Source organism: Pleurodeles waltl, chromosome 1_2, assembly GCF_031143425.1.
Source record: "Pleurodeles waltl isolate 20211129_DDA chromosome 1_2, aPleWal1.hap1.20221129, whole genome shotgun sequence".
In the NCBI taxonomy this organism is placed as follows: Eukaryota; Metazoa; Chordata; class Amphibia; order Caudata; family Salamandridae; genus Pleurodeles; species Pleurodeles waltl.
Window position 1 is genome coordinate 104156676 of NC_090437.1, and position 72089 is coordinate 104228764.

Sequence of the window (72089 nt, forward strand, 5' to 3'; positions counted from 1 at the left end):
AAGAGAGTGTAGCCACCCTCAAGGACAGTAGCCATTGGCTACTGCCCTCCCAGACCTAAACACACCCCTAAATTCAGTATTTAGGGGCCCCTAGAACCTAGGAAACTAGATTCCTGCAACCTTAACCAGAAGAAGGACTGCTGACCTGAAACCCTGCAGTAAAGATGGAGACGACAACTGCTTTGGCCCCAGCCCTACCGGCCTGTCTCCCATCTTCGAAGAAAACTGCAACAGTGACGCTTCCAACAGGGACCAGCGACCTCTAAAGCCTCAGAGGACTGCCCTGCAAACAAGGACCAAGAAACTCCTGTGATGGCCGCCATAGTCCCTATTTCCACTCCCGTGATCAGTGGCCCTATTCAACAATCTGCAACTTTCTTGCAACAAAGAAGCTACTTTAAAGACTTCAAGTTTCCCGCCAGAAGCATGAGACGTTCCACTCTGCACCCAACGCCCCCGGCTCAACCTGTGGAAAACCAACACTACAGAGTGGACTCTCCGGTGACTGCGAGCCCGTGAGAAGCCAGAGACGACCCCCCTGAGCCCCCACAGCGGTGCCTGCAGAGGAAATCCAAAGGCTCCCCCTGACCGCGACTGCCTGTAACAAGGGACCCGATGCCTGGAACCAACAATGCACCCGCAGCCCCCAGGACCGGAAGGAACCGAACTCCAGTGCAGGAGCGACCCCCAGGCGACCCTCTGCCTAGCCCAGGCGGTGGCTACCCTGAGGAGCCCCCCCTGTGCCTTCCTGCATTGTTGAAGAGACCCCGGGTCTCCCCATTACTTCCTATCTGAAACCCGACACCTGTTTGCACTCTGCACCCGACCTCCCTTGTGCCGCTGAGGGTGTACTTTCTGTGCCTGCTTGTGTGTCCCCCGGTGCCCTACAAAACCCCCCTGGTATGCCCCCGAGGATGCGGGTACTTACCTGCTGGCAGACTAGAACCAGGGCACCCCTGTTCTCCATTGAAGCCTATGTGTTTTGGGCACCTCTTTGACCTCTGCACCTGACCGGCCCTGAGCTACTGGTGTGGTAATTTTGCTGTTGCCTTGAACCTCCAACGGTGGGCTACCTTGGACCCAACTTTGAGACTTGTAAGTGTTTTACTTACCTGCAAAACTAATCTTTACTTACCTCCCCCAGGATCTGTTGATTTTTGCAGTGTCCACTTTTAAAATAGCTTATTGCCATTTTTACAAAGACTGTACATGATATTGTGATTATTTAAAGTTCCTAGAGTACCTAAGTGAAGTACCTTTCATTTGAAGTATTACTTGTAAATCTTGAACCTGTGGTTCTTAAAATAAACTAAGAAAATATATTTTTCTATATAAAAACCTATTGGCCTGGAGTAAGTCTTTGAGTGTGTGTTCCTCGTTTATTGCCTGTGTGTGTACAACAAATGCTTAACACTACCCTCTGATAAGCCCACTGCTCGACCACACTACCACAAAATAGAGCATTAGAATGATCTCTTTTTGCCACTATCTTACCTTCTAAGGGAAACACTTGGACTCTGTGCACACTATTTCTTACTTTGAAATAGTGCATACAGAGCCAACTTCCTACATTGGTGGATCAGCGGTGGGGTACAAGACTTTGCATTTGCTGGACTACTCAGCCAATACCTGATCACACGACTAAATTCCAAAAATTGTCATTAGAAACTGATTTTTGTAATTTGAGCTATTTTTCTAAATTTTTAAAAGTCCTGCTAGGGCGTTGTGTTAGTCCCTGTTAGCATTTATTTTAGAGTTTAAATGTTTTTTCAAAGTTTGGACAAGTTCTAGAGATAGTTTTAGATTCTTAAAAAGTATCCCAACTTTTAGAGAAATAATGTCTAATACAGAAGAGATGGTGGTGGAGCTCAACTCCACCCCTTACCAGCATCTTCGGATGTCAGAGTTAAGGACTCTCTGAATACAGAGCCAACTTCCTACTGTGCCTGTCACAAGTGCTTCAAGGAAGGGCAAGGAGCCAGCCCCAGCTGGAGGAAGGAAGGGCAAGTAGCCGGCTCCAGCTGCAGGAAGGAAGGGCAAGGAGCCACTCCCAGCTGCAGGAAGGAAGGGCAAGGAGCCACCCCAGCTGCAGCAAGGAAGGGCAAGGAGCCAACCCCAGCTGCAGCAAGGAAGGGCAAGGAGCCACCCCCAGCTGCTGCCAAAAGGAGCAAGGAGCCATCCCCAGCTACTGGCAGGAAGGGCAAGGGGTCTGCACCAGCAGCCAGTAAGGACAAGGGGCCTGGTGCTAGGGCACCAACAGCAGCAGCAGCACCAGTGGGCAGCTGTCCGCAGCTGCAGGAGATGGGCTGGGGCCTCCCCCCACAACTAGCACCAGCAGCACCAATGGGCAGCCGTCTGAGGCTGCAGGGGATGGGCTGGAGCCTCCCCCCACAGCTAGCACCAACAGAAGCAGCCCCAGTGGGCAGCCCTCCGAGGCTGCAGGGGATGGGATGGAGCCTCCCCCCACCACTACTAGCAGCAGCACCACCACTGCCACCACTGAACTGCCGTCACCGCCGGTGGACATTCTGTAAACCTGCCTCCATGGGCTGTTGTGCAGACTGCCCCTTGCAAATTCCTCGGGTATGACACACTGCTGAGAGACTGGGACTTTGCACTCCCCAAGATCTGCACCACAGGGCACGATGCCCCCTCCAGAACCAGTGGAGATGCCATCCACTCACCCCATCATCCCCAGGATGAAGCTCACTGGGCACGATGCCCCCTCCAGAGCCAGTGGAGATGCCATCCACTCACCCCATCCTTCCCAGGATGAAGCTCACTGGGCACGATGCTGTAGAAAAGTACCATCTTTTTTGGCATGTTAGCCCCAATTTAACATGTATGTCAGTATGTTTTTGCCTGTCTCACTGTGATCCTGCTAGCCAGGACCCCAGTGCTCATAGTTTGTGGCCTGAATGTGCATACCTGTGTAGTGCCTAACTGTGTCACTGAGGCTCTGCTAATCAGAACCTCAGTGCTCATGCTCTCTCTGCCTTTAAATTTGTCACTATAGGCTAGTGACTGCATTTACCAATTCTGATTGGCATACTGGACCCCCCTTATAAGTCCCTAGTATATGGTACCTAGGTACCCAGGGCATTGGGGTTCCAGGAGATCCATATGGACTGCAGCATTTGTTTTGCCACCTATAGGGAGCTCAGACAAACCCTTACACAGGACTGCCATTGCAGCCTGAGTGAAATAACGCACACGTTATTTCACAGCCATTTTCACTGCACTTAAGTAACTTATAACTCACCTATATGTCTAACCTTCACTTGCTGAAGGTTAGGTGCAAACTTACTAAGTGTGAGGGCACCCTTGCACTAGCAAAGGTGCCCCCACATAGTTCAGGGCCATTGCTCCGGACTTTGTGAGTGTGCGGAGACACCATTACATGCGTGCACTACACATAGATTAATACCTATGTGTAGCTTCACAATGGTAACTCCGAATATGGCCATGTAACATGTCTAAGATCATGGAATTGTCCCCCCATTCCAAATCTGGTATTTGGGGAGTCAATTCCATGCATCCTGAGGGCTCCACTATGGACCCCCAGTACTGCCAAAACAGCTCTCTGGGGTTTTCTCTGCAGCTACAGTTGCTGCCACCCCACAGACAGGGTTCTGCCCTCCTGGGGTCTGGGCAGCCCAGTCCCAGGAAGGCAGAACAAAGCATTTCCTCTGATAGCCGGGTGTTACACCCCCTCTCTTTGGAAATAGGTATTAAAGGCTGGGGTGGGGTAGCCTCTCCCAGCCTCTGGAAATGCTTTGAAGGGCACAGATGGTGCCCTCCTTGCATAAGCCAGTCTATACCGGTTTGGGGAACCCCAGTCCCTGCTCTGGCGTGAAACTGGACAAAGAAAAGGGGAGTGACCACTCCCCTGTCCATCACCACCCCAGGGGTGGTGCCCAGAGCTCCTCCAGTGTGTCTCAGACCTCTGCCTTCTTGTTTTCAGAGGTGTGGGGGCACTCTGGAGGCCTCTGGGTGGCCAGTGCCAGTAGGTGACATCAGAGACCCCTCCTGATAGGTGCATACCTGACTAGATAGCCAATCCTCCTATGAGAGCTATTTAGAGTCTCTCCTGCGGGCTTCTCTTCAGATTATGACTTGCAAGAATTCATCAGGGTTCCTCTGCACTTCTCTCTTTGACTTCTGCCAAGGATCGACCGCTGACTGCTCCAGGACGCCTGCAAAACTGCAACAAAGTAGCCAGAAGACTATCAGCGACATTATAGGCCCTAATCCTGTCGGCTTTCTCGACTGTTTCCTGGTGGTGCATGTTCTGGGGCTGCTTGCCTTCACCCTGCACTGGAAGCCACGAAGAAATCTCCCATGGTTCGACAGAATCTTCCCCCTGCTTCAGCAGGCACCAAACTTCAGCTTCACCAGTACTCTAGGTCCCCTCTCATCCTGACGAGCTTGGCCCTTGGAACACAGGTGGTGGAGCCAAGTGACCCAGACTGTCCAGTGGTCCAACTGTCTAAATTTGGAGGAAGTAAGTCATTGCCTCCCCTCCCCAGACAGTAATCCTATGCACCGTGTGATCTGCAGCTACAAGGGTTTCTGTGCACATTTCCAAGAAATCCTGCAAACACAGCTGAGCCTAGGTCCCCAGCACTCCGTCTTGCTATGCTCAACTCCCTGAGTTGATCTCCGGTGTTGTGGGACCTCTCTTTGCAGTGTTGAGATGATCACCGTGTTCAGACTTCTTGAACCCATGTTCAAGGACTTCTGTGGGTGCCTCCTTCCTGCCCGAGGGCTCTCCACATTGCTGAGGGCCCCCTCTGTCTCCTCTCCCAAGTGGCGACATCCTGGTCCTTCCTCGGACCGGCCAACACCCTTTTTCTCCAACCGCGGCTCTTGCTGCTAGCAAGGCTTGCTTGTGGTATTTTGACAAGAAAACAACTCTGCATCCTCCAGCACGCCGTGGGACATCTTCTGCACAAAGAAGAACTTCCTACCTCCTTTCGTTGTTGTAAAACCTGCAGCTTCTTCCAACCGGAGGCAGCCATTTTGCACCTTCATCCGGGGCTTAGTGGCCTCCTGCCACCCCTGGACCCTTTAGCGACTCTTGGACTTGGTCCCCTTCCTTTACAGGTCTTCAGGTCCAGGAATCCATCTTCAGTGCTTTGGAGTCTGCTGTGGTCCTTGCAAAATCCTTTATCACAACTTTAGTGTGTTTATGGGGAAATAGTAGTACTTTACTCCTACTTCCAGGGTCTTGGGGTGGGTTCTCCTTTACACCCTTAGTGTTTTCTTACACTCCCAGTGATCCTCTACACACTACACTAGCCTAGGGGTCCGTTCGTGGTTCGCATTCCACTTTCTTAGTATATGGTTTGTGTTGCCCCTAGGCCTATTGCATCCTATTGTGTTTTACAGTGTTTGCATGACTTTCTGACTGTTATACTTACCTGATTTGGTTAGTTGTGTATATTTTGTGTATGTTAGTTACCTCCTAAGGGAGTATATCCTCTGAGATATTTTTGGCACAATGTCACAGAAATAAAGTACCTTTATTTTTAGTAACTATGAGTATTGTCTTTCTTATGATATAGTACCTATATAAGTAGTATTGCATGAGCTTTGCATGTCTCCTAGTTCAGCCATGGCTGCTCTGCTTTAGCTACCTCTATCAGCCTAAGCTGCTAGAAAACTACTACACTCTAGTAATAAGGGATAACTGGACCTAGCATAAGGTGTAAGTACAATTGGTACCCACTACAAGCCAGGCCAGCCTCCTACAGATGCCCCCTCCAAAACCAGTGGAGATGCCATCCACTCACCCTATCCTCCCCAGGATGAAGCTCACTGGGCACGATGCCCTCTCCAGAATCAGTGGAGAAGCCATCCACTTGAGAGACTGTGGACTTGCACTCCCCAGGACAGCGCACAGGGCATGTTGCCCCTCCAGAGCCAGTGGGCAAGTCACCCACTTGAGAGACTGTGGCCTTGCACTCCCAAGGACAAAGCACCGGGCATGTTGCCCCCTCCAGGACCAATGGTGTTGTACCATCTGCCAGCTGAGCTGCCCCCCCTTCCCTGTCCCCCTGAGGTGCCTGCCTATTTTCGACCTGATGCCCCTGCAGTGTTCTCTCCGTGTTGTTGCAGGAGTGAAGTGTGGCCTTGGACTTTGTAATGTGGCCGTCAGGCCCACGGACATTGAGGACTGGGCAGTGTCCCTTCATTTGTAAATATGTATATACTTTTTGATTTGGATGCACGTATTGCTACTATTTTATCTTATTACACTCACTTTTATCTATTGGAGTTGTCCTTGCATTATTCCTGAGGGGTGCGGGGTAAATATGTTATTTTACTGCATCTGCTTGTGTGTATGGTGTTGGGGGTGGGGGTGTTGTGTGTTTCGTGTGTGTGTGTCACTCTCTTTTTCCTCCCCCCTCCCCTGTGTGCTAGGCTGCTGTACTCACCGTGGTCGTCTTTGCCATCGTTGGTGTTCGAAGTGGAGCAGGACGTAAATCAACATTCGGAATATTTGCAGCTCGGGCTCCATGGCATCGTGGTTCTTCCCTGAGTCGCCACAGGTGAGTCCTTTGACATCTGAGATCTGTTTCTGCCAGGCTTTTGATGTTGTTGGTACCACCCCAGAAAAGGTAGTGATTTACTGTGTCTTAATACAGTGGGTGGAACATTGGCTTCCACCTTGCTGTAGGCGGTTACGGCCGTGATGCCGGTTGATTCCACCCTGGCGAACGGTGTGTTAAAGTGGCTGTCTGTCTGAGCTGTTTCCGCCAATGGTTATAATTTGGCGATATTTACCGCCAGCCTGTTGGCGCTATTACCGCCACTTTCTCATCAATCACCAGGGTTGTAATGAGGGCCTATGACTCCTAAGTTAAGCCTTGTTGCTCAATGCCAAGTTACCAAGGGTTGACCTGAGGTTAATTTATTGAGACCTAACTGGACCTAGTGGGGGTTAGTGGTCTATTGATAAGTGTAGGTACTTACCTGCCCTTACCAATAATCCACTTTCCATCACCTGCCCTACCTGTCAGAACCTTCAGAGATCAGCTGCAGAGTGCCAGAGGGCTCCTTCCTGAGCCCCATGCTCTTCAACATCTACATGGCCCAGCTCGCGTCCATCTTCAGAAGCCATGGACTGAACATCGTGTCCTATGCTGACGACACCCAGCTGATCATCTCACTGATCAAAAACCGTATAAATGCCAAGATGAAGTTCCACAACGGAATGGAAGCTGTAGCAGCCTGGATAAAGGAGAGCTGCATAAAGCTCAACTCAGACAAGATGGAGATCCTCATCCTGGGACCCTCCACATCTGCCTGGGATGACTACTGGTGGCCTGCGACACTCACCATGCCAACAAACCAACCACACAACCTCAGCTTCATCCTGGATTCACCTCTTGCCATGACCCGCTAAATCAACTCTGTCGCATCCTCCTGTTTCCAAACACTCCGACTTCCCCGGAAAATCTTCAAATGGATCCCAAACGACTGCTGCAAGACAGAAACCTACGCCCTGCTCACTAGCAGACTCGACAATGCCCTCTACGCCGGCACCACCTAGAAGAATGTGAAGAAGCTACAGCACATCCAGAACGCCTCTGCCATACTCATTCTGAGCATCCCTGCCGCGAACAGATGAAACACCTAAAAGACCTCCACTGGAGAAAAGGATCAACTTTGACATTTTTACATTTTGCTGCCTTTAGTGCCTATAGCCTGTCTCTGGTGCACATGACTGGGATTTTTGTTTTCCTCCTAGACATACACACAATTTAGAGAGCTTAGGTGTTACTGGGTGGGCCTTCACTGGCAGCATGGGAGGGAGGAGCTTGGCACAGCCCTACTTACACCTTACACTTGAATAGGCTGTGTCCTACCTCCAGACAAAGGGCTGCATACCCCCTGTAGCTAATCTGAAGCCAGGGCAGGGAAGGCAGGAAGCCTGTTGACTTCAAATGGAAACCTTTAGAAACTTCTCCCACTTCAAATGCTGAACTAGGTAAAAATATTGGACCTCAGACACCAACTTTTCAGTATACTTCTGGAGATGTTGATACTCCGACAGGAAGGACTGCTGTGCTTGTGAAAGGACTGCCACTCTGCTAGACTGCTGCCATACTGTGCTGATCTGTTGCCAGCTGTGTTCTTGCCTGAATGAGAAGTAGTGGACCTGCATCTGTTGAACCAAGGACCCCAAGGTGACTCCAATGGCTAGTTGACTGGCCTCCTTGCTACAGCCTCAGGGACAGAAGGCCCCAGAAATCTTGAACACAGCCCCTGAACTCTGCAATCTGTGAGTCCTACCTTGCCAAGTGGTGCCAGCCCAGTTCTGGAACCTTGGAAGTGGGCCTGAAGGTGCTCTGCCAGCCCATATGTGGGCCCAGCAGAATCGACGCATCTCCTCTGCTGTGCAGTATAATCCCGAGCAGAAACAACACATTGCCTTAGTTGCGAGGGTTCTGTCAGTGCATTGACCTTACAGCCCGCATGAGAACTGCCGCCTATCCAAAACTTTCTTGACGCAGGCCATGCATTGCAAATCTCTCAGCAATGGCAATCTTGACGATGACGTAGGTCCTGCATCGCAGCCCCACAGTTCCTCAGAAGTGACGCATCACCTCGACTGCGCAACGTATTCTCTATGCCAGACTTCACATCGCAAGCCTTTGTTGACTGGATACGCAATGATGACAGAGGACCTCACATCTCAGCTTCACAGCACTGCGTCGCCTCAGCTGCGTGACGCTTTCTCAGAGCAAGAGTTCACAATGCTCAAAAACCAGGATTTAAGGTTCTCTTGTTCAGCAGGCCCAACTGGGTTCCTGTAGCCGGCCCATGCTCTATTGCAGTCAGCCTGAACTTGTGACTTTCAGGTATGGTGGTTGACACTTTGCGCTTTTTAACACTATTTTTACTAAAATCTTTCAAATTCCATATCTCTGGTTCCACTGATTGGATTTTTGTCATTTTGATCTTGTTTTATTTACTAGAAATTATTCGATTTTTCTAATCTGGTGTGGGAACTTTTTGTGGTGTGTTATCACTTTGTTGCTGTTTGAAGTGTTGCAGGATTGCTCTGCACATTGCCTCTGAGTTAAGCCTATCTGCTCCATGCTAAGCTACATAAGGGTTGAGCACAAGTTAATGTAGGGTTTGCTTATGACTTCACCCTAACAAGGATTGTGGTTCCTGCATGACTATGGTTCTCCCTAAACCAGTAACCCAATTTATTACACATAGCAACTAGGGACTGTCCTCAGGACTCTTTTTCTGAGGCAGGTAAACATTTAGGCATTGACAAAAGCTGTGCTACAATATTTCTCAAGTACTGCTTTGGTCCCTGGCTTTGACATTTTCATTGACCACAAGGAGTGACATATGACTAATGATTGACCTCAGGAAGGATAAAGACTTGTGCACCACTCATGCAAGCTTTAAACATGTATCCTTCAATAAATGTTAACACCTAACCTCCCTGACCCAATTTTCAAAAACTGGAAAAGTTTTAGGAGCTGAAGCTAATCCTAAAGATTTATGACCTTGCTCTTGAAGCATTTTGCTCAACGAAGTTAAGCTTAGATTCACAAAAAGCTATTTGCATGGATACATTTCCAACTCTAATTTCCAAAGTCATATTTTTGGAATTTTATAATTTTAAGGTGGATTAGAGAAATAACATATTTTGCCAATATAATGAATATTTCTAGAAAGACAAGTTTCACTGGCAAAATTAGAATATTCCTGAACTTGTAGCTTTGTTAGTACTCACATACCATACCTCTTGTGGGCTCTCTCAACCTTTATTTAATTTACCATTCATGTTTAGTAAATCAAAAAGGATTCCTGGGCTGCCACAGTCCAACACAGCTTATTTACTTCATATACACACTACTGCATTTATCTAGTGTAAGCATGATTGTACCCTCTATGGATGGAGTGAAGGATCCATTTGTAGGTAATTGCAAGCCACATTTTTTACAAAACAGGAGAGACAAGTAGGAAACTCTCCTTTGCAAGCAACAAGTAAAAAAGTTCTATCCTTCCTCTATAATCTGTTGCTGCCACCAATGTCAGTTCTGAACATAGCATAAGGTGATGACAGTCATGTGTAGTAAAGGAGAGTGTACAGCTGTGCCTCTTCAGCACAGCGTCCATCTCTGGCGCTCACTCCAACGCACAGCACTTGTGTGTGCTGAGTCAAACATTAAAAAAACAGAAACGTACAATGGGAAGCATCTGGGGATTTGCATGCTCTTTTCCATCACAACAGTGTGTGAGTGAGTGTGTGAATGTGTGTGGGCCTGTGAATGCAAACACCAACATGCACTCTTGGGGAATGTTGAAAAGCCAAGGGGCTTAGCATTTGTTTCTCACAAAGCTAGGGGATGCAATTGCCGTGGAACTGAAGAGAGAGATGTTTCCTTTTAGTAGCAAATCAATTCCCTAGGATAGCTTTGTTAGTCAGTAGCAGGGAGTTAGCTCAGAGCGTAGTGACTTTTGCTGCCGTGCCATGGTGGGAATACAGGGAACCCATGAAGGGAGCCGATACATGAGGTACAAAGTGAAATTAAAATGATGGCAGTTAACTCACGTCAAAAAAAGCAAAAGAATGCAATAGGTTCATCATCTTTGGAGCTGTAAAGCGTGATGTGAGTTCGGAAACTTTCTATACTATTCACAAGCGACTTCAACAAATTGTATTTTTGATAATTCGTCAGTTTAGGATACTACTTATTTGAGCTTGCCAATGCACTTGATATCATATTTCACTTATTATCTCTTGATTGGTGATTTTATTTATGAAACAGTTTTTAATAATGTGCAACTGCCATTTGCATGCACTGGCCCTTTGATGATGGTGTGCTGCCATATAAAAGAATAGTGGAAACTAAAAAGTTGATAGCAAGAATGCCACCTTTTCGACATCAACAATGTGTATCTCGGGCCAGCTGTGTATATCCTGTGGTTACTTATTCTCGCATATAATCTATCGCCCATTTTTTCATCCGGAAAATGTACAGCGGCAGTCAAAGCAGCACTGCCCATATGTGTCATACTTGCACTGCCCCGTCTACTAGATTTTAAAAGGTACACAAAAGGTCTGAAAATGTGTCTGCATCTCACAGTGCCCGGTCTTAATCTTTGGAACCGCCACCTTTTCTGCCCATGTTGAATGTATTCAACCACATCCCTGTCTGCATCAATTCCACCCAGCATGCCTCGGTTTTCCTCTGGTTTAAATCCAATATAACCCACCCTGCCTCATCTGCACCACTGCATGCCTCTGTTGCAATCTAGCCTGATTCCACGTTCTAGCCTGATGCCTCTGCTGCAGTGTCTCCTACCTCAACTGCATTTAGAATGCAGCTCCTTCCATTTTCAGGTCTAACTATGCACAGCTCGCTTCACCACTCAAGTCCCTTTACTCTCTCTTTTTTCTTCTCATGACTCACCACTCATTACCTTCCACACCTGGTGTTCACAATTTTCTTTTTTGAGTTCCCTATCATGTGCGTTCCAGCCTTATCTTGCTTTGCCCTGGACGTAGTGCACCTCTTTTTAAATAGTGCAGAGGCCGTAGTAGGGGATAAACATAGTTGAGGAATGAAAGCACACTTCACTGCCCCACTTCCAAACAAAGGAACATATTTTAGGGCCTGATTACAAGTACGACCGCCTTACTCCGGTGGCAGTTCCACTGCTGCAACCTTGGCGGTCCGACCACCAGATTATGGTGCTGGCAGTTGGAATGCCACAAGACCTCCGCCACAGCCAGAATCGTGAATCTCGACGCGTTAGCGGTAGTAAAAGCTGTGTTCAAACACGGCAGTGCCAATGTTGGGACTGCCGTGCTGATCACAATTTGCCTTTCCACCATGAAAAGACCAGCAGAAAGGCAGAGACGGGGCCACAGTGGGCCCCTGCACCACCCTTTGCCGGTGTCTTGGGCAGTGCAGAGGCCCCATTGTCAGCACAGTCGGAATGCTCACTGTCTGCCATGGCAGATAGTGTACATTCTGACTGTGCTTGCACCACAGTCAGTTCTGCTGGCATTGGCCTCAGCTCTCTTTTAGAGCTGAAGCCAATGCCACCCCACTGAATGTCCCGCGAGCCCTGTGGAAACATAATAACACGGCGGCCTGGAGAATGCCAGCTTGGCGGCGGCCTCCAGACGGCCAAATTGGCAGTTCAACGTTCGGACCGCCAAACTCGTAATCAGGCCCTTAGTCTAATTAATACTGAAAGGTGTGTATTTTATGCTCTCTAAAATATTGCAGTGAGCCAGCTAGAGTCAAAATTCAAACAATGGTTGTTTTGACATTGAAGGCCATGCTTCAATGTCGTCAAGCAGTGTTTTGGGCAAATTGACATGCTGCAAGGTGGGTAAAAAAATATGATTTACTTTAATCTAATGTGGCAGTAGAATCAGAACATTTTATGTGCTGATTCTCTTTGCACTGTTTCATTTCCTTCAGTGACTATTCAAAGACCTAGATTTAATAAGCCTTTGCATTATCCTTGTGTCACGCAAGGCGACACATGGCATAACAAAGGCTTATTTGGAATTCATAAAGTTACACAAGGCCTGAGTTGCTTGGTCTTGTGTGGCTTTGTAAAGCAACGTAACACAGTGCAGTTGCTTGTGATGTGTTACTTTGCATTTCAACTTGGAAGATATTCCATAAGTGGAGTATGGGCGCTCCCATGCAATCACCCTTGGATTTTGGCTCATTCCAAGATGTGCTAAAGCCCGTAAACCTGGGAATGAGTCAAAATGCTTCGCCTTCTCCAGTGAGGCGTAACTAAGAGAACTATCTTTATTTGTCCTTGTTATTTCCCCTTTCCACGTGTGTTGCATTCTGCAGCACACAAAAAAGAGGAAAATGCATCTAAAGATTGTTTTTGTGCAGGACGTTGTCTCTTCCTGCACAAAACAACCCTGACTGAAACACAGGCACCCTTACAACAACGTACCATGGGAAACATGGGGTTTGCATGCTCTTTTTCATCCCAACTGTGTGTGAGTGAGTGCATGTGTATGTGTGTGAGTCTGTGCATGTAAGCACCTACAAACACCAGCGTGCACCACCATGCACTGTTGAGGGATGTTGAAAAGCCAAGTGGCTCAGCATTTAGTCCTCAAAAACCTAGGCGATACAGTTGCTGTGGGACTAAAGACTGAGGACACTGCTTACGTTGTGTTTCTTTACATTTGAACTTTGAAAGTATTCCATAAATTGAGTATGGGCAGTCTCGTGCATCCACCCATGTATTTTGGCACATTCTCAGATTTACTAAATCTATTAAACATGGAAATGCCTCAAAATTGTATGTCTTCCCTGTTAAGTGTAACACCACCATGGTGCAAGGGTGCTTGCATTTGCACTAGGCAACACACAGTGCACCAGCACAAGGGGAGAGCAGAAATACGCCATATCTTTGTAAATGGAGCATTTCTGCTTTCTCCCTTTCATGCAACTCAGTGCAGCAACTTTATTTGCTGCCCTGCGTTGCATGAAAGGTAGGTAAATATGCCTCAAAATATCAAAGAGTGCAGTGTATTTCAATAGCAAGTTCATAATTTATTGAAATCGGAGTATCAGAGGACTCTCTTTACAACATTAACAGGCAGGGAGCTCTCCTTGTTATGGCTCTCCTTTTCATGGAGTCCTTTGTGCCTCCATCTGGCAATATGTGGGACATTCCCATGAAGCAATAGGAAACATGCGCTAAATATGGTTCGGAGTAAGGTATACATGATAGAGGAAATTGAACTGTATACATTTCAGTTTGGGATTTCTGGTTACCTTTAACACGTTCCTGCTGCTTGTCGACAGCTCGAGGTCCATTTTGGAAGACCATGTGCCTTTGACGCCTGTAAGTTTGTGTGAGAATTACGAGCTCAATGGAATGAACAGCCAGGGGCTTAACAAAGGCTCCCGCAGCTCCCGACGTGCGGAAGAGTTTCAAGCTCCATGCCCCCCCTCACACCACAGTACCCTGGCCGAACAACTCCTGAGTGAGTGCGGAGGGGGACCCCTCAATGTGCGGTGCAGGGGGACCCTCCTCAAGTTTCGTTCTGCCACTGTCAGTGACACAGCCTGTCTCGCACTCCAATGGGACATTGGACCGGTGCTGCGAAGGTTATGGGGCCAGATAAATTAGCTTCACAAGGCCCCTGCAATTGTCTTATGCTGACAGTCATACCTTTATGAGTGAGAACATTTCCAGGCTCAACCTGCAGCTGTCTTCCAATTCCTGAAATGTAAGGAGGCTGTCCTGCTCATACCGATCTCCTAATTCAAATACTCCTGCATCTGTCAAGGGCTCTCATCATGTGGTAGTAAGATTACTTTATTTTGGTTAAAAAAACATAAAAGTACACATACATATGACAGATAAAAAACATTTAGCATATTATATACCTCTAATAAAACTAAACAGTTAAAATGTCATAGTAATCAATTGCAAAGTCTCTTATTACATTCGAGCTATAATTCAATATGACATTTTTATTTCTAAACATTCCTAATCAACACCAGTATTCCTCCATTAAAAAAACGAGGGTTTAGAGGTAATTCCTTCATGGCCCCTCAATGCTACTAACAGGATCAACAGTTAGACTAGTACTATGCTCTACTTATACAAATTCCTTTTGAGTGATTCGCCTATTTTCGGGACACGGAGGGGGAAATCGTTGCAGCAAAATTCTTATCAAATGCAAATATATTTAATAAACAGTTTATATATAAGTTCTATAACATTAATTTTAAAATTGGTACCGCCCTCCTTACTCCGTCAAACCCAACTGCAATTAAATATCTACTTAGGCTGTATACTATGGCCCATATTTATACTGTTTGACACAAAACTGCGCAAATGCATTTTTGCGTCAAAACGTTTAGCGCTGCCTTGCGCCATATTTGAGTGCCACCTGGGCATCATATTTATACTATGATGCACGATGGCGCAAAAAATGGTTAGAGTAAAAAATGTTGACGTTAACCCTTGCGCCCTGTCGTTAGGCAAAATGACGTTAACGCTGCAAAATTGCCTCTGCGTAAATATATCGCAAACGGATATGCACCATTTTAAGCCAGCGTTAGTGTCAACTTTAGAGGCTAATGCAGAAAACATTGCAAAGGAGAGGCAAAATGGAACCAGCAGGCCAGGAGAGACCCCAGGGTGACCCCATACAACCCAGAACTAGCCAGGAGGACACAGACAAGTCCCAGGGGAGGGAGAAGAAAAAGTGGACGTGTCGGTTTAGTGCAGAGGAGCATGAAATACTTGTGAGAGTGGTGACGGAGCACCAACATCAACTCTTTGTCACCTCCAAATTGCCAATTGGCAGGAGAGAGGCAATATGGCAGCATATAGTTGACAAGATTAACAGTGTGGCAGAGGTGAGTAAAACCGTAACAGACTGCAAGAAACGCTGGCAGGATTGTAAGTGTAGAATAAAGGAGAAAATGGCAAGGAAAAGGAAGGCAGCACTGCAAACTCGAGGTGGAAGTCCAGTAACACAAGAGGACCTAGATGAGATGAAGGAGATAGTTGCAGCAGTCATCCTAGAGGAACTGGTCACTGGAATTGCAGGACAGGACACCGCAGACTACCAAGAACCACCACAAATGCAGGGTAAGTTGCATGGGGGAAATTAATGCAAAATTGTCAAATGCAGGAAGGGGGAGGCACATAGGACAACCTAAATGCATGTGAAAGGAGCGCAGAGGGACACATTGCACATGAATCAAGTTGCACCATTCAAATGTAAGCAACACATGTACACACGCCTTGGTTGTGCCATGCACCACAACACATACATAACCGGGACATATGTTAATCACCAGGGCTACATACCAACATGTAGATATGCAGCACATAGGATGGAAAGCATGTCTAATTACTTTGCCTGTGGTTGTGTCATTACAACATCCCTTGCATATAGTCAAACAAACCCTACGAACACAATCAAGACATCAGAGACTAGGAAGTCAGTCAATACCATTCCTGGGGTTATGGCATGAAGGAGTCTCTTGCAAAAAAAGCTCGTAACTGCCTTGTCCCATTTCCAAAACACATACGTGCTGCATCTTACAGCACACATTAAAATGCAACCTTAGTCAACATTACTCAGATATGTGCTGAAAGTACCACCACCCCAAACATAAACGACACATCCTCATAAGGCACCCACTTCTCCATCATGCAGTAAGGGTGCCTCTTGGTGTGCAGAAAAAAGTAATCTGGGCAGCCACTGGGGGAACTGCAGGGTGGTCCTGTATCACAGGAAACATGGCATTACCTAATGTACCTAAACTGGTGTAGTGTGGAACCACACATATTGACGCTGATCAGAACTGTGCCACTAGAGAAAATATATATTACAGATTGCAATCTGTAGGTCACAACACACACAGGCTGAGCCCACAACTACTCTGACACAACTATGTGAGCCACATGGGAATGTGGAAATACCCACACAAACACAACATATGGTGTATGTCTGTGAACACCATGGTGTACAGTTTCACATTTACAGGTGGGGGATGGTGCATGGACAAGACTGGAGTTGGTAAGACTGCTAGTACAGTGTATCCTTTGTGGTTGGCAGTATGAGTTACACGCTGGGATTGTGGGTGGATATCTGGCTCCTCCTGTCAGCCCTGTGGGGCAGTTACCACTACAGTGTTGATGGATCAAATAGAGTCAGCACCAATCTTGGGGTGCATTGGGTGTACAGGACACGCTGCTCTTAGCACTGCATATCAGGCAGTGGAAAGCTTAAAGGGCCTGTGCATGGGGCCTCTTGCACTACCCATGCCCGGTGCATGGGCTTTGCAGGGGCACCCTGGGGCACACCACACCACATTCCCACCAACCTTTGCATGGGGAATTCACCGCCATGCAAAGGCTGGCGGAAAAGCGGGAACATACCTGGAGGTAAGTGCTGATCGTTATACTGGTCAGGTGTCAAAAGATAGGTGGCATTGCCAGTCTGTAAGCTGCTGGCAACCTGCAGGTGCCAGTCCATTGCCCCATGGGGCATTCCCCATGGACAACATGTGCTACTTCCACCTGTGCTGTTGGCTGTGGTCATATTGCCGATGGCAGTCTGGTGCTTGTTAGAAATCGGGTCTTTGGTTGGCAGTCAGGTTACCTCCTGTCCAAGCAAGGACCCTCATTCTAGTCAGAGTAAAGGAGAATCACACTCAGTTAACCCCTGCTCACCCCCTTGGTAGCTTGGCACGAGCAGGCAGGCTTAACTTCAGAAGCAATGTGTAAAGTATTTGTACCGACACACACAGTAACTCAGTGAAAACACTACAAAATGACACAACACAAGTTTAGAAAAATAGGTAATATTTATCTAAACAAAACAAGACCAAAACAACAAAAATCCAACATACACAAGTCAAGATATTAATTTTTAAATGAATAAGAGTCTTAGGCCCTCATTATGACCCTGGCAGATGGTGGAGAAGTGGCGGTAATACCGCCAACAGGCAGGTGGAAAAAAAATTGAATTATGACCATGGCGTTTACAGCCATGGTCATCCGCCACTTCTCCGTTCCGACCGCTGGGCTGGAGACTTTGGTCTCCAGCCCGGCGGCGGTCACAAGACCGCTGGCGGTATCACGACCCTGCTGACCGCCATGGATTTCATGGGGTTGGGAACCGCCATGAAATCCATGGCGGTAGGCACTATTAGTGCCAGGGAATTCCTTCCCTGGCACTGATTTCTTCCCTGGCACCCCCAAACCGAGTCCTCCCCCCACACCCGCCACCCTCCTGCCACCCCCCAAAGGTGGCAGGACCCCCCTCCCCACCCCTACCCCCAACATAAGAACACCACCCCACCCAACACACATACAGACACCACCAATCCACATACCCGCACATATAACAACATACATACCAACATACACACACACAGTCATACACGCACACATAGGGGGTCATTCTGACTTTGGCGGGCGGCGGAGGCTGCCCGCCAAAGTCCCGCCGTCAGAATACCGCTGCGCGGTCAAAAGACCGCCGCAGTAATTCTGAGTTTCCCGCTGGGCTGGCGGGCGACCGCCAGAAGGCCGCCCGCCAGCCCAGCGGGAAACCCCCTTCCATGAGGATGCCAGCTCCGAATGGAGCCGGCGGAGTGGAAGGGGTGCGACGGGTGCAGTTGCACCTGTCGCGATTTTCAGTGTCTGCTTGGCAGACACTAAAAATCTTGGTGGGGCCCTGTTAGGGGGCCCCACGAAACCCGTTACCGCCAGCGAGGTTCTGGCGGTCAAAACCGCCAGAGCCAGGCTGGCGGTAAGGGGGTCGGAATCCCCATGGCGGCGCTGCCTGCAGCGCCGCCATGGAGGATTCCCTAGGGCGGCGGGAAACCGGCAGGACACCGCAGGTTTCCCGTTTCTGACCGCGGCTGTACCGCTGCGGTCAGAATGCCCAAGGATGCACCGCCAGCCTGTTGGCGGTGCATCCGCGGTCCCCGGCCCATAGGTCGGAATGACCCCCATAGTCACAGACAGACACGCCCACATACTCACAGACATACAAACAGACAGACATGCACACATATTCAGGCACACAACACCCCCTGCATGCATACACGCACTCACACACCCCCTCTACATACTGACATGCACACCCCCATGCACGCACACAACACCCCCCCACCCCCTCCCCTAACGGACGATCAACTTACCTGGTCTGTTGATCCTCCGGGAGGGGACGGGATCCATGGGGGCTGCTCCGCCGACAGCACCCTGTCACCAGAACACCGCCACGCCGAATCACGGAACATGATTCGGTGGGCGGTGTTCTGATGACGGGCGGTGGAGGTGGAGCAACCTCCACTTCCCCGCCAACCGCCAGTATGGCTGCTGGTGGCTCTCCGTCAGAAAAAGGACTGCCAGCAGTCATAATTCGCCGAGCGGAAAATCGCCTGCACTGGCGGTCTTCAGCACGGCGGTTCCTCAGCGGTCTTTGAAAAAGACTGCCAAGGTCATAATTACCCCCTTAATCCTTAGAAAACAGTGAGAATGCTGTTAGCGCACAAGAGTACCTGGGTAGCATCAAAATAAAGCCCTACGGGGGAGTGTGTGTCGAAAAAGGCCAGCAATGCGTTGATATCTCACCCACAAGCAAGAACATGCGTCGTTCCTCCTTCGGTCGGGTCGGCATGAGTACTTTCTTCTCTCCCACAACAGAGTGATGCGTCGATCCGGACAAGCACCTCGGATCTAGGCAGGCTTTGCACTGATTTTCCGCGCCCAGCGATGTTGCATTGAAATCCGGTCACACGGTGTCAAGAAACCGTGCTGCATGGGGGCTTGCGTCGTTAACAGCAGCCGCTGCTGGTGTTACATGTCGTTTCTCCAGCCACGTCACGTCGATCTTCCAGCTGCGAGGCATGTGGAGTGTCGATTTTAGCCGCGAGGCCGATGACGCTTCGTTTCTCAGCCGGGAGGCAGGTGGTGCGTCAAACATTTCCACGCACAGCGGTATTTACATGGATTTTCAGTTGTTAGCTGCCAGGTTCACCTCTCAAGGGCCCAGGTACTGGATAGGGTACCAATTGGCAGGCCAGGAGTCTCAGCAGAGAGTCCAGGTGCTGGCAGGGTAAGTCTTTGATGGCCCTGAGACTTCAACAGCAGGTGGCAAGCTCAGTTCAAGCACTTGGAGATTCTTCTCAAGCAGGAACGCACAACAAAGTCTAGTCTTTGTCCACTCTCACAGGCAGAAGCAGCAACGGAGGATAGCCCAACAAAGCACAGTCGCAGGCAGGGGCAGCATTTCTCCTCAGCTCTTGTCCTTGGCAGAGATTCCTCTTGATTCCAGAAGTGATCTAATTTTGAGAAGTGTGGGTGCTCCTCTTATACCCCTTTCTGCCTTTGAAGCAGGCCTACTTCAAAGAGAAATCTCTGTTGTTTTCAAGATCCTGCCTTGCCCAGGCCAGGCCCCAGACACACCCCGGGGCTCCCAGCACAGATGACTCATCAGGATATGCAGACTACACCCCAGCTCCCTTTGTGTTACTGTCTAGAGAGAGGTGCAAATAGCCCAACTGTCAAACTGACCCAGACAAGGAATCCACAAACAAGCAGAGTCACAGAATGTTTTAAGCAAGAAAATGCCTACTTCTACAAGTGGCATTTTCAAACACACAATCTAAAAAACAACTTCACTAAAAGATGAATTTTTAAATTGTGAGTTCAGAGACCCTAAACTCCAAATATATATCTGCTCCGAAAGGGAATCTGCGTTTTAATAATATTTAAAGGCAGCCCCCATGTTAGCCTAAGAGAGAGATAGGCATTGCAACAGTAAAAAACAAATTTAGCAGTATTTCACTGTTAGGACACGTACAACACATCAGTACATGTCCCACCTTTAACATACACTGCATCCTGCCCATGGGGCTACCTAGGACCTATCTTAGGGGTGCCTTACATGTATAAAGAGGGAAGATTTAGACCTGGTGTAGGAAAGTACCATGTTGCCTGGCATGTTACCCCCATATTTCACTGTATATATGTTGTTTTAGTTGTATGTGTCACTGGGACCCTGCCAGCCAGGGCCCCAGTGCTCATAAGTGTGCCTGTATGTGTTACCTGTGTTATGACTAACTGTCTCACTGAGGCTCTGCTAATCAGAACCTCAGTGGTTATGCTCTCTTATTCCTTTCCAAATTGTCACTAACAGGCTAGTGACCAATTTTATCAATTTACATTGGCATACTGGAACACCCTTATAATTCCCTAGTATATGGTACTGAGGTACCCAGGGTATTGGGGTTCCAGGAGATCCCTATGGGCTGCAGCATTTCTTTTGCCACCCATAGGGAGCTCTGACAATTCTTACACAGGCCTGCCACTGCAGCCTGAGTGAAATAACGTCCACGTTATTTCACAGCCATTTTACACTGCACTTAAGTAACTTATAAGTCACCTATATGTCTAACCTATACCTGGTAAAGGTTGGGTGCTCAGTTACTTAGTGTGTGGGCACCCTGGCACTAGCCAAGGTGCCCCCACATTGTTTAGGGCCAATTCCCTGGACTTTGTGAGTGCGGGACACCATTACACGCGTGCACTATACATAGTTCACTACCTATGTATAGCTTCACAATGGTAACTCCGAATATGGCCATGTAACATGTCTAAGATCATGGAATTGCCCCACCAATTCCATCCTGGTATTGGGGAGACAATCCCATGATTCCCCGGGTCTCTAGCACAGACCCGGGTACTGCCAAACTGCCTTTCCCGGGGTTTCACTGCAGCTGCTGCTGCTGCCAACCCCTCAGACAAGTTTCTGCCCTCCTGGGGTCCAGCCAGGCTTGGCCCAGGAAGGCAGAACAAAGGACTTCCTCAGAGAGAGGGTGTTACACCCTCTCCCTTTGGACTAAGGTGTCAGGGCTGGGGAGGAGTAGCCTCCCCCAGCCTCTGGAAATGCCTTGATGGGCACAGATGGTGCCCATCTCTGCATAAGCCAGTCTACACCGGTTCAGGGATCCCACAGCCCTGCTCTGGCGCGAAACTGGACAAAGGAAAGGGGAGTGACCACTCCCCTGACCTGCACCTCCCCTGGGAGGTGCCCATAGCTCCTCCAGTGTGCTCCAGACCTCTGCCATCTTGGAAACAGAGGTGCTGCTGGCACACTGGACTGCTCTGAGTGGCCAGGGCCAGCAGGTGACGTCAGAGACTCCTTCTGATAAGCCCCTTCAGGTGTTGCTAGCCTATCCTCTCTCCTAGGTAGCCAAACCTCCTTTTCTGGCTATTTAGGGTCTCTGCTTTGGGGAATTCCTTAGATAACGAATGCAAGAGCTCATCAGAGTTCCTCTGCATCTCTCTCTTCACCTTCTGCCAAGGAATCGACTGCTGACCGCGCTGGAAGCCTTCAAAACTGCAACAAAGTAGCAAAGACGACTACTGCGACATTGTAACGCTGATCCTGCCGCCTTCTCAACTGTTTTCCTGGTGGTGCATGCTGTGGGGGTAGGCTGCCTCCTCTCTGCACTAGAAGCTCCGAAGAAATCTCCTGTGGGTCGACGGAATCTTCCCCCTGCAACTGCAGGCACCAAAGAACTGCATCACTGGTCCTCTGGGTCTCCTCTCAGCACAACGAGCGAGGTCCCTTGAACTCAGCAACTCTGTCCAAGTGACTCCCACAGTCCAGTGACTCTTCAGTCCAAGTTTGGTGGAGGTAAGTCCTTGCCTCCCCACGCTAGACTGCATTGCTGGGAACCGCGTGTTTTGCAGCTACTCTGGCTCCTGTGCACTCACCGAGGATTTCCTTCGTGCACAGCCAAGCCTGGGTCCCCGGCACTCTAACCTGCATTGCACGACCTCCTGAGTTATCCTCCGGCGGCGTGGGACTCTCTTGTGCAACTTCGGGTGAGCACCAATTGACTCCACATCGTAGTGCCTGTTCCGGCACTTCTGCGGATGCTGCTTGCTTCTGAGTGGGCTCTTTGTCTTGCTGGACGCCCCCTCTGTCCCCTCACGCAATTGGTGACATCCTGGTCCCTCCTGGGCCACAGCAGCATCCCAAAAACTCTAAACGCAACCCTTGCAGCTAGCAAGGCATGTTTGCGGTCTTTCTGCAGGAAAATACTTCTGCACAACTCTTCACGACGTGGGACATCCATCCTCCAAAGGGGAAGTTTCTAGCCCTTGTCGTTTGTGCAGAATCCTCAGCTTCTACCATCTGGTGACAGCTTCTTTGCACCCACAGCTGGCATTTCCTGGGCATCTGCCCACTCCCCACTTGATCGTGACTTTTGGACTTGGTCCCCTTGTTCCACAGGTACCCTCGTCTGGAAATCCATCGTTGTTGCATTGCTGGTGTTGGTCTTTCCTGCAGAATTCCCCTATCAAGATTTCTGTGCTCTTTGGGGAACTTAGGTGCACTTTGCACCCACTTTTCAGGGTCTTGGGGTGGGCTATTTTTCTAACCCTCACAGTTTTCTTACAGTCCCAGCGACCCTCTACAAGGTCACATAGGTTTGGGGTCCATTCGTGGTTCGCATTCCACTTCCAGAGTATATGGTTTGTGTTGCCCCTATCCCTATGTGCCCCCATTGCATTCTATTGTGACTATACATTGTTTGCACTTTTTTCTATTGCTATTACTGCATATTTTGGTATTGTGTACATATATCTTGTGTATATTTGCTATCCTCATACTGAGGGTACTCACTGAGATACTTTTGGCATATTGTCATAAAAATAAAGTACCTTTATTTCTAGTATATCTGTGTATTGTGTTTTCTTATGATATTGTGCATATGACACTAGTGGTACTGTAGGAGCTTCACTCGTCTCCTAGTTCAGCCAAAGCTGCTCTGCTAAGCTACCTTTTCTATCAGCCTAAGCTGCTAGACACCCCTCTACACTAATAAGGGATACCTGGGCCTGGTGCAAGGTGTAAGTACCCCTTGGTACTCACTACAAGCCAGTCCAGCCTCCTACATTGGTTGTGCAGCGGTGGGATAAGTACTTTGCAACTACTTACCACTTTTGTCATTGTACTTTTCATAAGAGAAAAATATACAAAACAAGTTCAGTGTATGTACACCTAACCAAAAAGTTTTGCTTTTCTTCTTTCACTTCTTTACTAAGTGCTGAAAAGTACCTCTAAACTTTCAAAAAGTTCTTAAAAAGTTTAAAAAGTTTTTTTTCTGTCCTTTAAAAAGTTCTAAAAAGTTTTTCTTTCTTTTTCTATCCCTTAAACACTTTCTAAAATGTCTGGCACAGGCCAAACTGTTGATCTGTCCAAGACTGCTTATGACCACCTTAGCTGGAAGGCAGCAAGGAGTCTCTGTGTAGAAAGAGGTTTAGGGGTAGGGAAAAATCCCTCTAGAGAACTATTAGTTAACATGCTAGTTGAACAAGACAAGACTTTTGTTGGCACTTCTGGTGAGGAATTAGCTGATGGTTCCCACTCTGATTCTGGGGCACCCCTAGCAAAAGATTTGGGAGGGAATCTTTCCAACCTGCCCCTTAGCAGGCCACCTAGCATAGCTGGTACTGATGTGAATTCACATCACATTAAGAGTGTTGCTTTACATCACAGTAATAGTGTTGTTTCTCATCACAGTAGAAGTGTCACTTCTGTAGGCCAGAATGTTAGTGTGCCATCTGTTAGGCCCAGGTCTCCCTCTGTTCATTCTCACCATTCTTCTGTCTCAAGACATGCCCAACCCACCCACCCTGATGACAGAGTGTTAGAAAGGGAGCTCAATAGATTGAGAGTGGAACAATCCAGGCTGAAGCTCACGAAGCAACAGCTGGAGTTAGATAGGCAGTCCTTAGAGACAGAAAGAGAAAGACAGAAATTGGGTTTTGAAACCCATGGTGGCAGCAGCAGTATTCCAAATAGTCATCCTGCAAAAGAGCATGATTCTAGGAATCTGCACAAGATAGTTCCCCCTTACAAGGAGGGGGATGACATTAACAAGTGGTTTGCTGCACTTGAGAGGGCCTGTGTTGTACAGGAGGTCCCTCAAAGGCAGTGGGCTGCTATCCTATGGCTATCTTTCAGTGGAAAGGGTAGGGATAGGCTCCTAACTGTTAAAGAAAGTGATGGCAATAATTTTACAGCTCTTAAGCATGCACTCCTAGATGGTTATGGCTTAACCACTGAACAGTACAGGATGAAGTTCAGAGAAACCAAAAAGGAGTCTTCACAAGACTGGGTAGACTTTGTTGACCATTCAGTGAAGGCCTTGGAGGGGTGGTTACATGGCAGTAAAGTTTCTGACTATGAAAGCCTGTATAACTTAATCCTGAGAGAGCATATTCTTAATAATTGTGTGTCTGATTTGTTACACCAGTACCTGGTAGACTCTGATCTGACCTCTCCCCAAGAAGTGAGAAAGAAGGCAGACAAATGGGTCAGAACAAGGGTGAACAGAAAAGTTCATACAGGGGGTGACAAAGATGGCAAGAAGAAGGATGGTAAGTCTTCTGACAAGGGTGGGGACAAATCTAAAAATGAGTCTTCATCAAGCCCACAAAAACACTCTGTTGGGGGTGGTGGGCCCAAATCCTCTTCAAATCAAAACAAAGAAAAGAAACCATGGTGCTATTTATGTAAAATAAAAGGCAACAGATCCCAGTTGTCCAAAGAAAAGCACCAAGCCTCCTACCACTACAACCCCTACTGCTACACCTAGTGCCCCTAGTAATAGCAGTGGTGGTGGGAGCAAACCTACTAATAGCCAATCCAAGGGAGTAGCTGGGCTCACTTTTGGTAATTTAGTTGGGGTTGGTCTTGTTAGGGAGACCACAGAGGCTGTGTTAGTCTCTGAGGGGGCTATTGATTTAGCCACCTTGGTTGCTTGTCCCCTTAACATGGATAAGTACAAGCAACTACCCCTAATAAATGGTGTTGAGGTTCAGGCCTACAGGGACACAGGTGCCAGTGTTACCATGGTAATAGAAGAAACTGGTACACCCTGAACAACACCTACTTGGTCACCAGTACCAAGTAACCGATGCTCATAACAACACACTTAGCCACCCCATGGCTGTTGTAAATCTCAACTAGGGGGGGGGGTTGCTGGTCCAATGAAAGTTGTTGTTGCCTCAGATTTACCTGTAGACTGTCTACTAGGAAATGATTTAGAGACATCAGCTTGGTCAGATGTGGAGTTGGAGGCTCATGCAGCAATGCTGGGCATTCCAGGGCATATTTTTGCTTTAACCAGGGCTCAGGCCAAAAAGCAAAAAGGACAGGGTGACTTGGATCCTGGAAGAATGGACCAAGTGCTCCCTAAAGCTAGGGTTAGTAAAGGTAAATCACTACCTACTATCCCTCCCTCTACAGTGGATTCAACTTCTGAGGAAGAAGAATTTCCACCCTGTGCAGAACCTACACCAGAGGAGCTGGAAGCAGACACTGCTGAGCTTTTGGGTGAAGGGGGGCCTGCCAGGGAGGAGCTGAGTGTGGCACAGCATACCTATCCCACACTAGAGGGTCTAAGGCAGCAAGCTGTCAAACAAGCAAATGGGGACGTCAGTGACTCCCACAGAGTTTACTGGGAGGACAACCTCTTGTACACTGAAGCAAGGGATCCAAAATCTGGAGCTGCCAGGAGATTGGTGACTCCTCAGGAGTACAGAAAGTTCCTCCTAACTCTTGCCCACGACATTCCCTTAGCTGGACATTTGGGGCAAATGAAAACTTGGGACAGGCTTGTCCCCTTGTTTCATTGGCCTAGAATGTCAGAGGACACAAAGGAATTTTGTAAGTCCTGTGAAACCTGTCAAGCCAGTGGCAAGACAGGTGGCACTCCAAAGGCACCCCTTATCCCACTGCCCGTGGTTGGGGTTCCCTTTGAAAGGGTAGGGGTTGACATAGTTGGCCCCCTTGACCCTCCTACTGCTTCAGGCAATAGGTTTATCTTGGTGGTAGTGGACCATGCCACCAGATATCCTGAAGCAATTCCTCTAAGGACCACTACAGCTCCTGCAGTGGCAAAGGCCCTCCTGGGAATCTTTTCCAGGGTGGGCTTCCCAAAAGAGGTGGTATCAGACAGGGGAAGCAATTTCATGTCTGCTTACTTAAAGGCCATGTGGAAGGAATGTGGTGTGACATGCAAGTTCACCACACCCTATCATCCACAAACAAATGGACTGGTAGAGAGATTTAACAAAACTCTCAAAGGTATGATAATGGGACTCCCTGAAAAACTCCACAGGAGATGGGATATCCTGTTACCTTGCCTCCTTTTTGCTTACAGGGAGGTACCCCAAAAAGGAGTGGGCTTCAGCCCCTTTGAACTCCTATTTGGACACCCTGTAAGAGGTCCTCTAACACTTGTTAAGGAGGGTTGGGAACAACCATTAAAAGCTCCAAAGCAAGACATAGTGGACTATGTACTTGGCCTAAGATCTAGGATGGCTGAGTACATGAAAAAGGCCAGTAAAAACCTTCAGGCCAGCCAAGAGCTCCAAAAGCAATGGCATGACCAGAAGGCTGTTTTGGTTCAGTACCAACCAGGGCAGAAAGTGTGGGTCTTGGAGCCTGTGGCCCCAAGAGCACTCCAAGACAAATGGAGTGGACCCCACATAACTGTTGAAAAGAAGGGAGAGGTCACCTACTTAGTTGACTTAGCCACTGCCAGGAGTCCCCTTAGGGTGCTCCATGTCAATCGCCTGAAACCCTACTATGACAGGGCTGAACTCACCCTGCTCATGGCAACAGATGAGGGACAGGAAGAAGAGAGTGACCCTCTCCCTGATCTCTTCTCTTCCACAGAACAAGATGCTCTAGTGGAAGGTGTAGTTTTGGCAGATTGTCTTACTGCTGAGCAGAAAGACCACTGCATAAATCTCCTGGGTCAGTTTTCTGAACTCTTCTCTACTGTGCCAGGCACCACTCCTTGGTGTGAGCACACTATAGATACTGGAGACAGCTTGCCTGTCAAAAGTAAGATCTATAGGCAGCCTGACCATGTCAGAGACTGCATAAAGCAAGAAGTGCAGAAAATGCTTGAACTGGGAGTGGTTGAGCACTCGGAAATTCCATGGGCCTCTCCTGTGGTACTTGTACCAAAACCTCATTCCAAGGATGGAAAGAAGGAAATGCGGTTTTGTGTAGACTATAGAGGTCTCAACTAGGTAACCAAAACTGATGCTCACCCTATACCCAGGGCAGATGAACTAATAGATACACTGGCATCTGCCAAGTATCTAAGCACCTTTGATTTGACTGCAGGGTATTGGCAGATCAAGTTATCAGAGGATGCAAAAGCAAAAACTGCATTTTCAACCATTGGAGGCCATTACCAATTCACAGTAATGCCTTTTGGATTGAAAAATGCACCTGCCACTTTTCAAAGGTTGGTGAGCACAGTCCTGCAAGGGCTGGAAGCTTTTAGTGCAGCATATCTAGACGATATAGCTGTCTTTAGCTCCAGCTGGGATGATCACCTGGTCCACCTATGGAAAGTTTTGGAGGCCCTGCAGAAGGCAGGCCTCACTATCAAGGCTTCAAAGTGCCAGATAGGGCAAGGGAAAGTGGTTTATCTGGGACACCTGGTAGGTGGAGAACAGATTGCACCACTTCAGGGGAAAATCCAAACTATTATAGATTGGGTTCCCCCTACAACTCAGACCCAGGTGAGAGCCTTCTTAGGCCTCACTGGGTATTACAGGAGGTTCATAAAGAACTATGGCTCCATTGCAGCCCCTCTTAATGACCTCACATCTAAGAAAATGCCTAAAAAGGTATTGTGGACAGCTAGCTGTCAGAAAGCTTTAGAGGAGCTGAAGCAGGCCATGTGCTCTGCACCTGTACTGAAAAGCCCCTGTTACTCCAAAAAATTAATTGTCCAAACTGATGCATCTGAATTAGGGGTAGGGGCAGTCTTATCACAACTTAATTCTGAGGGCCAGGATCAACCTGTTGCTTTTATCAGCAGGAGGTTGACCCCTAGAAAAAAGCGTTGGTCTGCCATAGAGAGGGAGGCCTTTGCTGTGGTCTGGGCACTGAAGAAGTTGAGGCCATACCTGTTTGACACTCACTTCATTGTTCAGACAGACCACAAACCTCTACTTTGGCTAAAACAAATGAAAGGTGAAAACCCTAAATTTTTGAGGTGGTCCATATCCCTACAGGGAATGGATTATACAGTGGAACATAGACCTGGGAGTACCCACTCCAATGCAGATGGACTCTCCAGATATTTCCACTTAGACAATGAAGACTCGTCAGGTCATGGCTAGTCTTATTGTCCTTCGTTTGGGGTGGGGTTGTGTAGGAAAGTACCATCTTGCCTGGCATGTTACCCCCATATTTCACTGTATATATGTTGTTTTAGTTGTATGTGTCACTGGGACCCTGCCAGCCAGGGCCCCAGTGCTCATAAGTGTGCCCTGTATGTGTTACCTGTGTTATGACTAACTGTCTCACTGAGGCTCTGCTAATCAGAACCTCAGTGGTTATGCTCTCTCATTTCTTTTCAAATTGTCACTAACAGGCTAGTGACCAATTTTACCAATTTACATTGGCATACTGGAACACCCTTATAATTCCCTAGTATATGGTACTGAGGTACCCAGGGTATTGGGGTTCCAGGAGATCCCTATGGGCTGCAGCATTTCTTTTGCCACCCATAGGGAGCTCTGACAATTCTTACACAGGCCTGCCACTGCAGCCTGAGTGAAATAACGTCCCAATTATTTTACGCCCATCTGCCCCCAAGGGGGGCAGCATCCACTTAGGTACCAGGGACAATTTTTAAGTTATTGGTGGTGGGGTGTTTGTCAACTGGCGAAGTATTTGTATTTGTGATTATTCCAATTTATTTCTTCTTTTTCTTCTAGTTCAATGCTTTTGCTTCCTTTGCTGTGGATCCTTGCGGTTTTGGCAGTAGTTGTCCTGCGGTTTGCATAGTTGCATGTTTTAGGTAAGTGAAAGCAATTGACTCCAAAGGAGTATTGTTGATATGCATGAATGACATGTTTGTAGGTGGTGTACTAAATGCAGTATTGTGTGTGGAATTGTCCTTAGATTTTAGCACAATTATATTTGTGTTGTCATATGTCTAATTTTCTTTTTTCTTTATTCTTTTTAGTGGGATATCATTGGTGATTGCTGTGCAGAGTAGTTGCTTGGTGAGTAGCTTTTTCAGGCAAGTGAGTGGTATAGTTTTTTAGTACAGAACTCTTTGTGATAAAGCTACACTTTGTTTATTACTTATTTTAGTGCTAGTTGTTGTTGGCAATCCATTTGTTGTTAGTGAGGATCATGGCTAGCCGCAGAGTGACCGCTCAGCAGGTTGTTGGCATGCTCTTTGAGTCGTCTTCAGACCATGATGACGAGACTGACTCTGCATCTGAGGCAGAGGAGGAAATGGGAGATTCTGCCAGTAAGTTTTCTGTCCAAGAGTATTCTTCTGATGAGGAAGCTACTCTCAGTGCAGATCAAGGGCCTGTTGTAGAGGAGGACGTTGATGTGCCAAGAGTGCAGCAGCCTGGGGCTGAAGGGTTTCCCATTAGAAGACCTGACACCTGGATAGCCCCAAACATGGAGCAGCCACAGTTACCTGCATTTACTGGTCTCCCAGGGTGTAGAGTCAATACGGAAAACTTTTTGCCTGTCCATTTCTTTCACTTGTTTATTGATGATGTATTTTTGGAAGAGATTGTGGAGCAGACTAATTTGTATGCAGAGCAATATTTGATGGACAACGCTGCCAGACTTAATCCTCAGTCTGGAGCTACTCAGTGGGTTCCCACATATCTGGAAGAGATGAAAAAGATTTTAGGTTTGACTTTTTTGATGGGGTTGATCAGGAAGCCGTCACTGGCTTCTTATTGGTCTACTAGTCCCTTTATGGCAACAGCTATATTTCCTGCAACTATGACACGTAATCGCTATTTGCTTCTTCTTCGTATGCTGCATTTTGTAGACAATGCTTTAGCCTTGCCACAAGATCACCCTGATTGTGACCGTCTTTTTAAGATTAGGCCTGTCCTTGATCATTTTGTAGATCGGTTTTCAGAGGTCTATGTTCCAGGCAAAGAGATAAGTGTGGAAGAGTCCTTGGTCCTTTTCAAGGGGCGTTTAGTTTTTAAGCAGTACATTCCTAGTAAGAGGGCACGGTATGGGATTAAATTGTATATGCTGTCAGAAAACAGTACAGGATATGTGTATAATTTACGGGTCTACACTGGTAGGGATTCCAGTATTGACCCTCCTGGTTGTCCGGCCACTTTTGGAGTTAGCGAAAATATTGTGTGGGAACTTGGTAGACGACTGTTTAACAAAGGTCACCATTTGTACGTAGATAATTTCTACACTGGAGTGCAGTTGTTCAAGGAGTTGTTTAGAGTGGACACTGTTGCTTGTGGCACAATACGTTCTAACCGGAAAGGCTATCCAAGGGAGCTAGTATGTAAAAAACTTGAGAGGGGACAGTGCAGTGCCTTGCGGAATAATGAGCTGCTAGCTCTGAAATTTTCAGACAGGAGGGATGTGTACATGCTGTCTACCATCCATGATGAGAGTACTTCCCCTGTGACTGTTTGGGGTCAGGTTGCGGAAGTGCGCAAACCTGCGTGCATTTTGGACTACAATAGGCACATGGGTGGTGTTGATAGAGTAGATCAGAGGTTGGAACCTTACACTGCTCTTCGTAAGTCTTACGTGTGGTATAAAAAGTTGGCCCTACATTTATTTCATTTGGCAACTTTTAATGCTTTTATTGTATTCAAGGATTGTTCACCTGAGTCAAGGATGACATTTGTTAAATTTCAGGAGTCAGTGATAGAAAGGCTTATTGTGGTGGAACAGGCAAGAGTTCCTAGAGTAGAAGTGGTGGAGGATGTGGCTAGATTGAAAGATCGGCACTTTCCAGATCACATTCCTCCCACTCCCAAAAAAGACTTGCCCACAAAGAAATGTAGAGTATGTGCCCAGAGATTAATCGGGAGGGAAAGCCGGATGTACTGCCCCGAATGCCCTTAAAAGCCTGGGCTGTGTGTGCGCAGCTGTTTTAGAAGTTACCACACAAGGAAAAACCTTTGGGAAATACCGTGAGCGTAAACTGTCTGTTTTATATTTTCATATGTTGAGTTTCACGGTTGGCATCACTGTCATGTATTTAGTTAGAGCTTTTGTGTTTGTAGTTTTGTACTTATCTTATAATTAGTTAGTGGTTTCTTTGTTGTTTATAAACAAAAAAAAAGTGATGGTGGTGTGCGTGGGGTGGCTCTTGGCTGGCGGTGTGCTTGGGGTGGCGCTTGGCTGGCGGTGTGCTTGGGGTGGCGCTTGGCTGGTGGTGTGGGTGGGGTGGCACTTGGCTGGCGGTGTGGGTGGGGTGGTGCTTGGCTGGCGGGGTAGGTGGGGTGGCGCTTGGCTGGCAGTGTGTGTGGGGTGGCACTTGGCTGGCGGTGTGCTTGGGGTGGCGCTTGGCTGGCGGTGTGCTTGGGGTGGCGCTTGGCTGGCGGTGTGGGTGGGGTGGCGCTTGGCTGGCAGTGTGGGTGGGGTGGCGCTTGGCTGGCGGTGTGCTTGGGGTGGCGCTTGGCTAGCGGTGCCAGCCAAACGCCAGTCCACACACTCATCAGCTGGTGTGATTGCTGTATCAGGCATGTGGGCGTATGAAAGTGATGGGCCCTTGACTGGCGCTGTCTGTCGATGCGAGTGTTGTAATGTGCTGGGCCCGTGGCTGGCGGCCTGAATGGTCTTGTGCATGTCATGTATGAAATGTGTGTGAATGGATTGTAAAGCGGTTGGTGCCTTGCCGTGGCTTTACAGCTCACGAGCTGTGAGTCATTGGTTCAGTTTTTTGGCCTTTCAGTTATTACCAGTGCATTTCACTTTTTTGAAATCTCTTCTTAATAAAATTTGATCTACTGAACCATCACTCACCCTCGTGCCAAATCCAGCCAGTATGTGTGGTACAAATGACAAAACCTGCTCTGCTGTAATCAGGTGTCGCAGCACACTTGAGACACGCTAGGTGTCTCAGGTGGGACCCCGATGATGAAGCATGCCACCAACTTGGTTGGTGGGTGAGGGGTCTTTTTCACATAACCTAAGTGCGTTTCTTTTCACAATTTTATTGTTTGGCACATCACAGACGTATGTGGACACATCAAAATTATATATTACAATACTACCTGTGTTTGGGGGGGAGGGGTCACCTATGTTTTTGGTCCTGGGTGCGGCCTTCATCTAGGGAAACCTACCAAACCTATACATTTTTTTAAACTAGACACCCCAAGGAGTGCAGGGAGATGTGGCTTGCGTGGATCCCCCAACATTTTCTTACCCAGAGGCCTCTGCAAACCTCAAAATTTGCTTAAAAAAGCATATTTTCCTGACTTTCGTTTGTACGATCACCGCTCCAGCACAAAATTCCTACTCCCCAGCGTTCCCCTCAGTCTCCAAAGTAAAATGACACCTCACTTGTGTGGGTCCCCAAAGCAGAGTCAGCCTAAAGATGTATAAAAGAAGAATATGTCCTTATCAACTCGCTGTGCTAGCCTCTCTATCTCTACAAGTTTTTGGCCTTATTCTATTGCAGGCACCTGCCCCACCCACACAAGTGAGGTATCATTTTTATCGGGAGACTTGGGGGAACACTTGGTGGAAGGAAATTTGTGGCTCCTCTCAGATTCCAGAACTTTCGGTCACCAAAATGTGAGGAAAACGTGTTTTTTTTGCCAAATTTTGAGGTTTGCAAAGGATTCTGGGTAACAGAACCTGGTCAGAACCCCTCAAGTCACCCCATCTTGGATTCCCCTAGGTCTCTAGTTTTAAAAAATGCACAGGTTTGGTAGGTTTCCCTAGGTGCCGGCTGAGTTAGAGGCCAAAATCTACAGGTAGGCACTTTGCAAAAAACACCTCTGTTTTCTTTAAAAAAATGTCATGTGTCCACATTGCATTTTGGGGCATTTCCTGTCGCGGGCGCTAGGCCTACCCACACAAGTGAGGTATCATTTGTATCGGGAGACTTGGGGGAACGCTGGGTGGAAGGAAATTTGTGGCTTCTCTCTGATTCCAGAACTTTCTGTCACCAAAATGTGAGGAAAATGTGTTTTTTTAGCCCAATTTTGAGGTTTGCAAAGGATTCTGGGTAACAGAACCTGGTCATAGCCCCACAAGTCACCCCATCTTGGATTCCCCTAGGTCTCTAGTTTTAAAAATTGCACAGGTTTGGTAAGTTTCCCTAGGTGCCGGCTGAGTTAGAGGCCAAAATCTACAGGTAGGCACTTTGCAAAAAACACCTCTGTTTTCTTTAAAAAAATGTCATGTGTCCACGTTGCGTTTTGGGGCATTTCCTGTCGCGGGCGCTAGGCCTACCCACACTAGTGAGGTATCATTTTTAGCGGGAGACTTGGGGGAATGCTGGGTGGAAGGAAATTTGTGGTTTCTCTCTGATTCCAGAACTTTCTGTCACCAAAATGTGAGGAAAATGTGTTTTTTTAGCCAAATATTGAGGTTTGCAAAGGATTCTGGGTAATAGAACCTGGTCAGAGCCCCACAAGTCACCCCATCTTGGATTCCCCTAGGTCTCTAGTTTTCAAAAATGCACAGGTTTGGTAAGTTTCCCTAGGTGCCGGCTGAGCTAGAGGCCAAAATCTACAGGTAGGCACTTTGCAAAAAACACCTCTGTTTTCTTTAAAAAAAATGTGCTGTGTCCACGTTGCGTTTTGGGGCATTTCCTGTCGCAGGCGCTAGGCCTACCCCCACAAGTGAGGTGTCATTTTTATCGGGAGACTTGGGGGAACGATGGGAGGAAATAAATTTGTGGCTCCTCTCAGATTGCAGAACTTTCTGTCACCAAAATGTGAGGAAAACGTGTATTTTTTGCCAAATTTTTAGGTTTGCAAAGGATTCTGGGTAACAGAACCTGGTCAGAGCCCCACAAGTCACCCCATCTTGGATTCCCCTACGTCTCTAGTTTAAAAAAATGCACAGGTTTGGTAGGTTTCCTTAGGTGCCGGCTGAGCTAGGGCCAAAATCTACAGGTAGGCACTTTGCAAAAAACACCTCTGTTTTCAGTCAAAAAATGGGATGTGTCCACGTTGTGTTTTGGGGCATTTCATGTCGCGGGCGCTAGGCCTACCCACACAAGTGAGGTATCATTTTTATCAGGAGACTTGTGGGAACATAGATTAGCAAAACAAGTGTTATTGCCCCTTGTCTTTCTCTACATTTTTTCCTTCCAAATATAAGAGAGTGTGTAAAAACGACGTCTATTTGAGAAATGCCCTGTAATTAACATGCTAGTATGGTCACCCTGGAATTCAGAGATATGCAAATAACCACTGCTCCTCAACACCTTATCTTGTGCCCATTTTGGAAATACAAAGGTTTTCTTGATAGCTATTTTTCACTCTTTATATTTCAGCAAATTAATTGATGTATGCCCGGTATAGAGTGAAAACGCACTGCAGGGTGCAGCTCATTTATTGGCTCTGGGTACCTAGGGCTCTTGATGAACCTACAAGCCCTATATATCCCCGCAACCAGAAGAGTCCAGCAGAGGTAACGGTATATAGCTTTCAAAAATCTGACATTGCAGGAAAAAGTTACAGAGTGAAACGTAGAGAAAAATTGCTGTATTCTTCACCTCAATTTCAATATTTTTCTTTTTCAGTTGTTATTTTCTGTAGGAAACCCTTGTAGGATCTACACAAATGACCCCTTGCTGAATTCAGAATTTTGTCTACTTTCCAGAAATGTATAAGTTTCTGGGATCCAGCATTGGTTTAATGCCCATTTCTGTCACTGACTGGAAGGAGGCTGAAAGCACAAAAAAATCGTAAACATGGGGTATGGCCCAGTAAAATGCCAAATTTGTGTTGAAAAATTGGGTTTTCTGATTAAAGTCTGCCTGTTCCTGAAAGCTGGGAAGCTGGTGATTTTAGCACCGCAAACCCTTTGTTGATGCCATTTTCAGGGAAAAAACCACAAGCCTTCTTCTGCAGCCACTTTTTCCCATTTGAAAAAAAAAAATGAAATTTTCACTGTATTTCGGCTAATTTCTTGGCCTCCTTCAGGGGAACCCACAATGTCAGGGTACTGCTAGAATCCCTAGGATGTTGGAAAAAAAGTACGTAAATTTGGCTTGGCTAGCTTATGTGGACAAAAAGTTATGAGGGCCTAAGCGCAAACTTCCCCAAATAGCCAAAAAAAGGCCTGGCACAGGAGGGGGAAAAGGCCTGGCAGCGAAGGGTTTAAAACTGCACACACAGACACTGCAGGCGCATGTCTGAGCTATGTTTACAGATGTCTGTGGCACAACCAGTGCTGCAGACCCACTAATAGCACTTGCTTTACAGATCCTAGGTGCCTCTAGTGCACTTTAATAGGGACTTACTAGTAAATCAAATATCCTAATCATGGATAAACCAATCAACAATACAATCTACACAGAGAGCATATGCACTTTAGCACTAGATAGCAGTGGTAAAGTGCCTAGAGTCCTACAGCCAAAAAAAACAGGTCAGAACAAATAGGAGGAAGGAGACAAAAAGATTGTGGATGTCCCTGCCAAAAGGGCCAAGTCCAACACAACTTCCCACCAAATTTAAAGCCAGGGGAGACCAATCAATACCTTGATGGGCTTCCCTGATTGGGGCAGTATAACAGGGACCCACGCCCAAAACAGCAGGGGAATGTTCCAGTTCTACACCTTCCTGACTCCCGTTGGATCCCTCTGTCCATACTCCCAGGGCCCACTAACCTAACCCATGGCGAACCCTTCTCCTTATCTGTAGATACCATCGGTGCAGCACCTAACCTTACTTTGCTCACAGATTATCCAGGGGTGCAGACAGTACCACTATGGCCAACACAGTGGTGTGGCCAACTCTACCCCCAGGTTGTAACTCCTTTTCCCCCCAGGGGCAACTCTGTCCTCCAGGACAGCAAGCCACAGTGGCCTGTGACAGCTGTTAGGGATGTGATCCAGGCCACAGGCCTTTCAAGGATCTCCAACCACTGGGACTGTGGAGTGGGGGGGCAGTGACATCAGGTGCCTGGCACCCTTTGACCACTCTCCCTTCCACCAGGAATGACAGCCTGACACTGGTCCTTCCCTCTGGGGTTCTGTACCCTCCCCTAGGGACAGCACCCTCAGAGTCCAGAATTGTCAGGCTGCTTGTGGAAGTAGTACTGCACAATTCTCCCACCAGTGCAGGGATGTTAACCTGCAACTTGTCTTCCAACCAGGGGTCTGTACCTGCCGGTTGGACCAGGGCCAGGGATGAGGCTTCCCCCCCTGCCCTTCCTTCTGGGGTCCTTCACCGCCCCCTCGGAGTGCCTCACAGAATATAACACAGGTGGGGCACTGTTAGCACTAGCCCCTACCTGCAGGTCAGTGGGGCCATGAACCAGGCCCTTCAACCCAGGGTCTGTACCCTTGGATGGAACTGGGCCCAGGGGTGAGTCTCTCTCTCCCCGCCCCTACTCCCAGTTTTCTGTACCCCCTCACCATGGAGAGTACCCCTAGAATTCACACTGAGGGGGTGATTGGGCCAACCGCCCCCATCAGATCAGAGTTTACCCTCTGCACCTGATCCTCCAGTCTAGGTTCTGTATCCTCAGACTGGACCATCGTCGGGCAATCCAGGACTTCCTGGGAAGCACACCTACCCCCATCAGGTCAGAGCTTACCCCCTGAACCTGACCATCCAACCTAGATTCACCACCCTCAGGCTGGACCACTGCATGGCAAGCCAGGACTTCCTGGGGAGCACACCTACCTCCACAAGGGAAAGACCTTCCCTAAGGGCCACATGAGAGTCTGCCTGGTTCTGGTCCCCTGACCTCTGCCCAACTGGCAGAGCCTGGTTCCTGCCAACCCAGAAATGGGTCCCGCAACCCCCTCTCAACACTCTTTCTGGACTTCTGCACCCCCTCACTAGGAGTGGTACTGCCAGACACCAGAACTGGTGAGTCGCTGGCTACAGCCACCCCCACGTTCTTCTGACACTATGGGGTCTCCCTCAGGAGATTGCTGGATAGTGCAGACTAGGCTCCCTTCCTGGTGTTCTCTCATGGGACCCTCCAGGACTTGGGACTACATCCCGGGCACCCTGGGACTCAGCCCACCCCCTCACTCAACCCACTACACTGGGACCTACCTGGGACACTGCAAACCTTTCCCACCTAACCTGGTTGGGAAATACCTTGACCACCCCCTCAGGAGCAACCCCAAATGCCTCTTCAGACTCTATGGTGCTCACCCAGAGGTCTGCTTCCAGTGCAAGTTCCCCGGGGTCAGAGAACTCACACTCCACCTGGTGTTGGCGTAGCTCTGAAAAACAAGGACTGGACATATGCTCTCCAGCAATTATATTACACAGCCTCTCACATGAATTAACCAAACTACCCTTCACCCAACCATCTAGTGACGCATTCTTGAAAAAGAACCCCTCATCACCCTCCTGTGACTGGTGAGACAGCACCTGACTGTCCCTGGCACTCAACCTACACTCTTCTGGGATGTCTCCTCATTCCATAACCAGGACCTCTACCTGGGGGGAAACCCTCTCCCTGTCACTCTCACCTAGAGCCAGTAGAGTGTCCCTCCCACCACAAGGAATATAACTCCCCCTGCCAGTTCCCCAATCCATCACAGGGAACCTGCGCACCACATGAGCTATCTCACCCCCCGAACCTCCTGGTGTATGTTAACCCCATTCTTCAAGTAGGGCACCACATCTCTGGTCATGTGCACTTCTTCATCAGCACTGAACAGAAGATTTTTGCTACCACCATTCAGGCTGGACTCAGCCCTCATGATTTCCAGCTTTTTCAGTCTTAGCTCATAAGCCAAGATCATCTTTTTCAACTCTAAGGCCATCCTCCTCTCTTCCATTGCCCTTTGCATTCTAAACTTTTCCAACTCCAAGCGGTGAGCCCTCTCTGCCTGTCTGTCCCATAACTCTTCAGGAGTTAGACCCTTGGATGACACACTGCCACCTGCCCTGGAGACTCTTTCCCTGGACATAACAGACCCACCAATTATACCATTCTGTATGGATTGCACCTTCTCACCTTCATACTCCTCCTCCTCCTCTGTGTGCCCCTTGGCTTCCTTGGCTGTCACTCAGGCCCTCAGTGCATTTTGAAGCTCCACCTTCCTAGTGGAGCCCTTAACCGACAGACAAGATTTCTGCAGAACTGCCTCAACTGAGTAACTGTATAGCTCTCCAGTTTCCCTAAGTCAAAATCAGCTCCAGCTGATGCGTTTCCAGAATGATACATGATGAAGAATCAACAAAATTGCAAAGTTTCAAGGCAGAAAAAGAGTTCCCAATGAAGCTAAAAAATCAATAAAAGATCAGCAAAAATATGGAAGTAGGAAAAAACAACTTAAAAGGGAAAAAGCAAAAACAAGCTCTATGTGGTGACGTAATGGTCTGTAAGGAAAACATTAGTGTACACAATCACTGTGGCCCTCATTACAATCCTGGTGGTAAATCCCGCTTTCCGCCATGCTGAAGACCGCCAACATACCGCTGCGGAGGTGGAATTCCGCTACAGGTATTATGACACGCTGCTTGGAATCCGCCAAAGGTCAGTGATAAACTGGCCATACCAAAATGCACACCGTCACGCCAACAAGAATACGCCCACACTATCACGACCCACGAATCAACGCGGCGGTCATTCAACCGCAGAAATCCATTGGCGGTACCCACCACTGTGCTCAAAATAAACACACATTTTCAAAACACAACCACATTGGACAATTCAAAATACACACACCTGATACACATACACACACCACACCCACACACCCAATCCAATATAAAGCACACACCCACATCACCCACAAACCCTTACAACCAAAAATTTGAAAGAAGGCCAGAGAGAGAGATTAGCGAACACAACACCAGCATCCACAGACACACAACACCATCACTTATACAACATCCACGCACCTCAAACAACACACACCAACACATCCCCTCCCACATCACAACAGATAGCACCTCACACATCACCCACACCACATCATGGCACCTCAAAGACACCCCAGGTCTTCAGAGGAGGAGCTCAGGGTCATGGTGGAGGAAATCATCCGGGTAGAGTCACAGGTATTCGGATCACAGGTGCAGCAGATATCCATTGCTAGGAAGATGGAGCTATGGCGGAGAATCGTAGACAGGGTCCACGCAGTGGGACAGCATCCAAGAACACGGGATGACATCAGAAAGAGGTGGAACGACCTACAGGGGAAGGTACGTTCCGTGGTACCCAGACACCAGATTGCTGTACAGAGGACTGGCAGTGGACCCCCACCTCCTCCCCCACAACTAACAACATGGGAGGAGCAAGTCTTGGAGATCATGCATCCTGAGGGCCTCGCAGGAGTAGCAGGAGGACTGGACTCTGGTAAGGTAAATCTTTACTACTATATCCCCCCCTACCTGCATGCCATCACATACTCCTACCCTCACCCTCACACCCATCACCCCAACACCCCACAGATACCTCACTACCACAACCCACACATCCCAAAGCCAAGCCCTGCATGTAACACCAATGCATGGACACCCATCACCAAAGCATGTCCAGTGAGAGACTCACTCATGCCCCAAAATCACCAATCACACAAGGGCCACGGCAATAATGCAAGCACAGGAGTAGAGGTTAACTCACCCATTGCACAAGATGGCACACACAGATACTAAGATTATGCATTCACACCCCAACAGGACCCATACCTTACGTCACCGGACAGAAGGTGCCAGACATATCCAGTCCCCCCACAGAAGAGGCCCACAGTGATGACAGCAGCTCTGCACGCCTGGATCAAGATGACCAGCCCGGCCCATCAGGGACCTCAGGACAGTCGGTTCCCCTGACACAGTCACAAACCACCACAGAGCCTCCCCCCTCAGGAAACACCACCACAACACCCACCCAGCGGGCCCATCCCTCTGTCCCCAGGACATGTCAATCAGCAGTGTGTCCACCACTACAGGGAACCCAGGCAAACCCACCAACCCAAGAAAATCAGGGACCTTGGGTCATTTGCAGTGGGCACACGGTTCAGGGGACAGAGGCACAGGATAACAGGGAAGCTGGGAGGACTGCTGTGCGACAGGGGGAGGACAGGCCCAGGGAACCAACACTACATGAGGCCCTCTCCAACATCATGGGAGCTTACCACCATTCCCAGGAGACCATGGGCCTGATACTGGCCAAGTTTCAGGAGACCCAGCGGCTGTAGGAGGAACACTACCTGGGGATCAGGGAGGACTTGAAGTCCATTAACACCACCCTGGTCACCATTGCAGGGGTGCCGGCAGATCTTGTCAACACCATGAGGGACACAGTGGCACACCAACAGGCCCCTGACACTAGCCTGGACGATGAACAGCCCTCCACCTCTGCCAGCGCTAGTGGACAGGAGGCACCGCCAGAGGAACACCAGACCCCCAGCACGCCACCCCCTGCAGGAGAACCAGCCCGCAAACAGTCCCTGAGATCCAGGAACAAGACAGAGAACATTGCCAAGACCCCGCCAGGAAATAAGACCCCCCTGAATGTCACCCTTCTGTCCCACTTTGTCACCCTGTCCACTTTAAACTGCCATTGCTCCACTTCCTATGCCCCATTGGACAATGCACCTGTGATACAAATAGACTGGACTCTGCCATGGACATTCCTCCACCATCACCCCAGCCCATGTCACAAGCCCCTCCACTTATTTGCACAGAAATAAACACCCTTGAATCACAAAACAATCTGGAGTCAGTCTGTGCTTTCACAAATGTGTAATTGCAAAACCTCTGGAATATAGCAATGTCAATGTACTTGTTCACATACCGATGTAACACAGCTGTAGGCCAGCAGTAAACAGAGCAGAGGGCACAAATTGGGACCCAGATCTGTGAAATGGAAAGGCAAAGTAACAAGTCAGGGTCCATACACAGAGTGAAAATGGCAGACTTATGCTAGCTCCAACAAGAGTATGAGATGTGGGAAGCAGTTCCATCTTCTTACCTGTGTCTCACTGGAAGTATTGCATGATGATGTTGTTTCGGTTGTCTATATCTTCTTCTTCTGCCTCCTCTTCTTCACTGTCCACAGGCTCCACAGCTGCCACAAGACCACCATCAGGCCCATCCTCCTGTAGAAAAGGCACCTGGCGTCACAAAGCCAGGTTGTGCAACATACAGCAGGCCACGATTATCTGGCACACCTTCTTCGGTGAGTAGTATAGGTAGCCACCTCTAAGATGGATGCACCGGAATCTGGCCTTCAGGAGGCCAAAGGTGCGTTCTATAATCCTCCTGGTTCGCCCATGTGCCTCATTGTAGCGTTCCTCTGCCCTTATCCTGGGATTCCTCACTGGGGTCAGTGGCCATGACAGGTTGGGGTAACCAGAGTCACCTGGGGGTCTACCATAGGCGGAGCACCCACTGCCGGAAAAGATGGGAGGACCTGCGCCACTGGAGCAAGAAGACGGTGGAGGCCCAGCTGGGGATGGCCTCCCAACGTGGAAGGGGTGCCCGTCGCACCATGACCCCCCTGAAGTACCGGATCCTGGCGGTGGCCTATCCGGGGTTGGATGGGCGCTTGAGGGCATCACAGCAGCCACAAGGGGGTGAGTACACTCTCATTCAGCTGACTCTGCGTGCTTTCTGAGGTGTCTGGCTGGGGGAAGTGGGCTGTGGGTTCCCCTAGGCCAGGGCGAACTTGGTAGGGTAGGTCCCTTGTTAGGCAGGCTCTGTGGTACCGCAACCCCACTACTGGTAATAGCCATCTACACCTAGACAGGCTCCTGTGGGTTCCAGGTTTGCAGCAATTGGGCTTAGGCATCGTCCCCCATGGGCATGGGAATTTCCTAAGAACTGTTAGTGCATGGCTTAGTGCATAGGGCTTCTCCCTGTGTGTTGTGTCTGCCAACGGTAGTGGCTTTGCATGCACTGAACATGTGTTTCTTCTGTCATCCCCCCCCTTTTTGTTTTGTCACTCTGTTCTTGCGTGCATTATCATCATTTGGCGGAGGAGCAGTGGCACCGGAGCAGGAGGGAGCTACATCCCACATGGCCCTGGAGGGCGCACTAACGGAGTCTGAAGGCACCAGTGGGACGGAGGGTGAGGGGAGCTCCACGACAGGGAAAGGAGCATACACCAGCGACAGCGACTCCTCCTCTGATGGGAGCTCCCTTGCCCACTGAATCAACAGGTACAGCCGCCACCCCCCCTACCAGTGCCGCCGTCCCAGCAGCCCCTCATCGTGTGTCCCGTGCCCGCTCACCCAGAAGGGTGGGCATCTCCTTCGCACCAGGCACCTCAGCCACTGCCCCAGTCAGCCCTCAGTGAGGAGGCTATTGACCTCCTGAGATCCCTCACTGTTGGGCAATCTACCATTTTGAATGTCATCCAGGGTGTTGAGAGGCATTTGCAACAAACAAATGCATACCTGGAGTGCATTCATTCTGGGCAGGCGGCCGAACAGAGAGTATTTTAGGCTCTTGCCTCAGCACTGATGGCAGCCATCGTCCCTGTGTCCAGCCTCCCCCTCCAACTTCCTCCACCCAGACCCAATCCCCTGTACCTCAGCCTATCCCAAGCACACCAATAGGCCAGCATGCACACTCATCAACACACAAGAGTGGACATGGCAAACATAAGCACCACACATCCCACAGGCACTCGCACAAGCACCATACCCATGCAGACACAGCAACATCCACTGCCTCCACTGTGTCCCCCTGCTCCACGTCCTCCTCCTCCCTCCCTGTCTCGTCTCCACTCACACCTGCATTCACTACATCCTCAGCCACTACCTCCATCACAAGCACGCCCATCACCACACACCGCTCACGTGCAATCACCACCCCTACTACCATTCACACATCCCCAGTGTCCTCTCCCAGTGTGTCTGTGAGCCCTCCTTCCAAAGTACACAAACACAGGCACACACCCACCCAACAGCCATCCACCTCACAACAGCCTCCGGCTCATGCACCTTCCCCCAAATTCAGCAAACGTACACCTCTTACAACCACTACCTCTTCCTCCACTCCCAAACCCCCTCCATCTTCCCGTCCCAGTGTGTCTAAAAAACTTTTCCTGGCTAACTTTCACCTCTTACCTTCACCTCTCCCCGCCCCGGCCTTCCCCTAGGGCCAGGCTTTCCAGGTCCCAGCCCAGCACCAAAGCCACCAAATCCCCAGGCACAGTGGTGCCAGCAACTGTGGTCTCATCGAGTGCACCACCCATCAGGGCTGCCAGTGTGCCACCTAGCGAGGCCAAGGACATTCCGCCACCTGCTAAGGTGAAGAAGATGCCCACATCCCGGAGGGAGAAGCCGAACCTACCAGCCACCAAGGGATCCTCCAAACTAAAAGGGGACAGTGGCAAGACACTTGCAGCAATATCAAAGGTGGGGAAGTGACACAAGCCAAAGAGCAGGTCAGGACAGGGCACGGTGGCTCCGACTGAGGGACTAGAGACACCCCTTCTGTCAACCACTACACCAACCTGTATGGTGGTGGACACCACCACCTGCACCGCCACCAGCACCGCCACCTGCACGTCTGCTGCCTCAGAAACAGTCCCCAGCATCATCCCCAGTGGGCAGCCGTCCGAGGCTGAAGGAGACTTCCTGCTGTGTCCCTCAACAGGTGCTGACACATGCACCACCGCCAGCACCTCCGCCACAGACACCGCCGCAAGTACCGCCACCAGCCCCGCGACGTGCTCTGACAGTGCCACCACAGCTGACATGGCTATCATCCCCAGTGGGCAGCCGTCCGAGGCTGGAGGAGACTTCCTGGACCCTGCCCAGCTTCCATGAGGCATGACTCTCATCACTGTTTGCACCTGCAGGTGGCAGGCAAAGCCGCAGCACAGTGGGGTATGTCTCTGCCTCCATGGCGTATCATGCTACCTGTTCCTAGGCAATCTTGTGGCACACACACCCATATGAGGTAATGGGACCAGCCACACTGCATGTGAAGCACTCTGGGCACAAAGCCCCCTCCAGAACCAGTGGAGATTCACATCCACTACCTCAGTCCTTGGTAGGATGAAGCACTCTGGGCACCAAGCCCCCTCCAGAACCAGTGGAGAATCACATCCACTACCTCAGTCCTTGGCAGGATGAAGCACTCCGGGCACAAAGCCCCCCCCCCAGTACCAGCGGAGACTGTTATCCACTTGAGAGACTGCGGCTTTGCACTCCCCAGGATAAAGCAGTGGGCAAACCACCCACTGGAAAGACTTGAGAGACTGTGGCTTTGCACTCCCCAGGATAAAGCAGTGGGCAAACCACCCACTGGAAAGACTTGAGAGACTGTGGGGGTTATTCTAACTTTGGAGGAGTTGTTAATCCGTCCCAAAAGTGACAGAAAAGTGACGGATTTACCACCAGCCGTATTACGAGTCCATTATATCCTATGGAACTCGTAATACGGCTGGTGGTATATCCGTCACTTTACCGTCACTTTTGGGACGGATTAACACTCCTCCAAAGTTAGAATAACCCCCCGTGGCTTTGCACTCCCCAGGATAAAGCAGTGGGCAAACCACCCACTGGAAAGTCTTGAGAGACTGTGGCTTTGCACTCCCCAGGATACAGCAGGAGCATGGAACCCCTTCATGCAGCAGTGGCGTTGTGCGTTCATCCGGCTAAGGTTACCCCCTCCCCCTCCGCCTGAGCTTCCTGTTTCATTTCGATCTGATGCCCCTTCAGTGTTCTCTCTGTTTCGAATCAGATATCTTGTGTGGGCTTCGCCCATGCATTTTGGGACTACTGGTACACGGACAATGATTGGAACACTATCCGGACTTGTGCAGTTGGTGTACATATTTGTATATAGTGATTTTTGAATTTCCACTATCTGATTTTTATTGATTACAATAATTTCCTTTTGTCCTTGCGTTCTTCCAGGGCGTGAGGGTGTGTGTATATATAATGTTGCTGCATGCTTTTGTGTGTATGGTGTTGTGGGTGAGGGTGGGGTATAGTGTGTTGTGTGTGTGTGTCACTTGTGTGTTGCGTGTGTGTATCACTCTCTTTTCCCTCCCACCCTCCCCTGTGTTGTAGGTGCAGTACTCACGGTGGTCATCAACGGCATCTGTCCTGCTCCTGATACAGAAGGAGGAAGAGCAGAATGGGCAGGACGTGTAGGTCGGGCTCCATGGCGTCCTGGTTCCTCGTTGGGTGTCGAGAGGTGAGTGGTTTCCCTTCTGTGTACTGTTTCTGCCGTGCTTTTGATAGCGTTGGTTCCGTCCCGGAAAAGGTGGCAGATAGGCGTGTTGTAATACAGTGGGCGGAACCTTGTGTTCCACCTGTCTGTTGGCGGTTACCGCCGGGGTGTTTGTTTCTACCGCCGTGGCGGTCGGAGTGTTAAAGTGGCTGTCTATGTTGGCGGTTTCCGCCATGGTCGTGATTCCATTTATTTCCCGCCGGCCTGTTGGCGGTATTACCGCTGCTTTAACATCGACCGCCAGGGTTGTAATGAGGGCCTGTATGTCAAGTACAAATACATAACCAATCCTCACCACTGGTCACCAATGTTAGAAATGGGGCCTTTGGTTGGCAGTCAGGTTACCCCCTGTCCAATTAAGGACCCTCACTCTAGTCAGTGTAATGAGTATCACACTCAGTTAACCCCTGCTCACCCCTTTGGTAGCTTGGCACTTCAGAAGCAATGTGTAAAGTATTTGTACCAATACACACATTAACTCACTGAAAACACTACAAAATGACACATCACAGGGTTAGAAAAATAGGTAATATTTATCTAAACAAAACAAGACCAAAACGACAAACATCCAACCTACACAATTCAAGATATGAACTTTTAAAAGAATAAAAGTCTTAATCCATAGAAAACAGTGAGAACGCTTCTAGTGCACAAAAGTACCTGGGTAACATCAAAATATAGCTGCATGTGTGAGTGTGCATCGAAAATGGCCAGCGATGCATCGATTTCTCACCCGCAAGCGAGAACGTGCGTCATTACTCCTTATGTCGGGTAGGCTTGTGTTGTTTCTTCTCTCCTGCAAGAGAGCGACGTGTCGATCCGGACAGGCACCTCGGGTCTGGGAAGGATTTGCGCTGATTTTCCACGTCCAGCGATGTTGCGGAGAAATCCGGTCACACGGTGTTAAGAAACCGCGCTGCGTGGGGGCTTGCATCGTTAACAGCAGCCGCTGAGGGTGTTGCACATTGTTTCTCCAGTTGCGTTGATCTTCCAGCTGCAATGCTGGTGGAGCGTTGATTTTAGCCTCAAGCCCTGTGGCGCATCATTTATCAGCTGCAAGGCGGGTGGTGCATTAAAAGTTTCCCTGCACGGCGGTCTTTGCTTGGATTTTCAGTTGTTAGCTGCCATCTTCACCTCTCAAGGGCCCAGGGACTGGATAGGGCACCACTTGGCAGGGCAGGAGTCTCAGCAGAGAGTCCAGGTGCTGGCAGGGGAAGTCTTTGATGGCCCGGAGACTTCAACAATAGGAGGCGAGCTCAGTTCAAGCCCTTGGAGATTCTTCTCAAGCAGGAATGCACAACAAAGTCCAGTCTTTGTCCCATTTCACAGTCAGAAGCAGCAACTGCAGGATAGCCCAACAAAGCACAGTCACAGGCAGGAGCAGCACTTCTCTTCAGCTCTTCAGGTCTTCTCCTCTGCAGAGGTTCCTCCTGTTTCCAGAAGTGATCTAATTTTCAGGGGTTTTGGGTGCTCTTCTTATACCCCTTTCTTCCTTTCAAATAGGCCTATTTCAAAGAGAAGTCTATGTTGTTTTAAGATCCTGCCTTGCCCAGGCCAGGCCCCAGACACACACCAAGGGGTTGGAGACTGCATTGTGTGAGGGCAGGCACAGCCCTTCCAGGTGTAAGTGACCACTCCTCACCTCCCTCCCAGAACAGATGGCTCATCTGGATATGCAGGCTACACCCCAGCTCCCTTTGTGTCACTGTCTAGAGAGAGGTGCCAACAGCCCAACTGTCAAACTGACCCACACAGGAAATCCATAAACAAGCAGCGTCACAGATTGGTTTAAGCAAGAAAATGCCTACTTTCTAAAAGTAGCATTTTCAAACACACAATCTAAAAAACAACTTCACTAAAAGATGTACTTTTAAATTATGAGCTCAAAGACCCTAAACTCCAAATTTATATCTGCTCACAAATGGAATCTGCACTTTAATAATATTTAAAGGAGCCCCCATGTTAACCTATGAGAGAGCTAGGCCTTGCAACAGTGCAAAACGAATTTGGTAGTATTTCACTGTTAGGACATGTAAAACACATCAGTACATGTCCCACCTTTAACATACACTGCACCCTGCCCATGGGGCTATCCAGGGCCTACCTTAGTGGTGCCTTACATGTATAAAAAGGGAATGTTTAGGCCTTGCAAGTAGGTACGCTTGCCAAGTCGAATTGGCAGGTTAAAACTGCCCATGCAAACACTGCAGTGGCAGGTCTGAGCCATTTTGTACAGGGCTACTTATGTGGGTGGCACAACCAGTGCTGCAGGCCCACTAGTAGCAGTTGATTTGCAGGCCCTAGGCACCTCTATTGCACTTTAATAGGGACTTACTAGTAAATCAAATATGCCAATCATGAATAAACCAATCAGCAATATAATTTATACAGAGAGCATATGCAATTTAGCACTGGTTAGCAGTGGTAAAGGCCCTAGAGTCCTAAAGCCAACAAAAACAGGTCAGAAAAAATAGGAGGAAGGAGACATAAAGATTGGGGATGTCCCTGCAAAAAGGGCCAAATCCAACAGTGCTCATAGGACAACCAGACTTGTAATGAGGGTCCATGTATGCAACAGTACAACTACCGGCAAAATCTCCATTAAATTAGCAAGAGGCCCAGATTTAAGTTCAACATTAGTAAACTGACTATGTCCATTATTTTGTGGCATCAGGCACTGTCATGTAGAGAATGATGTACACATCAACAAATGGTACCCATGCTGGCCATCCCTGGGTCCACCCCGGTGCCTGTGTTAGATTAGCTGCACTGCCAGAATGCTGTATCTCTTGCACCAAAGTGCAAGGATGGCTGCATTGAGGAGGAGATCATAGTTGTGTAGGAAAGAGCATCTTCCAGGACAACCCAAAACCGAAAAGGAAATCTGCTAGGTCCATGTGTGCTGTGCAATGTAGCACACATACACATACATCTACATGAGGAGCAATCAAATGAAACAAATATAGCACTTTGGTAATGCTATCCCTGGGGCGGTGGAAGGTTTCGGTACCACCCCGGTGTATGTAAAACATGTAGAACCGAGACAGGGGCATATTGCTATGTGTGTTGTTGTGGCTTGACCACTGCAACACCCATTGCAAGGCCTTACCATGCAAATGGATGCATAGGAAGGGTCCACAATAAGAAAATGGTGTCAAGCCACCAAAAGGAAATACATCACACCTAGTAAATATGACGCAGCCTGTTGCTCCACCTGAGCTTCCCTTTATGTGACAGACAGGTGGGGCAAAGGGATGATAAATTGCACCCATGATGTACAGGAACAGTGTTTGGGCTGGAAGCTGTCACTGACCCTCCATTAGCAAGTCAGTGACGTGACAGGTCAACTGCTGCAAATTAAAAAGATTGATATTACACCATCTCATTGCAGAGGATGATGGCTCTCCTGGTGATCTGCCTGTCCTGGAGTTCCCTGATGACCTGGATGACCAGCTGACAACCATCAGCCAAGAGACCCTCCAGGATGTCCTGATATGCCCTCAGACATAACCTCCAGTTGCAAGGAGGATAACCAATGTAGCAGCCATTCCAGATGACCCACCCAACCCCCAAATAGTACAACCTGCCAGCACCGGCACAGCTGAGGACTCCAAGGACCCAAGGACATGCTTCCAGAGGACAGTGGTAGGAGTCCAGTGGGAGCTGGGAAACCAGGTGCAGGTGTGGCTGGAGCCGTGGCAGGCAGCCTAGAGGGAATGCGCATGTGCCTTGTGACGGCAAATGAACACATAGCTGCCAAACGAGACACACACTCCCCACTGCATGGAGTCCAGCAGTGTCTGAAGGACATAGCTGCTGCCATGAGGGAAATGCCACAACAACTGCCCTCCCAAAATGGCAGCAGCATGATTGAGTACAAGCTGGACTCCATGCAACTTGAAGTGTCCTCCCTCAGGGCAGACATGGCTGCCTACCACCGGGATGTTGCTGCTATCCCAAAAAATCAGCAGCTCCTCCTTGCTGCAGTGATGCCATATGTTGTTCCACAAATGGCAGCTGCCGGGAATTGGGATTCCACATCTTCAACAACTGTAGTGTATGTGGCCCCCTCTATCTCACCCCACCACCACCAAAGGCACAGGAGACACCACACACATCGGAGGATGAAAATGTGGAACAGATCACCTCTGCGCCGAAGAGTTCCCGGTAGCACCAGTCTATGCCACATGGGCAGTGTCCTCCTTTGTTCTGTGCTTAATATCATGCCAGTGTTAGCACGGTTGGATATGTGCACTCTTCACCCACACACTGTTGACCTGTCTGCTATGGACTGTCAGTGTCACTCAGTTACTAATTGTCAATTATTGTTCCTCCGCACTTATTGACACTACTCTGAAGCATGTCCCATGATGTGTCTCTCAACCCTGGACTTGTGTTGTGTCCCAAATGTATGGATTTCACAAATGGGGTCACTGACCTGGATATTGTAAATATCTCACTACAACACTTCCACTTGTAAATAAACACCTTGTGCACAAACATCATCTCTATGTGTATTGTGATCCATCAGCTTAACTAAATGATTGTAATGTGTGAATCCATGTCAATTGTCACAGAATATCAGTACAAGAGGGCATGACTGTGGGGGCACAAAGCTACACACAAGGTCTCTAACATGACAAATGTGTATGCTGGGCTCCTCACCTACAAGCAATTCACTGAGCATGTCACAAATGAAGAACACATATATGCTTCCCTCACTATATACGGCAGGCATGGCTGTAAAGCATGCCTAGGGCAATTTTGTCAGCTAAAACTACCAGAAGAACTCATTGGTGTGATACAGATGTAGCTAACCTTATTAATGATGGCCACCGGTCAGTTTTGCAGGATAGAGTTCCAATTTAGGTTTTTGTCAGATGTGCCACAGTTCCCAACACTCCTACACAGGACCCCACACTGACAGCTAAAGTACCAAACCTATTAAAAAAAGAGAATGGAGCACACAAATAATAATGTCATTCTATGAATAGTGTTCAGGTAGTTATGACTCATTGAGTGTATGAGAGAAACATGGCGTAAATCCCCATGAAAGTGGTATCAATATAATAAGTATTCATTAAGAAGTTACAGAAGAAGATCATAGTTTAGTGATTATATAAATCATAAACATTGAGTTTAATATGTACATAGAAAATTATTATACAATGATTTGCAAAGAAGTAATAAACAATATAACTATAGTTCCATAACACAAAGCCTATTCATAAATGAAATGGATGCACTGACAAATATATGTGTTGCATCAACCAACGGGTGGTTCATCCCCTGAAAGAGAACATATATAGTCCCATAGATTGATAAAAGGGATGAAATTATCCACTCAGAAGATTGAGAAGCTTAAGGATATTATCTTCATCCAATTGGCAGAAGGATAGTTCAGTTCATCCAAGTTCAGCCGACACGTGTTTCGTCCTCTAAGGGACTTTATCAAGGCTGACAAAAACAAAATTCCAAATAGTTTGTTTTTACCCCTAGTATCATTGATGTCCAAGATGATACAAACATAAACATTGGAGGTGTCCCGCAATAAGTCGGCATAGTAGTGACGATGTGTATGTCATAAGAGTGTGAAAACCACCATAATACCACCGATAGATATTTCCGATTCCTAAGTATGGAACACAAACAGAAACCATGCTTCCAGAAAGTATTGCTTAGTATCAGAAAATGTGTTAAAGTCAAAAAGAAGTGATGAGAGGAAATGAAGAGGGTGAAAACCCCAAATTTAAAACGAGGAAAACATTGATAGGCAGAAAGAGCCAAGTGCATATTAGTTTCACTCTATTTTAAAGATCCAGAAATTTGTGATGATTACCCCAGCAGATTAGTGATTGTACATGATTATTAATTAGGTTCAAGACTGTGTACCCAAACATATGTGTTGAAGACTGAAAAGATACATTAGATTTTATACCTTACGGTTTCTATTAATTTCTCAATTACTTTATAGCCTTCATAGTTTGAGGTAGATAATGTGGGTCCAAAATGTGTCAAAGGTCACGGAAAGTCTGTAAGAGAGGCAATCATAACTGTCCCTTAATTCAAAAAATAAAAAGTCCTATGGGAATAAATTTATAAAAAGTGGTGGATCCGATCGTTGCACTGCCCTGTGATAGGAATCTCCTACATTAGAAGTCAATTGATATAAGTTCAATATGGTCCTGGCACCTTCTAAAACCCACAATAAAATGTCTAATAACATCATAAGGGAGGAGACTGAACTGGGAGGTGGCAAATCACGTTGCTGTCACAGTTTGGCCTTTTTTAGCTTCTTTTTGATGTATTTTAACATCTTCTTGTTGCCTGCAACTTCTTCCTCCAATCTGTCCAAACGTGTAAGAATGAGGGACACATCCCTCTGCAGATCCTGCGGCAACTGTGTTGCAATGGCAGCAGGTGGTGTGGGCTGTTGCGCTGCTGTGGTGACTGCTGCAGCCTATGTCTTTGGGGTGGTGCTAGTTGTGCCCCCCTGCAGCTGAGGAGCCTGAAGCTTGCTGAGCCTTTTTAGGCAATGTGGGGCCCCATGTGTGAATGCCAACATTCTCCTGCAGCCTTCTCTGCCTGGAAGCAGCAACCCATATATCTGTACCTAGACTCCACTGCCAAGATGTGGCGGTACTGTACTGCCCTCTTCTGGAACTCACGCCACTCCTGATTTGTCATGTTGGCAGCTGTAATATGAAGACAAGCAACCCTCAGGGTCATCATTGTGTGGAGTCTGTACAGATTCCTATCTTACACTGCTAAATCTCATTACACATGCACTTTTGTGTAAAACAATAATGCAAAGGCCTCGATAACCAGACTCATATTTCCTCCTCATCTGTGTCTATTTCCAACCATACATCACCAGTAACTTGGACATGGCACTGGGAGGAGGTGATGCTGCTGGAAACCAAAAAGGGTCAGAGCTGATAGGTACACATGCAAGCCTGATCAACATAACATAACTGTCACCTACACTGTGAACATCACATCTACCTACACATTTGGTATTCCTCTCCCCCTGAGCCTCGGGGGGTGGCCATGCTATCCATCATCTCAACAGTCCTGGTCATCCACCAAGGCCTGATCACTCATACATGGAGTCAAGGAGTGGACTATATGTTAGAAGGGCTGCCAACTAGGAAGCTGGTATCCATAGGTCAATCACATCTACATTCATGTGTCCAGGTGTAGACACCCATCAATACGGGATCTGCCATAACTATTCTTTTCACACACAATTCCATGCCAGCACACGTTGGGCCTTGACCTGCATGCAAGCCAATGACATTCCACAAAAATGAAACATACATGTAGTGCAAAAGACGGAGCTCCATGCTGGGGAACAATTGCCAGCCCAGTCCTCCACCTTCATGACAATATAGGGATGCACCAGTTTAGAATCAATATGGTGCACCCCTGTGTTGTCACCTATGACTGGGCACATATTGCTCACATACGTCAATCCAGGGGGCCTTGCCGCATGGTGCATAGTTGGCTGCGCTGAGGAGGAGTTTGATAATGTGCCGGAAGAGACAACTTCCAACACACTACAGTAACCGAGAAAGAGGATATACAATAGATGTGTGCCTCCTAATGCATCAGCCATTTAAAGATCACAATCGGAGGATACATAAGAGTATTCATCCTTATTGCACATTGCTAAGGCCCCTCCTTGGGGAGGGTGCTGAATTTGGCACAGACTCTGGTGTGAGCAAATCTCTTAATCTGGGACTGCGTCTAAATGTAATGGGTGTTGCTGTGGTTGTGCCACAGCAACACCCATTGCAGCTTATCACACTGCCCCAGATATTGAAGTCTACTTACACCTCAGTCAGAGCAAATTTGGCTAACTCCTTGCCAGAGATGGTGTTAGCAGAGTGCAATGAGGAGAAAAGTTGGCATATTACTTGTTTGTTGCTCTTTCTATGCGCGTTGCACTCTGCAACACGCAGAGTAAGAGCAAATCATATATGAAGATACTATTTTGTGCAGAGGGTGTCCCTCCTGCACAACAACTAACCCCCCTCTCAATGCAGCCATCCGTGCACCATGGCACAAGGGTGGCTGTGTTGGGGCTTGGCTGCAAATTTAGCAACAACACAGGGGACAACACAGGGGTGCACTGTATACAAATACATTCGGTGTATCCTTGTTTTGTGAAAATGACGGAGTGTCCCACTGCCAATTTTCTCAAGGCGTTGCACTCTGTCATTAGTAGTTACATATGGCCATACATGTGGCTTGTCACCACCTTGTATGCACGATGCTGGCCAATGCGCACCACTAGCCTCACAAGTCGTGACCCTCTGGTAGTGCTTCGGGCTCTTTAAAATGGGCCATGATATCACCATCCAGCCTACTATGCTTGGTGTCAATTCATAGTCACTGCGAGTGGACAACAAATTTGTGTGTGAATTAGTTAAGAGGAGTGAGCTAGTCATCCTAGTACAAATCAGTGCAACAGACACACCACTGCAATCACACAATTACACATACACTCAGGTGAGGTAGAGCCACACATCTGAACACTAGCAGTGGGCCATAGACTCCTGTGGTGCTACACCCTGCAACATTTATATGTGGCATTGTCATGCAGCTGTCTGTGGACATGACACCTCCATTGCTAAATGGGTCTGTTTGATAATATATTTTCCATCTGAGGGAGATGCTACGATTGTAGCAGTGGCAGGACCATGGTTACACCCAGGGTATTTCTGTCTGTAACAGATGTAGTAACCAAACAACTATGTCATCATCATAGCTCACAGACATGCTACTACCCTGGGATTGTGTGGGTATTGCAAGGTGTTGGGGATTTGCATTAAACACCCTGCAATGAACAGAATAAAATGTGTGTGCCATCACAAGGCAGACACACTTAAGGAATTGCTATGCTGTGGACTCATGTGCAGTTGGTTTACCTACCTGCAAATTGACTGCATTGTGTCATGTATGTATTGCAAATAGTGGGTGGCCTGCCATTGTTGCCATTGTACACTATTGTCAATCCAGTGTGGTAGAAGTACATGGGCATAGAAGTAGCACTCAACACAGGCACACTTGCTCTGTGGTCAGAGGATGCATCTGGTGTTGCAGGTTAGTGAGTGATGGAGCTGATGCAGTGCAGCCTCATACTACCAGTGAGGAGTTGTAAACCAGTGGAGCAGACTCTGCAGATGTGTGTGGTATGCGGGCAGTAGAGGCTGCCTGTGACAGAACATGAACTGGAACATGGAACTGCTAGTATTCTCTCCCTAATTCATGTTCAATCTCCCTTACATGGCCTTGCCTGATTACACAAAGGGGCCAATAGGACAACAGTGGTGCAGCACCTGGGACATGAGTAATGAAAAGTGGGTGCTGCCTTTGTGTCATTTTCCAACGCAGAAGCAAAGCTTAATTACAAAATATGTGTTTGATGTTAATTTTGTGCTGCTAATGCGTCACACAATGATGCAAGGGTGGTGTTAACCTCTTATGAATCCGGCCCCTAGTGCTGCCCCACATGAAGTGTGCCCTTTAGCACACCCCTGACAACACCATGTATGGGCCGTCTACACAAAACGGAGCAACATGGTGTAAAGGGGAGTTGTGTAGTAAATACATGACACTACCCTGGTGCTTTGCATGACTTACAACTCAAGTACTTAACCTAGTCCTGCAAGGCACCTAGAGGCACTTTGTAGCTGAAGTACATCTCTTTTGAATGTCTGCAATGATCATGCATTGATTATTTCATGACTGATGTGGCAAAGTTGTCTCATGGAATCAAATGCACCATGTTCATTGTCCCCTTACAGTGGGTAAAACCCCTTTGCAAACATAATGGCTGGGGCAGGGCTCATGTGCGTGAAATGTTGACAAAGTTGCGCAATGCAAGCACTGAGAAAAATGGTAGGGTAGTGGTGCTTTAGCGTTTCATACATGACACAATGCCGTTGCACAGGTGACGCTATGGGCTCTGAAATTTATGCCTTCGTGATGGTTGTGCAGGACTCATCGGACATCTGACCTGCATTGGTATCATTGTTGGACATGTGAACTCCAGGCCTGAACTGGCGCAGACACTCTTCATATTGGTTGCATACAACCTGTTCAGAAGCATTGCATGCAGCACTCCAACTTATCTGCTACTGTCATTCAAATGCAGTAAACACTCAATAGTATGCCAATGGGAGGCTTACCAACAGTTCCACCGATCTCGATCCCCAAATAATCTAGCAGATCCTGCTACCTGGCCACCAGATCTGCCAATCCCGGTCAGACACCTCACAGTACAATTACAAAACTGGACAAAAACTACACAAAACTACAACTTCTAGGACAAAATGCACACAAAGTTACACAGGACATGGCACAAGGGACACCACAAACTTGCAACCACACTCAACAATCGACCACCAGCTCCAATACACAACCACACACAGTCACAAAGGCACAGACTGTAAAGAGAAAGTGAAACTACAACCATTGTACCATGCTTGTAGACAGGATTTCCTATTAAATTACTTCCTGGGCGTGTGCCTGTTTTTATTTGATACATTAGGCATATGCGTAGTTTTATTAGACGCATAACGCACCTGCATCGTTTACATTGACGCATGACGGTTATGCGTCGATTTCACAGAAGGCTGCAATAAGAGGAGTGTGAATGTAGAATTCACGCTAAGGGCCCATGTGTCATTTTCTTAACGTTTGTGGATGTTTTTGACGCAGTTGTGTCATATTTTTTTGCCTCATTTATTGTTTGCATGATTTTTTTGCATTGTCCTTGAGTGAACCTCGATTCACCATACATATGACATGAGATCTGCTGCAATGTGGCAGATGGAGTGTGGCCACATGTGAAAGTCCATGAAGCAATGTGGTAAGGGTGTGATTGGTCAGTTCCACCAATAAGTGTGTTACGGAGTCAACAGCATGCAATCATTTGCACGTCATGCATATATATGCATGTGTACCAACAGTGTGTCCACATATGTTTGGCACATGTGTGCCCTATGTGTAGATATGTGTAGGTGTCTGACTGTGGGAGTGTACCACATAGTAAACTCTGTGACAATATTGTTTAGACATACCCATGACTGATGATATGAGATGGCCTGACTCTAACACATGCTCTGTCATCTGTCAGCCATTACAATTTGGACTCAGAGTATACAGTGTACTTGACCTGCTTTAAGATCACATTTCCACTGATGAGCTACGTGGCATTGTGTGTTGACTCTGTGGTTTGTAGTTGTATGTTCCGTCTTGTTGCTCAGGTACACGTGTGTCATGTGGTTACCCATGCATCTCAGTTGCTGGTGATGTCATGTACATCAGTGTTTGTGATATATGCAATATGCCCTGCATGTGTAGAAACTAGAATGAGTACATTTTGGTAACACATTATGAGATTGGTATCTGAAGAGATGGTCAAAGGTCACATTACAATCTTATAGCATGGGCAGATATTAGAATTTGACTATTGAATATGCAGTCACATCACTGGCACCTATTCAATATGTATGTGGATACACATGTGGAGATCATGTATGGATGTCACAGGTGTTTTGCTACCTATGCCATCATAGTACTGCTAGGTTGTTTACTGTCCTGAATCCTGACACATCACAATACCAGGACCATTTTGGTTGAAAGTGTGCAGTGATATGTTGTATATGTGTGTTAGCCTCCAAATGAACTATCAGATCTGTCTCGTTCATGTTTGTCATGGCTGTCACATACTCTGTTGCAGTGTGGCACAGTTTGCATCATCACTGTTTGGGTATATATGGCAACAGAAACACATGTTTGTTTGGTAGGCTGCAAGTCCCTGGTGCTCCACTTTGTTCTTGCCCCTGTGCAACTACAACAGGCACCTGACTATGTCATATGTTGATGTAGTTAGGACAGTGGTCTGTGGCTTAACAAAGCTGTGATCTCGTCCATTAATGATTGGAACTCAGCAGCCTATGCTGAGTCCCCAGTAGTTCTACACATGCACAAATGTGTTCATACAGACCAGGGTGAGCATGTGGCACTTGATGTCAGACCTTCCCCTCTCAGGTACAGTGCTCAGATGCTTGCACATGTAGGATATCTCACATTCATAGGACTCATCTTCTGTTTCCATTTGCAGCTTGTGTAGGGGTTGAATGAGTGTGGCTGTCTCAACAATCAACTAATGGCATGCTACAGATAGGGTGGTACATAAGATGATCATGTCATGGTGCCTGGTGTAGGCCAATTGTCATGTTATGGTAGCGCCAAAGATGTCTGGGTCATGTACGTACCTGGCAAGCCTCAATGTGCATATGTGATGGATAGACCTGCAATCGTTGATGTGTTGCACTGTTTGTTTTGGAGTATCTCTGTTCATTTCCCTGTTATTTTCTAGCATTATTGTGAAGTTATATATCATGTCCTCCATCAATCACAGATATTTGACAGCTAATGCTTTGCACGCATCTTCTACAACTACATTGTGTGGTGATGTGGGGACAGAATCCAACCTATGACTTGGGTGATATTGGGATCTTGCCTCCTCCTCCTACTGGCAACTTGTTAGTTCCCGTACCATTGTTGGTATTTGTGAGATGTTATGAGTGCCACGCACACATATCATGACTTATAGCACAGCACTTGTGTAGTCTCCAGGTGACTTGGTGTGTACTATTTGGAACTATCAGTGGGTATCTCTGAGCTGTCCATCCACACCCTCCATGGAACATGGTCATGCAATTCTTCCAGCATCCCACAACCTAGCTGACTCTAACCATGACTGTATGATGTAACGATTAGAATTAATCTCAGGTCTGTAGTCATCTCTCGGAACAACCTACCTACATGGCTAGGTGTACTCTGACTCAATGTGATGTTAGATATCTGATCCTATTGGACATTGTAACACATAGTAACGCACCCATTCCAGATTGTGCTTTTGGAGTCCATAACATGTATAGGACACATTTTAATATTAAGTACCATGCAATTGTGATTGTATATTGTGTTTTGGTATGTGATGTGTGATGTTGTCATACAGAGCATACTATTTAAAGCTGCATACACAGGTCAGTCATTGTTGACGATGGGCAAACTGTTGCTACCTAGGAAATACAATCACACATCTGTCTGCGTATTTAGGTTTAGATTTTCTGGAGACATGTGTGAAGACAGCATATTTGTCTGACATGTGTACATCTTTGGTACATAGTGTGTGTGGCACACTCTGCTTACATTCCACCCAGAATATGCTTTGATCACACATTTTTGATTTAACTCATTGCATTTACCAATTGTTGTTGTTTTTGTATTGTGGACCTGCAGCCTTAGCTGCATAAATTCTCATTCATACCAATGTGCATTCCACAAACGTGTCTGTCCAATGAGTGAGGTCATGTTTACCCTGTGTCAAGATTGTGTCTCATGGCAGTGGCAGGACAGTTTACCATGGATAGACTGTGCAGGCTCAACTTCTTCCATTGTTTACTATCCCTGGGCAAATCATGATTACCATAGTTACTGATGAAGTCTCCCCTCGTCACACATGTTCCATGCAGCAATTGCAACTATCACACCGAGTTGTGGCAGAGTTCAGTTCCAACATTACTTAAGTTAATTTTTTTGACATCCCCTACCTCAAGTGTGGGCCCCTTGCATACATCCTATTAGGACATAATGTAGTTGGGTGTGATGTGCTATTGATTAGCAAGTTGGCAATGTGAATGTACAAAATATGTAGTGGTCCTTGGATTGTGTCCTTCAGTTGTCACATACGAGTGATAAGGCTGTCAGTGATGTGTGTGATGGTGGCATTATGATCTAAAACATCACATATGATGTCGCTACAATACTTGTCAATTTAGTGTTTGTTACATGCTCCATGAGGCTAGAGTCACATTCCTATGGTGTATGTAGTGGAGACTGAATAGACCAAGGCAGGATTGGTGGAAAAATATGAACTGTTTATTTACAAATTTTACATAGTGATTTCGGTGGTTCCTATGTATAAAAGTTGTCAACAATATGTTGTCTCTGGCGTACCCCAGCAGCTGTGTTGTGCTGTTCTCCCTCCATATCATCAGCACCGGGAAAAATCCCCAACCACGACTCCTGAAAAACGAAAGCGGAACATCGCTTTCGTTAACCACGACTTCGTTGTTCTGTGCCTTAACAACGCATGTGCTAAACAACGCACATGTGTGGTTATGGCACAGAAGAAGGGAGTCGGCTTTGTCAGAGGACGTGATCAGGTAAGTGGGGCTGGGGCCATTTTAGGGGCGGGGTGGGCGGTTGGGCATTTTTTGTTTTTAGGGCTAGGGGGCCGGGGTAGTTTAGGTTTAGGGGCGGGGGTGGGTGGTCGCGGTAGTTATAGGGGCAGGGTGGAGGGGGTTGCTGTAGTATTAGGGGCGGGGGTTGGGTTATTTTTAGTTTTTAGGGGCGGGGTGGGGGTTGGGGTAGTTTAGGTTTAGGGGCGGGGTGGGGGTTGCTGTAGTTGTAGGGGCGTGGGTGGGGGGTTGGGATATTTTTAGTTTTTAGGGGTGGGCGTGGGGGGGTTGGGGTAGTTTAGGTTTTAGGGTGTGGGGGGTCGTGGTAGTTTTAGGGGCGGGTTGGGGTGGTCAGGGTATTTTTTGTTTTTAGGGGTGGGGGTCGCTGTAGTTTTAGGGATGGGGAGGGGGAGTCAGGGTAGTTTAGGTTTTTGGGTGTGGGGGGTTGTGGTAGTTTTAGTGGCAAAGGTCACTGTATTTTTTGTTTTTAGGGGTGGAGGGATGGGGTAGTTTGGAGGGTGAGAGGTGGCGGTAGTTTTAGAGGTGGGGGTTTGAGGGTATTTTTAGTTTTTAGGGGCGGGTTGGGGGGTCGTGTATGTTATGTTTTAGGTCGCGGTCGTTTTAGGGGCGGGGTAACTGTAGTTTTAGGGGCCGGCTGGGGGGTTGGGGTATTTTTAGTTTTTAGGGGCGTGGTGGGGGTCAGGGTAGTTTAAATTTTAGGGGGGTGGGGGTTGCAGTGGTTTTAGGGGCAGAGGTGGGAGGTCGTTGTAGTTTTAGGGCAGGGGTGGGGGTGAGATATTTTTATTTTTTAGGGGCTGGTGGGGAGGGGTAGTTTTAGGGGTAGGAGTGGGGGGTCAGGTATTCTTCATTTTTAGGGTGGTGGAGGGTCACAGTAGTTTTAGGGGTGGGGTAATTTAAGTTTTAGTGTTGGGGTAGTGGTAGAATTGTTTTTAGTGGTGAGTTGGGGGTTGGGTACGATTGTTTTCGGGGTGAGGGGGGTGGGGTGCGGGAGTCGCATGCTGGAACCACCCATGCCGATCATGCATGCCTTTACCAGGAATGCCTTGACAGCGAAAAATCGTTGTTAAGGCATTCGTGATAAAGGCATTCTTGGTAACAACGCGGTCGCTGTTCCGACCGCGTTCTTTAGGCGTCAGTGGTTCAAGCATGCGTTGTTCCGACTCCTATTCGTCAGCACCATCCTCCTCCTCCTCCTCAGGCAGGTCAGCAACCTGGTCATACAATGGCACGTTCATTTGCACACATATGTTTTGCAGGATGGCACTGTGAGGATTATTTTACACACAATTGGCGGGGCATATAGGAAGCTGCCTCCTGTCAGGTCCAGGCACCTGAATCTGGATTTGAGAATGCCAAATGTCCTTGCCACCACATTGCATGTCTGGCGGTGTCCCTCATTGTAAGCACGCTCTGCTGCTGTGTTAGGGTTTGCAAATGGGGTCATCACCCACGGCTGTATGCCATAACCCTGATCGGCTGCAAAGGTAAAAGGAAGAATGTAGATTTCTGAAACATCTTTTTTCTAAATGTGGATATGCTAAAAACCTGGCATGGACCCGGCTCTCCAGGACCAACTTTGCAGAACCCTGGTCTAGACCACCCCAGGCAATGATGAAAGTGTATACTGCCAAACGTTTAGCAATAGAGTGTAATGAAAGTGAGCTATGGGGCTACAAGGATTGTGGAGAAATACAGAAAGTTGAAAATGATTATGTAAAAAGATTATTGTGACTCCCCCAATCAGCACCCACATTTTCTGCACACGAAGAACTGGGCTTGAGCTATATTACAGATACGTTGGCTTCTTGTCACTGCATTGAATTGATCTACTTCCTTGCAGATTTCATAGTGTGTGGATTCAAAGGTTTCCAACCATATTCTGTGGCATTCTGAATATAAGTAGTATTGATTAGTTTGCAGTGTTCATATGATGAGATATGCCATTTAATACAAATAAATTGTACCATGGCTTGGTTTTGAGGCTGCTAGGCCTTGAAATGGCATAGCTTTCAAATCTCCTCTCTACTGTGTTGAGCTGCACGTCTGGTACATGGCATGTACACTGTCTTTATTACATTTTACATTTCAGGACATATCGCCATCATTTTCACTGAAGTGTGCGTCTGCGTACATTAACCTGCATAAGTAAAAAAGTAAAAAATCACACAAAAACATTAACATTCCATTAACCATTATTTTTTCTTGAGGTTGTGTCATCTGGAGTTGAAGACAGATTTGAGGTGCTATATTGACTTCTTTTTATTTTGTAATTTATACTAGTACCAACATCCAGGGCCAGTTGACCACCATCTGCAAATGAAGACACCTTCACTCCAGGCCAGGATCAAGCCTTCAGTGAGGACACCACTTGTGCAAGTCCAGATGATAAGGGGACGCCTGGTCCATCTGGTATGTCTGGGCTAATAGCCCCAATGAGTCTCACTCAGGCCACATCTACACCTCCCACCAGAGTTGCTATACTAACTACGCATATGGATACCTCTACTTCCTGTGTCCAAAGGATCACAACTCCCATTTTGTGCCTCCCAGTCCTGGCTAATGTTGAGGAAACACCACCACCACCTCCAGTTGTACCAGTACCCAGTGGGATGGGCCGCACTGCCTTAAGGGTACAGGGTAGTCGGGGTAGGTGGTGTGTGAGGGAATCAGAGGGACAGGAAAGTGAGGCCACTGGTATTATTGTCACCCAGACCACAATTGACTGAGTCATGGGAGCAATAGAACAATCCCAAGACGTGATGGGCCAGGTCCTAACAGGGATCGGGGAGGTTAAACAGGTACTGAGGAAGGACAGTCAAGACCTTAAAAATCATAACTCAAAATTGTGTTACTTGACTGGGGTGATGTTTAACATTTACCATCACATGTGCAGGGCTTTTCCTGTACCATCTACCCCTTTTTGTGGTCCATCAACATCAGGACACAATACACCTTCTGCAACCACAGACAGAGAGAACCTGCCACAGGAGGCAACTGATCCACCCACCCCAGTCCCTGCACCTGTTCCCCCTCCCCGAGGCAGGGACGCTCATCCGGACCACTAGGAGAGTAGAGCAAGACCTTCACCACCACCTACAAGGGACAAAAAAACCAATTTCCTCAAACATGTGTCTACTATTGACTCTGTTGACTATTAAATGGACACATTTACCTTTTCTGAGGAGATGTATTTTGGACATTGGGCTCCAAACAATTTGTGCTCAACAGATATAGGCCCTCATTATGACATTGGCGGTAAATTCTACTTACCGTCACACTGGCGGCCGCCAACTTACCACCGTGGCAGCGGAAATCCGTTCACCATATTATGACATACACACCCCAATCCAACAGAATTCAGCCACACACACAAATCCGCCAGACCAAAGGTCAGTGATAAACTGGCAGTATCAAAACCCACACCGTTACGCCAACGGAACTACGCCCACCACATTATGACTGACGAATCACCACGGCGGACATTCAATGGTGGTAAACCATTGGCGGTACATACTGCCGCGCTCAAAATGGACACCCACAGACAAAACAACACCACATTGGCCAATTCAAATAACACACACCTGACAGCCATACACACACCACACCCACACACCCAGACCACTATAAGACACAGACCCACAGTACCCACAACCCTTTATGACTCCAAACCATTGCCAACAGAGAGACACCAAGACCACTGACACAACTAAAGCCATGTACTACTCACACCTACACACCACTCACGCAATCCACATCACACAACCCAACACATTACCCAACACACCCTCACCAACACACCTCACAGAACACCCATGGCACCACAAAGACACCCCCGTTTCACAGAGGAGGAGCTAAGGGTCATGGTGGAGGAAATTGTCAGGGTAGAGCCACAGCTGTTCAGAGCACAGGTGCAGCAGATATCCATTGCAAGTAAGATGGAGCTATGGTGGAGAATCGTGGACAGGGTAAACGCCATGGGGCAGCACCCAAGAACTAGGGATGACATCAGGAAGAGGTGGAATGACCTATGGGGAAAGTATGTTTCATAGCAGCAAGACACCAGCTCCCTGTACAGAGGACTGGCGGTGGACCCCCACCTCCTCCACAACTCACAGCATGGGAGGAGCAAGTCTTGGCAATACAGCATCCTGAGGGCCTGGCCGGAGTCGGAGGAGGACTTGTCTCTGGTAAGTCAACTCTCTAATATTTTCACCCCCCTACCTGCATGCCATCACATACCCTCACCCTCATCCTCACTCCCATCACTCTACTGCATCCCACACACCCCACCATCACATTTCCCTCATCTCAATGCCAAGCTCTGCATGCTGTACCAATGCATGGACACCCCTCACAGCCCTGCATGGACAATCATCACTAAAGCATGCATAGCAGAGAAAACTAACAATCTCACCATATCCTAACATACACAAGTGAAAGCTGGCAGGGCAAATCCAACCATAGAGGGGAAGCCACAGATGTGCAATATGTCAGACACAGAAACCATAACACATCTCTAACATCTCCACAGGTACCTCACCCAATGTCACCGGAGAGGAGGTGCCAGCACTATCCAGTCCCCCAACAGAAGAGGCCCAGAGTGGTGACAGCAACTCTGGTCTTCAGGATCTGGATGACCTATGTGGCCCATCAGGGACCATTGGACAGCCGGTTACCCAGGCCCAGTCACACACCACCACAGAGCCTCCCCCATCAGAAAACAGCAACACAGCACCCACCCAGCATACCCACACCTCTATTCCCAGGACACATCAATCAGCAGTGTGTCCAACTCTACAGGGACCCCGGGCCACACCTCGCCCCCAAGACAATCAGGGACCTGGGGTCAGTGGCAGTGGGCACACGGTTCAGGGGACAGAGGTACAGGCCAACAGGGATACTGGGAGGTCTGCTATGGGCAGGGGGAGGACAGGCCCATGGACCCGACTCCCCATGAGGCACTCTCCGAGATCTTGGGAGCCTACCAACAGTCCCAGGACATGATGGGCCAGATCCTGGACAACGTGCTGGAGAACAGGTGGCTGCAGGAGGGATAGTACCAGGGGATGAGGTAGGACTTGCAGGCCATCAACAACACCCTGATCTCCATAGCAGGGGTGCTGGGAGACATGGCCAACATTATGAGGGGGGCAGTCTCACACCAGCGGGCCTCTGCAATTAGCCAGACATCTGAACAGCCTTCCACCTCCGCAGTCGCTAGTGGCCAGGAGGCTCCACCACAGGACTCACAGGCCACCAGCACCCCTCCTCCTACAGAAGGTGAACCACCCCCAAACGTTTCCTGCGAACCAGACAGAAGCCAGAGACACTTGCCAAGACCCCCGCCAGGAAATGAGACTCTCCTGATTGTCACTCTTGTGTCCCACTCAGTCACCCCGTCCACTTTGAACTGCCATTGCTCCCCTTCCGAAGTCCCCATGGACACTGCACCTGTGCTACAAACAGACTGGAACAATACCCTGGACTTTCCTCCATCATCACCCTATCCCATTGCACTTTCCCCCTATATGTTAGCACTTCAATAAACACCCTTGGATCAAATTCTATTTCGAGTTTGTCATGTATTTCAAATATGTATTGATTGAAAGAGATACAACCATTGCAAATGAACTGTACATAGAATGAGCATGGATTAATGACCTGTAGCTGGCTGTAGTGATCACACCAGGAGTATATGTCAGGTCACCAACATCTGCAAAATGAATTGCGAGAGGGAACAGTAAGTGAGCATAGAAGTTATCAGCATGCCATTTCCACACAGATTACAACCAAAGTAATTGAAATGTAAAGTTACACTGTCCTACCTGTGTGTCACTGGAAGTATTGCCGGATCACAGATGTTCTGTTTTCCTCATCCTCATCCTCATCCTCTGCCTCCTCGTCCTCACTGTCCACATGGTCCACTGCTGGCACAAGGGCATCTCCAGTCTCCTCCTGCAGAAAAGGGACATGTTGTCTGCGGGCCAGGTTATGCAACATGCAGCCACTACTATCTGGCAGGCCTTCTTGGGTGAGTAGCACAGGGATCCACCTGTTAGATGGAGGCACCGAAACCTGGCCTTCAGGAAGCCAAAGGTCCTTTCAATGATTATTCTGGTTCGCTCATGTGCCTCATTATAAAGTTCTTCAGCACTAGTCCTGGCATTCCTCACAGGGGTCTTCAGCCATGATAGGTGTGGGTAACCAGGGTTGCCTACAAATATTGAGGGACAACATTTAGCACACACTACCCTATATGGCCCACACCATACCCATACACCAACATCTACTGGGTGGGAACCAGGGCTCATCTATTAGCCACACGCTGTGCCTCTGTAGTTGGGCCATCACATTTGGGATGCTGCTATTCCTCAGGACAAAGGCATCATGCACCAACCCAGGATACTTAACATTGACATGGAAGATGTACTGGTCCGCCAAGCACACCATCTGAACATTCATGGAGTAAAAACTCTTACGATTCCTGAACACCTGTTCATTCTGCCGGGGGGGGTGGGCAAATGCAATATGTGTTCCATCAGTTGCCCCAATTATGTTGGGGATATGTCCCATTGCATAAAACCCGGCCTTTACTGTGGCCCAAATCCTCAGCCTGGGGGAAAACAATCTAGCTGCACATGTGTTTTATCAGGGCAGACAACACTCTTGTCAGCACGTTTGAGAACATTGGCTGTGACATTCCAGCTGCCAAGCCCACTGTCACTTGGAAAGAACCAGTTGCCAGGAAACTGAGTACTGATAGCACTTGCACAGAGGGGGGATCCCAGTTGGGTGACGGATAGCAGATATCAGGTCAGGCTCCAGTTGGGCACACAGCTCTGTGATTGTGGCCCTGTCAAGTCTATAGTTGAGGATAATGTGCCTATCCTCCAGTGTTGCCAAGTCCCCCAGGGGTCTGTACACGGGGTCTGTCTCCATCTCCTATTCATCCGCAGCAGTGGGAATCTAAGGGATACAAGAGTGAAGAGCCGGTTACAACCTGAACAAAGGAGCTACAACAGCAGTTTGCATTCTGTAAACATGTAATGGGTCAGTGATTTGTCCAGTATGTGCCTATACCTCTTGTGACGCAGCATTATTCCAGAGGCCTGCCCCCCCTGAAATGACATCCCCTGTCCTGTGTGGAGGGACAGGTGGAAGTGAGGTAATTCCGCTGACGTGTGCCGTTGCGAAAGGCGGTTGGGAACTGCCGTGCAACTCCTTATTGGTTAACATTGGGCCCTATGGGGTACAGTGGCCAATGGTGATCTACGCCGGCGGTGACAGTATGCACCGCCGTGGATGTGGCTGCCATTTTCCATCATATTCCTCACTTGCTACCTGACCTTCCATAGGAGAGGACCTACACTGCATGTGCTGCTGTGACCTGTGTCTGGAACCTACCATGGCCTGTGTGACCGGGGAAAGGGCCCCAGCCTTCACTTCAGAGGAGTTGGAGAGACTGGTGGATGGGGTCCTACCCCAGTACGGACTGCTGTATGGGCCTCCAGACCAACAGGTGAGTACACTGTGGGCACGATGCATGTGGCATGAATGCACGGAGTGGTGTGCGTGAAGGCCTTGTGTAAGGGGGTGGGTGGAAGTCCTCTTGGTGGCGTACAGGTTGTGTGCTGGGCTATGTGTGTGTCAATGGTGATAGAAACGGGTATGGTGGGCCATATGTGTAACAGGCTGGACCAGTTGTCTAATGGTTTTTCTCTGTGTGTATTGCCTCTGCAGGTCAGTGGCCATCAAAAGAAGGGTATATGCGTGCCATCGCCAAGGAGGTGCGGACCCTGGGGGTCTATGGCAGGTGGAGCACCCACTGTCGCAAACGGTGGGAGGAACTGAGATTCTGGGCACGGAAGAAGGCAGAGGCCCAGCTGGGGATGGCCTCCCAACAAGGAAGGGGCATCCGTCGAACTCTGACCCCCCTGATGGCCTGCATACTGGTGGTGGCCTATCCAGAGCTGGATGGGCGCTTGAGGGCATCACAGCAGCCACAAGGGGGTGAGTACAGTGCCCATTATCACAACTTACGCCTGGTGGGGTGGTATCCGGGTGGTGGATGTGTGTCAGTGGGTGCCCCTAGGCCAGGCCTGACATTGTAGCATAGGTTCCCTGGTGGCTAGGGTTCTGAAGGGATAATCAGGCTACCTAGCTTGTAGGCATCCACTACTGGCCAGGGCTGCGTGGATCCCAGGTGTGCTGCAGTTGGCGGTGTGTGTTCCTCCTTAAGCCTTGGTGGCTAGCAATATCAGTGGTGGTGCAATGCATAGTGCGTAGGCCTGTTCCCTGTGTGTGAGGGTGCTGTGTACGTCAACTGTGGTGTTGGTGCAGGCACTGACCCAGTGTATCCTTTTTCTCTCTCCCCCACTTTCTTGTTTTGTCATCCTGTCCTTATGTGCATTAGCATCATCTGGCGGAGGACCAGAGGCACCAGCGATGGAGGGAGCTGCATCCCACAGGACCCAGGAGGCAGAGTCCACCGACGCTGAGGGCACCAGTGGGACAGAGGGAGAGGGGAGCACCACGGCAGAGACTGGAGGGGACATGTCAGACACAGATACCTCCTCCGATGATAGCTCCCTGGTGGTGGCGGACACCTCTGTGACCACCCCAGCTACAGATACAGCTCCCACCCCCTTAGCAGCACCGCCCTCCCATCTGCCCCTCATCAAGTTGCCCATGCCCGCTCACCCAGGAGGGTGGGCATTTCCTTAGCCTCAGGCCTTAACCCAGTAAGCCCTGCTGCCCTGAGTGAGGAGGCTATTGACCTCCTGAGATCCATCTCTGTAGGGCAGTCAACCATTGTGAATGCCATCCAGGGGCTGGCAGCCCAGATGCAACAACCTAATGCATTCCTGGAGTACATTCACGCTGGATTGGCAGCCCAACAGAGATAGATTCAGGCACTGGCCTCCTCTCTGATGGCAGCCATTGTACCTGTTTCAACCGTCCCCCCTCTAACTTCCAATTCCCAGTCCCATTCTCCTCAAACCCAACCCATCCCAAGCACACAGGCAGACAAGCATGCACACAAGACAACACCCAAGAGTGTCACAGGCAAACACAAGCACCACACTTCATCCCACAGGCATTCACACAAACACCATCCAGTTGCAGATACAACAACATCCACTATTTCCACTGTCTCCCCTCACCCTCCTCCTCAACCTCCCACCTAGTTATGTCAACACCCACACCTACATGCACTACATCATCATCCACTAACAGCATCATCAGCACACCAAGCAGAACACACACCTCACTGGCAGACACCTCCACAGCATCCATGCACACATCCCCTGTGTTCTCTCCCACTGTGTCTGTTCCCCCCCTTCTAAAGTACACAAACACAAGCACTCAGACACCAAACAGTCATCCACCTCACAACAGCATACAACCCATGCACCTGCACCCAAATTCAGCAGACAGACACCTCCAACAATCACTCCCTCATTCTCCACTCCCATTCCTTCTCCCTCTTCCTGCCCCAATGTCCCAAAAAAACTGTTCCTATCCACCATTGACCTTTTTCCTACCCCTCCCGCCGTCCTTCGCGTATGGCCAAGGTAGGAAGAACCCAGCCAAGCACCTCAGCCACACAGTCCACGGGCCCAGTTCCATCCGCAACCACTCGTGGTGGAAAGAAATCCAGGCCACATTTACTGAAGGGGAAGGAACCTGCACCAGCAGGCAGGAAGACCAAGGACCCTGCACCTGCCACCAGAAAGGGCAAGGAGCCTGCACCAGCAGCCAGGAAGAACAAGGAGCCTGCACCAGCAGGCAGGAAGGACAAGGAGCCTGTACCAGCAGCCAGGAAGGGCAAGGAGCCTGGTCCAGCAGCTGTGACAGAGCCCCCACCACCAAGTATGGTTGTGCATCCATCTGAGGGTGCAGGGGATGTGAAGGAGCCTCCCCCACCACCAGCACCACCACAGTGCATCCATCCAAGGGTGCAGGGGTTGTGTAGGAGCCTCCCCCCACCACCAGCTCCACCACAGTGCATCCATCTGAGGGTGCAGGAGATGTGCAGGAGCCTACCACCACCACCAACACAGTGCAGCCTTCCCTGCCAGCGGATGACACGTAATCCTGCATCCATGGACTGCTGTGCAGCCTGTCCACTCCAGAACCAGTGGGCAAGTCACCCACTCAAGAGACTGTGCCTATCACTCCCCAGGACCAAGCACAGGGCATGTTTCCCCCTCCAGAACCAGTGGGCAAGTCACCCACTTGAGAGACTGTGGCCATGCACTCCCCAGGACCAAGCACAGGGCATGTTGCCCCCTCCAGAACCAGTGGCCTTGTTTCATCTCCCGGCTGAGGTGCTCCTCCCTCCCCCTGAGGTGCTTGCCTATTTGCCAACTGATGCCCCTGCAGTGTTCTCTCTGTGTTGATGCAGGTGACAAGTGGGGACTTGGACTTTGGCCTGTGGCCATGTGGCCAACGCAAAATGAGAACTGGGCTGTGTCCCTTGTTCTGTTCATTTGTATATATCTGTTACATTGCCTAAATTATTATTTATAATGTGTTGATCTTATTACATTCACTTTGGTAAAATCTTTTTGTCCTTGCATTATTCAGCCGATTTAGGCAGCTTAACTTGTTTTCTTGTGCATCTGGTTGTGTGTATGGTGTGTGTGTGTGGGGGGGTGGGTGTTGTGCGTGTGTGTGTCACTGTCATTTTCCCCCCCTCCCTTGTGTGCTAGGCAGCTGTACTCACGGTCGTCGTCTTCGCCGGTGTTGGTGTTCGTGGTGGAGTAGAACATAGAATATCATCGGAATGACATGTAGTTTGGGCTCCATGGCAGCGTGGTTCTACCCTGTGTCTCCAAAGGTGAGTCCTTTCACTTCTGAGCTCAGCTTCCACCAGGCTTTTGATTTCATTGGCACCACCCCAGAAAAGGTGGCTGATTGTCTTGTCATAATATGGTGGGTGGAACTTTGACTCCCGCCTGGCTGTAGGCGGCTACCGCCGTGGTGCCTGTTCTTTCCGCCCTGGAGGCCGGTGTGGAATATTGGCTGTCTTTTGGAGAACTTTCCACCATGCTCATAATTTGGCGGTAGTTACCACCAGCCTGTTGGCGGTATTACTACCACTTTATCACCGACCGGCAGGGTCGTAATGAGGGCCATAGCTTCATCCTCCCTGGTGGATTTTTTTCTGTTCTTTTACATTCTGGTTGCACATCTATTGCACCCATAATTTTGTCCAAAATAAATGGACATAAAACAAAGTGATAGATTGGTATTGTATTTATTTTAGTAAATAATTTTCTATCGCTTTTGTATACAATCGATTTTAAATCTTTCAAACAATATGATACTGAAACAAATAGGAGATACTAACTTGGTAATGTGTTTCACATGTTAAAAACAATGGAAAAAGAAACAATAAAATCTGAATGTTATGTTGTCATGCATTTCTAGGTAACTAGTTTGTGACACAGTCAAATATGCTATTCACAAACCATGTAGAAGCCAAACATTCTGTGCCATTTAGAAGTTGACATTCCAGAACCTTGACACCATGGAAGAAAGGGAATATTACATGAGATCAAATTAAATAGGCAAACTATTATTGATGCATGACGTCAGCTGGAACCAGACATCTTGCCCTAATATTAGGAATCCCACATTAATAACACCATTAGTCTACATCATGGCAGTAACACGGTTTAAGGCTGTATGACCTTTACAGGACACTGTGACAATATCTAGTGCAATGGCACAATCACCATTCAGTGGTGTGCTAAATAAAATGTCCTTTCAACTATGAGAAGACACATCAACAGTTTCCTACACTGAACACAAATGTTCAGGAAGACCAATATGCTTTGGCTTGACATACATGTGTGGTTAGAGCAAGTTAAGAAGCACATATTGCCAGGGCAGCAGCATCCTGCTGTAAATAGGTCTGACACAATCTCAAGAACTTCCATTCAATCACAGTGCAAGTTGTCTCTGTACAAGATCTGTCTATCCTAACTGGGTGTCTGTCCCAGGATCAATCCATATTCACTTTGTACTTTGTACTTTCCAACAGCAACATATCACTGCAAATGTCACAACAAAGAAATGTCC